Source organism: Gossypium hirsutum, chromosome D07 (assembly GCF_007990345.1).
Source record: "Gossypium hirsutum isolate 1008001.06 chromosome D07, Gossypium_hirsutum_v2.1, whole genome shotgun sequence".
NCBI lineage: Eukaryota > Viridiplantae > Streptophyta > Magnoliopsida > Malvales > Malvaceae > Gossypium > Gossypium hirsutum.
Window position 1 is genome coordinate 56,375,412 of NC_053443.1, and position 72,089 is coordinate 56,447,500.

A 72,089-nucleotide genomic window follows, 5' to 3' on the forward strand; every position below is an offset into this window, starting at 1 on the left:
GTCAATCTAGGATCTCCTATGATTACTACAGCTTTGATGTTGCACACCTTTTTGTACAAGCTTATAAGCTCGCCTAGCACTTTAAAACCTTTCTCTCGGAATTTGTATAAATTCCTCTCTCGAATAGTCAATTATGCTCCAAATGCATCAATTGGAAAGTCGTTTTTTTTACACAAATAAGATTAAACAAAAGCAATTAAACTAGCCCCTCTATCTATCGGGGATTTTCTAAAATGTGTATACCAAGTCTTCTATCACAAATCATCTTAGCTAAGTCATCTGCGATCTTGTTCTCAAGTGTGTCATTATATTGAAAAATATTCAGTTTAAAAACGATTTTTTTATCATAGAGAGATAAAATTAAAATTTTAAAAATAAATTCAATTTGTGATATTTATAACAATAGTTTTTTTCCTCGAAAAGTACTTTTGCTTTGTGTGAGCTCGAATCACTTTGAGTGTGGGCTCGAATAATCATGAATTAAACACAAAATCAGAAACAATTTCTTACTTTCAGTAAGAAAGTAATTCTCTCTCAATAAAAGACAGTAGATTAATTGTTATTCCTATAAAATAGAATTTATACCTAGAAAATAAATTTCCCATTAATTTCGGGCAAAATAACAATATTTCAAAATTGTGTATTTGTTTTTAGCCTTACCAATGCCATCTATTTATAGGGAGAAATAGTAGAATCTTATCTAAATTATTAGAATACAAATAATACTTATCTAATAGAAAAACCAGTCTCCTAGTTTAACCAAGAGAGAGGGGTTTGGGGCTTCTCTTGTATTGGATACAATTATATGTGCTTCCTAGACTTTTAATCCAACTAGTATATGTTTTTCTATTTCTCAAAATAAATATTATTTATTAAATTATTTTCAATTAATTAATTTTCCATTTAAATAAATTTTCACAATCCAATTCTAATTCTGTTAAAATCATGACAATTTTACTGTAAAAGAATCTATAAGAAAATATATTTAATTTCCAAATTCAACGAATTCTTAATGATCAATTAGTTTAATTCCATTTTTGAACTTAAATTAATTAATTAATTAATTAATTAATAATTCAAAGAACTTAAATTAATTCTTAGGTCATTTTCATAATTAGTGAGAAACCACATTCATTTTCGAATGTAACTCATTTCTCTCACATTATCATTTCCATCTATTTTTATTCATTTGATTCTACATAGAATTTATTTATGGTTTCAACAAGCTAGTGGAGGGACTGATTGGACATATATAATTAATGTTCAAATGGTTTATAATTAAGTTTTAGTTTTTCGCCTATTAATTATAAACTCACTGATGCGTCGCGAAACTAACTAAAAATTTGGCCAAGACAAGTGCACCTATCAATTAATAGTATAGCTATTTTGAGCAAAGATATCGTTCTCATGAAGACTAAAAATACTAGTAATTACTATTATTTAATTGAACAAATTGAGTGATTGATTAAAAACTAAAATTAATTAAATTAATTAACTAATGAACACGGCAAAGAATAAATCAAGAAAATAATCGAGTAATAAACAAGAAGCGAAACAATACCCAAGAAAGAATTCACGTAAATTTCATCTGTCACTATCAATCTAAATTATGCAATTTCTTTACTTAGTATCTTGATCTGTAGAAATCCCTAAATTATGCTAATATCTCTTTTGAGAATAAGAGCAACTATTCTAGGTTGATTAAATTTCTTTCTAATTAAAACTCATATTATCGCATTAACTTGTAATATGGATTCCCCTATTAGGTTTGACTCTAATCCGATAGATTTATGTCGTCCTCTTTTTAGGATTGCATGCAACTCCACTCAATTATGCAAGATCTACTCTTAAACATGACCTATTCTTCCTCTAATTTAAACACATCAAACATGGATCAATAATCTAGTATTATCAAACTAAGAATCAAGCTCACATAATTGAGAACAAGATCTAAGTATTTATTGCGTAAAATAAAAACCAAAAGACAGAATTCATCATAGGATTCATCTCCCATAGGTATTTAGAAAATTAGTTCATGCTTGAAAATAAAAACATCCAAAACATAGTATGACCGGAAGAAAAAAAAGAAACTCATGATAATCTCCTAAGAAATCAAATGGGAATCTTCAATCTCAATGGAAATCTACTTTAGAATCGACTTCAATTGTGTTTTTCGAGTTGTTTTCTTTAATATTCTATGGCAACTCACTTCTACCTTCTTATTTTTGTCATATATACGTCTTAGAATGCTCAAAAACCTAAAAATCATGATTTCCCTCATTTTAAAGTGTAAATCCGCAAAATCAACACAGCCTACCACATGGCCGTATAGTAGCTTGTGTGGATCACACGACCGTCTAGCCAAACCGTGTGGAATGGGTCAACCCTTGTGGTTCATGTAGTTTGTTTTGATTTTTTGATTTTCGCTCCTTTTGATCCCAAGTGCTTTATAAAGCATAAAAACATGAATTTAAAGGATTAGGAGCATAAAATTCACAATTAACATCTATTTATCATCTAAAAACGCATTAAGAATAAGGTTAAAATATGATACTTTTAACATTTATCAAATATTCTCACACTTTAGTATTTGTTTGTCCTCAAGAAAAATCCTCAACCCACATTCAAGTTAACTTCCCTCAATTTATTATTTTCACCGATAATATCCTAGGATAATCCACAAATAATCATGCATTGAAAATTCAAATTAAAATGACACTAAAGAATAAAAGCAATATAAGCAAAAAATTTTAAAGCACAAAAAAAACCATAGGGGTCTCCATTATCTTTATAATTACCTAAAATCCAAACTCAACAAGAATTAACACTCTCACTAAGATTCACTCAAAGCACTTAAATTGTTTAACATTCAAGTAATTTGCACTCAATAGTCAAATGAGAAATATTATTTCCATAAGCTTGCTTGAAAATCAAATCTCCACCACTAAAGAAATGAGATGGCACACCAATCAAGAGGTCTTTACAAGGTTGTACTGGGACTTAGGTTAAGGGTATGAAAATGTCAGAAAAGTTGGTTACAATCGAGAGTTGGGTTGATAAGTTAGCAAATTAGAAACAAATCAGTTGCTGAATTAAAAGAATTTACATCAACAAGAAATAAAGAACAAAAACTAGGTTTTCAACAGAATATGAAACTAACGATTCAAGCTCAATCAATTTTTTTTCTTTGAGAGTAAAGTAAAATTCAACAATGCAAATTATGAAACATATTCAGACAACTAACCAAATCAAATCTCGACAAAAAAAGGAGTCAATAGGAAAAAATAATTTACAACATTGATATGGGCGATGGGTTAACATTAACGAGCTAAAAAATGTGTTAAGATCAATGAGGTTTACTAAGGAATAATACAACAGGAAAGATGTTTAAATGTCAGGTAGGCTAAATCCTAAGTGTCTCTATCATCTCAGTATATCAAATCAATAATGTGGTATCGACATGTGTAACCGAAGCTATTTCTAGAATAACAAATCAAGTTGACATACTCACAACTAAAAATAAAATGAGCACGAAAACAATATATGCTATATAGGCTCAAAAGCTCACAAAAAATTATGGTTTTGATGTCAAACTTGTAAATTTAAAACTTCAAATAATTCTTCAGTTCATGGAGACAACCTAAAACAATAATTTTTGAAAAATGACTTATCATGTTTGACTCTCTCTGTCGTAAAGTATAAATAAAAAAATGCATAAAAAATCCACAAATTAATCCCAAAACAAAATCACTAAAAACTCCAAATTTAAAAAAAATAACTTTAATGATAGGTTTTAGAAAATTACTTAAACACAAACAAAAATTCAAAAACTTTATCGCATAAACATATAACATCCTCCCTACACTTAAGATGTACATTACCCTCAATGTACAAACAAATATAAACCAATAAGAAAAATATCATAAAGGGCGAATGAAACTGAAACTGCCCTGAAATTGGATGATTTCGCTGGAATAGTGAAACCTAAAATCGTAGGAGATTTTAAATGAAGTACATGTTTCCGAACACACTAAGAAATAGATAGACAAAAAAAGAAGAAGATAAAGAGATGCAAAATATTTAAAAAAAAACAACCAACAAAATAATAAAACTAAATTGCATAGTAAAACAAAACAAAAAAAAAACATATAAGTCTAAAAAAATAAAATAAAAGTACAAATAGAAAAATAAATAAAAACATAAAACTAAATAAAATCTAAATAATTCAAAATACAATAACAAAAAATCTATTATTGTTTTAATACCCAACTCAGCAGAATACAAATAAAAAATAAAAATACTAATAATGATAATAAAACTAATATAATAATAAATAAAATAAACTAAAAATTTGACTAAAGCAAGTGCACCTATCAATTAATAGTATAGCTACGGTAAGCAGAGATATTGTTCCTACGAAGACTAAAAGAACTAGTAATTACCGTCTTTCTATTATTTAACTAAATAAATCGAATGATTGATTAAAAACTAAAATTAACTAAATTAATTAACTAACAAACACAACAAAAAACAAATTAAGAAAACAATCGAGTAATAACCAAGAAGCGAAACAATACCGAAGAAAGAACTCACCTAGATTTCATCTGTCACAATCAATATAAATTATGCATTTTCTTTACTTAATATTTTGATCCGTAAAAATCCCTAAATTATGCTAATATCACTTTCGAGAATAAGAGCAACTGACTCTAGGTTGATTAATTGAAATTTCTTTCTAATAAAAACCCCTATTATCGCATTAACTCGTACTATGGATTCCCCTATTGGATACAATTATATGTGATTCCTGGACTTTTAATCCAACTAGTATATGTTTTTCTATTTCTCAAAATAAATATTATTTATTAAATTATTTAAATTAATTAATTTTTCATTTAAATAATTTTTCACAACCCAATTCTAATTCTGTTAAAATCATGACAATTTTACTGTAAAAGAATCTATAAGAAAATATATTTAATTTTAAAATTCAACGAATTCTTAATAATCAATTAGTTTAATTTCATTTTTGAACTTAAATTAATTAATTAAATAATAATTCAAAAAACTTAAATTAATTCTCAGGTCATTTCCATAATTAGTGAGAAACCACCTTCCCTTTTAAATGTAACTCATTTCTCTCACATTATCATTTCCATCCATTTTTGTTCATTTGATTCTACATAGAATTTATTTCTGGTTTCAACAAGCTAGCGGAGGGACTGATTGAACATATGTAATTAGGGTTTAAATGATTTATAATTAAGTTTCAGTTTTTCGCCTATTAATTATAAACTCATTGATGCGTCGCGAAATTAACTAAAAATTTGGCCAAGACAAATGCACCTATCAATTAATAGTATTGCTATTGTGAGCAAAGATATCGTTCCCACGAAGACTAAAAGTACTAGTAATTACTATTATTTAATTGAATAAATTGAGTGATTGATTAAAAACTAAAACTAACTAAATTAATTAACTAACAAACACGATAAAGAATAAATCAAGAAAATAATCGAGTAATAACCAAGAAGCGAAACAATACCCAAGAAAGAATTCACGTAAATTTCATCTGTCACTATCAATCTAAATTATGCAATTTCTTTACTTAGTATATTGATCCGTAGAAATCCCTAAATTATGCTAATATCTCTTTTGAGAATAAGAGCAACTAGTTTAGGTTGATTAATTGAAATTTCTTTCTAATTAAAACTCATATTATCGCATTAACTCGTAATATGGATTCCCCTATTAGATTTGACTCTAATTCGATAGATTTATGTCGTCCTCTTTCTAGGATTGCATGCAACTCCTCTCAATTACGCAAGATCTACTCTTAAACAGGATCTATTCTTCCTCTAATTTAAGCACATCAAACATGGATCAATAATCTAGTATTATCAAACTAAGAATTAAGCTCACATAATTGAGAATAAGATCTAAGTATTTATTGCGTAAAATAAAAATCAAAAGACAGAATTCATCATAGGATTCATCTCCCATAGATATTTAGAAAATTAGTTCATGCTTGAAAATAAAAACATCCAAAACACAGTATAACCGAAAGAAAAAAAAAAGAAACTCATGATAATCTCCTAAGAAATCAAATGAGAATCTTCAATCTCAATGAAAATCTACTTCAGAATCGACTTCAATTGTGTTTTTCGAGTTGTTTTCTTTAATATTCTATGACAACTCACTTCTAGCTTCTTATTTTTGTCATATATACGTCTTAGAATGCTCGAAAAACCTAAAAATCGCGATTTTCCTCAGTTTAAAGTGCAAATCCGCAAAATCGACACAGCCTACCACATGGTTGTGTGGTAGCCTGTGTGGATCACACGACCGTCTAGCCAAACCGTGTGGAATGGGTCAACCATTGTGGCTCATTTAGTTTGTTTTAATTTTTCTATTGTCGCTCCTTTTGATCCCAAGTGCTTTATAAAGCATAAAAACGTGAATTTAAAAGATTAGGAGCATAAAATTCATAATTAACATCTATTTATCATCTAAAAGCGCATTAAGAATAAGGTTAAAATATGATACTTTTAACATTTATCAAATATTCTCACACTTAAGTATTTGTTTATCCTCAAGCAAAATCCTCAACCCACATTTAAGTTAACTTTCCTCAATTTATTATTTTCACCGATAATATCCTAAGATAATCCACAAATAATCATGCATTGAAAATTCAAACTAAAATGACACTAAAGAATAAAAGTAATATAAGCAAAAAATTTTAAAGCACAAAAAAAAAAACCATAGGCATCTCCACTATCTTAATAATTACTTGAAACCCAAACTCAAAAAGAATTAACACTCTTACTAAGATTCACTCAAAGCACTTAAAGTGTTTACGTTCAAGTAATTTGCACTCAATAGTCAGACGAGAAATATTATTACCACAAGTTTGCTTGAAAATCAAATCTCCATCACTAAAGAAATGAGATGGCATACTAATCAAGAGGTCTTTACAAGGTTGTACTGGGACTTAGGTTAAGGGTATGAAAATGTCAAAAAAGTTGGTTACAATCGAAAGTTGAGTTGATAAGTTAGGAAACTAGAAACAAATCAGTTGCTGAATTAAAAGAATTTACATCAATAAGAAATAAAGAATGAAAACTAGGTTTTCAACAGAATATGAAACTAACGATTCAAGCTCAATCAATTTTTTTTCTTTTTATATATTTTTTTTCTTTTTCTTTGAGAGTAAAGTAAAATTCAGCAATGCAAATAATGAAATATATTCAAGCAACTAACCAAATCAAATCTCGACAAAAAAGGACTCAATAGGAAAAAAATAAATTACAACATTGATATGGGTGACGAGTTAACATTAACAGGTTAAAAAATGTGTTAGGATCAACGAGGTTTACTAAGGAATAATACACCAGGTAAGATGTTTAAATGTTAAGTGGGCTAAATCCTAAGTGTCTCTATCATCTCAGTATATCAAATCAATAATGTGGTATCGACATGTGTAACCGAAGCAATTTCTAGAATAGCAAATCAAGTTGACATGCTCACAACGAAAAACAAAATGAGCACTAAAACAATATATGCTCTATAGGCTCAAAAGCTCACAAAAAATTATGGTTTTGATGTCAAACTTGTAAATTTAACATTTCAAATAATTCTTCAGTTCATGGAGACAACCTAAAACTATAATTTCTGGAAAAATGGCTTATCATGTTTGACTCTCTCTATCGTAAAGTATAAATAAAAAAATGCATAAAAAATCCACAAATTAATCCCAAAACAAAATCACTAAAAACTTCAAATTAAAAAAATTAACTTTAATGATAGGTTTTAGAAAATTACTTAAACACAAACAACAATTCAAAGACTTTATCGCATAAACACATAACACCCTCCCTACACTTAAGATGTACATTATCCTCAATTTACAAACAAATATAAACCAATAAAAAAATATCATAAAGGGGGAATGGAACTAAAACTACCCTGAAATTGGATAATTTCGCTGGAATAGTGAAATTTGAAATCGTAGGAGATTTTAAATGTACATGTTTCCAAACACACTAAGAAGTAGATAGACAAAAATAAATAAGATAAAGAGATACAAAATATTAAAAAAAACAACCAACAAAATAATAAAAATAAATTGCATAGTAAAACAAAACATATAAGTCTAAAAAATAAAATAAAAGTACAAATAGAAAAATAAATAAAAACATAAAACTAAATAAAATCTAAATAATTCAAAATACAATAACAAAAAAATATATTATTATTTTAATAACCAACTCAGTAGAATAAAAATAAAAAATAAAAATACTAATAATGATAATAAAACTAATATAATAATAAATAAAATAAACTAAAAATTTGACTAAAGTGAGCAAAGATATTGTTCCTACGAAGACTAAAAGAACTAGTAATTACCGTCTTTCTATTATTTAACTAAATAAATCGAATGATTGATTAAAAACTAAAATTAACTAAATTAATTAACTAACAAACACAACAAAGAAGAAATCAAGAAAACAATCGAGTAATAACCAAGAAGCGAAACAATACCCAAGAAAGAATTCACCTAGGTTTTATCTGTCACAATCAATATAAATTATGCAATTTCTTTACTTAGTATCTTGATTCGTAGAAATCCCTAAATTATGCTAATATATCTTTCAAGAATAAGAGCAACTGACTCTAGGTTGATTAATTGAAATCGCTTTCTAATAAAAACCCTATTATCGCATTAACTCGTACTATGGATTCCCCTACTAGATTTGACTCTAATCCGGTAGATTTATGTCGTCCTATTTCTAGGATTGCATGCAACTCCACTCAATTACACAAGATCTACTCTTAAATAGTGTCTATTCCTCCTCTAATTTAAGCATATCAAACATGGACCAATAATCTAGAATTATCAAATCAAGAATTAAATACACATAATTGAGAACAAGATCTAAGTATTTATTGTGTAAAATAAATATCAAAAGACAGAATTCATCATAGGGTTCATCTCCCGTAGGTATTTAGAAAATTAGTTCATGCTTGAAAATAAAAACATCGAAAACACAATATAATCGAAAGAAACAAAGAAACTCATGATAAGATCTCCTAAGAAATCAAATGAGAATCTTCAATCTTGACGGAAATCTGCTTCAGAATCGGCTTCAATTGTGTTTTTTCGAGTTTTTTTCTTGAATATTCTATGAAGAATCACTCCTATCTTCTTATTTTTGTCATATATACGTCTTAAAATGTTTAAAAACCCTAAAAATAATGATTTTCCTCAATTCATAGTACAAATCTGCGAAATCGACATGACTTACCATATGGCCGTGTGGTAGCCCATGTGCGTCACACGATCGTATGGCTAGGCCGTGTGGAATAGTCAGCTCGTGTGGCTCTTGTAGCTTGTTTAGATTTTTTTATTTTTGCCCCTTTTGATCCCAAGGGCTTTATAAAGCATAAAATCATGATTTTAAAGGATTAGGAGCATAAAATTCACAATTAATATCGAATAATCATCCAAAAATGCATTAAGAATGAGGTTAATATGCTACTTTTAGCGCTTATCACTCATTTAATCACGAAGTCATTTCACTATAGTATCGTGACTGAGCTTTCCCTAATTACATACTATTACGAAAGCTACTAAATCAGTACTCATCCAATGGCTATGTCATAAATGTGTTACCCTCATAGGATGTCCTTAATCTCTTTGGGATAAATGTATTCTCCCAATATTATCATACTTTATCTCATGGTAATCATTGCATCTTTTTTCCTGAAAAGTCAATTATTATCAAATAATAGTTAAGTCATTTATCACAAAGACAAATGAACCATGGCCACATTTACTTTTCATTTATCATGTAATGCTAATGAGATGATATCATTTACCCATTTCTTAGGCTATGAATTCTACTATTGTGAATAATTCTACATACTGTAGAAGTCGTATCCTCAATGTGCCAGCTTTTAGTTACTTACCTATTTGAACTCAGACTTTTACTTACATCAAAGTATACGAATCACACATACATAGCCCATTATCCACTTAGAATTAAGGTATGCTACACTATTAAGGTCACAAGTGAATAAATCTATAAACGAATTTAAAATTTATTCTAATTGGGTCTTGCGATGTACTATCAATCCAGTCAGTCACATCTATGCCTCTATCTTCTAGAAGTGATCCGTTCTAATGCTCAAGACAAAGCATTTCCTCAATTGGGCTTAATAGATGACATATTAGTATTTCAATCAGTTTGCTCATTTTCGATTAAACTAAAGGCATGTTTAGATTCATCTACTAATACAAGTTATTTTTTCGTATTACGATCCGATCACGTAATATCGCTTAGTGTTAATTAAACATTAGATAACCAATAAGCCAATATTTGCTTTCATTTTTATTTGCGTGCAAAAACCATTTAGGACAATATATAAAGAGTATTAATGTAATTTATAGATAATTTTATTAAGCCAATCTATTCGAAAAAAATACAAGTATACAAACAGATATTTTGCACTTAGGGCACCAGATCCAAAGTCTCCCACTTGCCCTAGTGAAATAGATGAGTCATATTTTGCATTCCAAAGTCTCCCACTTGCCCTAGTGAAATAGATGAGTCATATTTTGCATTCTCATGCTCTCCACGTGTTTTTCAAAACTCCTAGGTCGTAAAATCTTGGTAAACGAGTTCGCAAGGTTGTCCTCTAATACGACTTTGACTACATCCACGATTCCTTCTACTATTGCCTCTCTTATGACGTGACATTTTTTATCAATATGTTTTGTCCTCTTGTAGTTTCAAGTTTCCTTGATGTTAGCTATTGTTGCACTATTAATACAATATAGTGTGATAGTTTTTTCCATACTAGGAAAAACGTCAAGATCGATAAGGAACTTTTTAAACAATCTTACTTCTTTTGTAGCCTTAGAAACAGCCACATATTTGGCCTTCACGGTGTAGTCAACAGTGCAACTCTGCTTTACTTTTCTCTACACTATGGGCCCACCGCCTAGGACAAAAACGCAGCCCAATATTGATTTCCTCAAATCCCAACACATTTGGAAGTCTGAATGTAACTCTATCTTCACCAAAGTCATGAATCTCTTTTAGTTATCCACTTTCTCCAATCACATGCCTTGAGCAGCCACTTTCCCAATACCACACATTGTCCGTACTAATATTTAAAGAGGAGTGAGCCACAACCAAACATATTTACTCTTTTCACACTTATTCTTTTTTTATCATGAGTTCTTCTTGTATTTCTCCTTACTAGAACTCTTCTAGAAACATTAGCTTGTTCCCCATCTTAGATCATTGAAAAGCTTATAACATCAAGGCCTGATATGGCTTTCAATTCCAAAACAATGGTAGATTGTCCTTTCATTCCTCTTCTTGTAAGTTTTAGGGGGTACCACAATTTGTTTTCCTTTGTAAAAAAAAATATGTGGTTTAATAGGATGTTTCTGTAACGTAACCTAGTTCATAATGATCTCTACTAGACTTTCTTATGACAAGGATTTCAACTGATACTTCATCCATTGAGCCAACTTCTTCAACATATTCCTCGCAACATTCAAATTTGTTTTAGTTGCTTTCAATTTGGTTTCATGATTAACAAACAAGGCATTTTTCTATTTGATGGCTTCTACAAGTTTCAAAATAGCCTTTTCAATATGTTTATTTTGAACCTTTAAGTACTTGTTCAGACTGGACATTATACCTTGTTTTCCCAACATGATTTTATAAGCTTTCTCCAATGCCTTTAGTAGATCTCCATCTTCTAATTTTGTATCAGAATGTGTTACAACACTAGGATTGACTTCCTCTAAATTAGTAGTAAAAACAACATAGCTGGTTATATGTTCATATTCAACCTCTCCACTTTCTGAACCCTCATCACTACAGGTGACATTAAAAGATTTTTTTACTTCTTTTTTAAAGTGTCAGCACATTGTGCTTGGGTGTTTCTATAGCCTTTGTAGTCATGGCATTGGATCCCCTTCTTCTATAATAGTTGTTTTGCTTTTATTCTTATATGTTGATCAACTTGCATCATTGTTCATGCTTTTTCTTTAAAAACTTCCAAAAGGATTTGTTGGAACTTTTAGTGAGGAGAGTAAGTTTTTCCACAAGATCTTCTAGGGTGAGGAAGAATTACTAGTGCCTTTCACAATATCAATGACCTTGTGTGAATCACCCTTTTCTTGTTTATCTTTCTCTCAATTGACCTCCAGGTTTATTTCAAAAGTTCTTAGACATGTCATTAGCTCATTAAGTTTCATCGGATCAACAACTTAGGCCTCTTCAATTATTGTCACCTTTATTGCAAACCTTTCATTAGCTCATTAAGATTCATTGCATCAACAATTAAGCCTCTTGAATTGTTGTCACCTTGATTGCAAACCTTTCAAGTAGGAACATTTTCTTCATAAGTTTAGCCTTGAATAATTTTTCATCAAGTGCAAAGTCTTCTTTAGTAATGTCACATAATTTAGCATTAAATTTAGAAATTATTTCATCTTGTAGCATATGAAGAGAATTTTAAAATGTTCATAAGCATTTGAAGTATCGACAATCTTACGATCAAATTTCCTTCATAAGCTATTTGTAAGGTAAGTCATACATCTTAAGAAAATATGTATTTGAAAATTAGTTTCAATTGGTTGACATCAACACCATCGAAGATTGCATTTAATGTCTAGCGTTAAAGCTGAATAACTTGTCCTCTTCGTATATCTCTTCCATCAACACATTTTCCAAAATGAGGAGTGTAGCTAGTTATGACAACCTATCATACTTTCTCATCAATGGCCTTAATGAATGCCTTATGCAAGCTTTCTAATATGTAATTAGATCCATCAAGCAGTGGTGTTCAAAATACATATCCTTTTTCCTTCAAAGAGTTCATGATAAATAACTAGACAATGAGAACCTCACCAAAAATTAATTGATGACATGCTTTAATACCAGTTAAAATATCTGGTGATATTCGAGTGTCGTCTAGAGTGTTTTTCAGAATGTTATATTGTCGGATATAATGCCTCTAATTAATGTTTGAAACAATTAAGAGAATGGACACTAGCCAATTATTTATGTTATTTAGAGATTTCACTTACATTTACATGTCACACCTAGAAAAATAAGTCCACTACTCAAATCAATAGTACAACTACCAATTACAACTCAATCAATCTATGACCTTTTACAATTACCACAACCTTGATGTTGTACACCATCGTGGGGATGATTGCAAGTTCCCCTTGCACTTTCAAACCTTTATCTCAAAGGCTTTGTGAACTCATTTTCCAAAGAGTCAAAAAACTCAACATCATCAATGGAAATGCTCATTTCTAAATATGTTTGATGCTCTCAAGTGTGTTGTTTCCTTAAAAGGATGTCATACTAAAATTTGTCCTCTCCTTCTACGAAAAATTTACCCCTTGAATCATATGATAAGTTGGCCACAATACAACTCAATCTTTTATCTCCAAGATAACTTTCAAATTTTTGACAACTAAAGTCCTATAAATAATTGATATATTATAAATAAATAAAAACTATTAATTTAATCATTACCGAAGTGTGTGGTAACACTTAATGTGTCACATTGGTATGTAAGATGTCTACCAAGAAAAATGAAACCATAGAGAGTAGTACCTATACTTTTTTTCATATGAATTACGAAGATTCATATAATAAAGGAATCCTATAATTTGAGATTTGGGGATTCAAAAGGGACCCTATGTTCTCAAATCCCACTTCATGATTGATTTATTTTGGGGGTTGTCCAGATCAGATTAAGAAGAACAGTCGTCACAAAAAGTTACATGGGAATTAAGCAATCCAAAAGTGATTTATTAAACCATTGATTAATGATTTATTATCACCAAAAAAAAAGGTGTTTATTACACCAACACAAAGAAACAACATAGAATCTTAAAGCAAACCCTTTAAACAATCTTTAAGAAAACTCATCTGCCTAACTGGACTCACAAGATATATTAGACAATAGCCAGTATTTTTTTTAGTCTGCTTATTTTCATTTAAATTGTAATATAAAAATAATCAACATCACAAGGAATTATAATCAAACAAGAAACGAAAATGTCACTAACACCTAAGTTGATCCTAAGATATTCAAAGAAACTGCAGCAAATTGCATTTTAAATAAGAGATTTTACAGATTACATGGATTTTTTGCATACATACACACACAACGCAAATGTGATTTTATCCCACATTCTTGTTGATGGCGATGCCTTTCAAAGTCTTTGTTTATCATCAATTTGGGTTTTATTTTATTTTATTTTTTGTTTTGTTTAATTATCAATTTCAACTCTCGACCTTAGTTTATGCGTAAAACTCAAACCGCTAATTTGTTTAATAGAAATTACTGGATTGTTGATTTTTACTAATTCCTTACATATAAATTGTTAAACCGATAATTTTTAAATTAACAATTTAATGGTAAAGTTTAACGGTATCACTCAATTGAACTATTTTTAAAATTAAAATACGAGAAATTGAGGTAAGAATTAAACTTTTTCTTAATAATTAAGATGAGTCAATTTGTATAAAACATTAAGGCTGTAGATTTAAGTCGTCAAATTGGATATAATTTTTTTAAGAAACAACTAAAAAACATAATTGGACATAATTACCAAATTGATGATTAATTTATATAGAAAGGTAGAATTTAAGATAATTAGGTGGTTAAGGTTGATGGAAGAGTCATGTACATTTTTGGCTAAGTTGATAGCTGTTAATAAATCCAAAAAGGGTGTTGAAATTTTTGAAAACCTTTACATCAACATGATTAATTTATATCATATCAAATTTATTGATTTGATTAATATGATATAAATCTCTACAACATCAATTACCCCATCTCATTCCTAGAAGAAGAAAAAAAAACCCTAATTTTAAATTGCTGTAATTATTATATTCATTAACTTAAATTTTGTTATTTATACGATAAACATATTATCACATTTCTAACGACGTGTCAGTTTATTATTTCAACATAATATTAGTAGAAAAGCTTAGTTATTTTAGTTAATGAATTTAGTGGTTAATAGTTAAGTCAATATTTAATTTTCAAGATTCAAAAAATATAGGGACTAAATGTTCAAATTAGATAACAAAGATGACATCCATAACTTAAACCAATAGCAAGACTTTACCTAACGAATTGAACGTTACCATTTAAGTCATGACTAAAATTCAAAATTCGAAAAAGTAAAAAATCTAAAATTAAATGATTCATAAAGTACATAAACTAAAATTTACCAAAAAACTAGATGAAATAATAACAAAATTTGACCTAATACTAAAGATCTAGGAAACACTATCATACCCAAAGGACGAAGCCTAGACTGTCAATTAGAAATGACAGTGAGATCTTAGTTGCATAGACCAGACAACGATATCATAGATCAGACCTGTAGATTGGTTGTTTGAATTAAAAAAAAAAAAAACTCGAATTCATCAACAAGCTCGAGCTATTGAACCAACCATGTTCAAGTATCCTAATACTAATGAGGAAATCTCTTAAAACCAAGTTTTTTAACTAATACTGTAAAATCTCAATTTAAACTCGAGCTCGAGACTAAATAATCAAGTTTGAAGTCGAGCATGAGAACCAAGCTTATTTTCTACTTTCTACTAAGTAAATGAGTCTAGTCTAGCAAGCTCAAGCAATTCAATTTTTAATAAAGCTTGAACTTTAAAAACAAAAATTGTTCAAACTTGAGCCGAATTTCGAGTCTCGTGGTTCAAGTCAAGATAGAGTTTCTTATGAGTTCGGTTCAGCTCCATTACAGACCTAGTTGGGGTTTGTGATTAGCATCCAATGACTAATAAGCTTCAGTAGGATATGAAAACCACCAAAAACATTATTGTTTCTTCCATAGTATTGAGTGCTAATTTAGTCATATTATTCCAGCATTCATGTCCAAACAAAACTATATAATTATTAAGATTTATAACAGATGTAGTATATAATTACATTTATAGCATATCACATAGTTCATTTTACAAAATAAAAATAATAATCTTAAAGAAAGGAGAATCCCTTGCAATCATGTCATAAATCCAATGATGCTTTTGGATTTAATCCATTCCCTAGAAAGACTTAAGGTATCCCAAAACATTGTATCTGACCTTTTCTTCAAAATCAACAGAGCATGATCTTTAAAATATGAAACTGGTTTCCAAACTAGAAGAAATCATCAACCTATTAATACACTTTTCAAGAGACATGCATGCATATCAATGCTTTCACCACCACTAAAAGCATAAATCCACGTTCAATTTTCATATCCAATATTTCTATAAACAACCAATTGTAAGATAATTTAGCTAAGATGATAAAATAAATATATTCAACAGGATCAATTGGATTATGCTGAGGAACATAACGAAATAATAGAACCGATACAGGCCAATGGGGAAATAATAGAACCGATACAGGAATGGGGAGCAATAGGGACTGTAATTGAAGCAAATAACCAAAACAAACAGCTGATGGAAGCTTTCCCACCTAATACGACTAATTGTTCTTGACAAAACCTTGTCACAATTATGAGAAATCTAAAGCCAATTTGCGAAACTCGTACTGGCTATTAGTGATCATTCAAGTCCACAACAGTGGACCCCAAAAACTAATCATTCAGCAATGAATTTGTCCTAAGTATGAGGAACGGGTAACAAGAATCCAGTTCGCCATACAAGCCTACGATAAGACATATCTGCATGGAGATCACAAAACTAAAATCATGCTGGTCCTACATTTTTTTTCTCTCTCCAGTTAGTATGATAATACAATTGATGTTACAATATCGGATACGCAAAATTTAGAAGATGTAACATCAGATCATGGATGGTTATACTTGCAAAGTCGATCAATGAGAAGAATTCACAGTAGAGACTGCAGGGTAAGTAAAGACGGATTAGAAGCATTAGTTCTCTAACATTAACTTATCTATCAATTAAATCAAAAGTCGGATGACTCTGCCTTTTCACCCCAAATAACAGTTACCAGTCTATGCATGAAAGCATCCCGATTCTTTGAATGAAATTAGTCCCTAGCAGCAGAGATTACTTTCTGAGGAATGCATTTATTTCAGATAGAAGGTTGATATCCTTACTTTTGACCAAATGGTCATGTCACTCAATTCAACTGATTTTATTTTCCTTGTGCTAAATTTCATCAAATGACCAAAATTCTAAGCCATAAGGCATAAAAGCCAAGTTAGTATGAAGCGATATCAAGGACTTTCTCTCTTAACATAGGTCTGCAAGCATGGCAAATTATTTTCCAAGAGATTCTTGCTACACCAAGATCAAAGATAACATAAAACTAATAATTGCTGCTGCAGCATCTATATAATCATTCTAATCGTTTATGATTAACAGCTACACAATTATTTATGAACTAAAAAGTCACATTTTCGTTTTCCAAAAGAAACCCATCAATAAAATGACCATCCCAAGGGTGTTTATCTCTCTGTAATAAAAATTAACAAATAAGCTATCTTCCCTTTTAAATTTGATTTATACAGTTTTAACAGTTTTCATTCTAAAGAAATTCTAACGAGAAAAGTCATACAAACTCTATACTTGTTTAACATAATTTATAAAGCAATTAAGAGTATTTAATCATATATATTAGGATCTCTTCAATGTTCAATACTTTAAAGGAAAGGGCTTTTTCTTTCATTGATGCACACAAATACAACAATATATATAAGTGAATACTTATAAATGTAGTCAAGATCTTCACTAAAAGTTTCGCACTTTCAAAAATGCATTTTGGTTTTTAATATGTATTTTGAAGTTTACAGTGGAGTTTCAGGTTTATTATCAATTCAAATGATTAAGATTTCTGCAGCACTAGCCTGCCACTGTTCAAAGTTCTTTGGCAATATATATTCAAATTCTCTCAACTCAGGTCTGCGTCAGTATAATTGAAAAAAGATCATTTACAGTGATTCACTTTAGCTTTAACATAGAGAGATCAAAAGGAAACTACTTACACATTATGTTGGCAAGTTGATAGAAGCAAAACAACTTCATGAATTTGCAACTGATCATGGTAACATGCAATCAACTGAAGTATTATTAGAGTTGAGTCTTACAGCAATTAATCAGTCAAGGTTGGCAAATAAATGAATAATACAAAACTTAGAAGAGAACGCTCACTTCATCCAGCATTCAATGCCAATGTGCCTGATTGCATGACGGTGTATTAACCAACCTGATTAAAATTTTTCATCATGATATAAAGCATTAAAAGCTAATGACTCCAGTGTACTAGTAACTACACCTCATATTCAAGACTGAACCAGAAGAGAAGCAATATAGTCCAACTGTCATTGCTAGTAATGTCTTCTTGGAAGCTAATCTTTTGAGACGCAAACACCTATGGCAGTTGGTGTATGAGCAGTTTTGAGAGACCAGATCCAATCAAGCAAAGAAAGTGAAACCTTACATCAAAGGAAACAATTAGAGGCGCTTCCTTTCCAAATGGACCAACATCACCCCTTTACATCTCCTACGATTTAAAAGAGAAAGGACTTCTTTCCTTCCCTGCCTACCGAGCATAATAAGAACACTGCAAGTACAAAGCTGATAGAATATTGGACTTAAAATTCAGATATTACAAATTCTAAAGAGCGCTCTACCTTTGCTATACCAAAACAGCATCATAATTATTCAAAGTAGTTAGTGAAGTGCAAAGGGAGGACAAGTATCTATGTCATTCATACTCATTTAAAGTACACAGGTTTTAATATTACATCCACTTCCAAAGTTCACGCTCCTTCTGATCTTTTACTTTGATGGAAACCAAATAAGTGAAGTGAAAAGTTGGCTATTGGGAACCCAAAATAGCAATAAAGGATTCAATGGGATTCTGTTGCGGGCCCGAGTCTGGGATCAAGTCATCAAACGAGTAGCACAAGAATCAGATTCGAATGAAGGGTCTTTGCCCTTATTTCGATTCCTATTTTTGCCTGTGGTTATTGAACTCTTAAGGGAGTTGCCTACCTTGAAACTCTAAGCGAGTTGCCTACCTTAAACTTACTGAAACTTTCAACTTTCAACTTGTATTATTCATGAATTATTTTCCTATTTAAACAGAGTTTAAAAATTAGGTAATAGATGCCAAGCCCAAATCTGATAGCATACTAGGAAAGTCTTATTTAAACTAATAAGGAAATTCTTAAAAATAAAATCAGAATTAAATCCCACAAAACTAGAATCACATCACAATGAAATCAAAATCAGATCCCTTCTCCTACTGCTGGTTTCTTGCGTCTGGCATAGTTCTTGGCCACAAAGGCATCGGTCACAGATTCTATATTACATTTCTGTTCAACTCCTTTTGTAACCAGAAAAATCTAACATTCCATATAGTTCCAATGATAAATTGGTCGTATATTTATATTTCTGACTTCTGAGAACCTAATTTGCAAAATGATTAGAACTTCAGATACAAAACTAATCAACATATCAAGGATGGACATGTTCTCCTTTGCAAAATAAAACATGCGATATTGCCTCACACCCACCAAGACACACACACACACACACAGAGGGAAGGAATAAATGCTGAATATGCAAACTAAAAACCGAACTGACATGTAATGGCTGGGATCTGTCACACTTGCAAATACAGACCAATAAATATGGTTGAAACAATGACTCAAAATGGCACTTTTAGAATAAATTTGCTGACCGAGAGCTCTAATAAACACAAAATCATATCTATCTCAAGCAACATAAAACGTAAACGAACAACTAAGTCCATTGATGTTTGGATCACTCACAAGTTCTAGATGTTCAATCCTAGTTTCTAGCTTGGATGCAATAACATGCACTTGAAGCCACTCAAAAACTTCAAGTTCACCTTGTTTCCTTTCCTTAATCACTTTACATGTTCTATCTGTACATATTATAGACTGAGAAATCTGTAAAAAGATAGCCTACATAGTTAGCCTTGCAACGAAACAAGCATCCTTCACCTAGAATACCGAGCACCATGAAGATTAATACCTCAATCGAGGCCAGCCTAGATGATATGTAACAGGTCCCAGTTTGAACCGTCCTTAATCAACGAAATTTAAAAGCATCTATCAACCAACCTGTTTTAGGTAATCATCTAAAAGCACTATAACATAATCATCCTGCCCAGTATCGAGAATGAAAATATGCACTGCTTTATGCTTCCTCCCTCCTTAGAGACTGCAAAAAAAGAGAACATATTACAAAAATCACATGGGACTAAGTAAAAAGTTATCCTACATAAATGCAGGGGAAACCACATGCGACTGAGCAAAGTCATTGAATATGTAAATGCAGGGGAAAAAGTAGCAAGAAATTTTCCAATCAAATAAACCCCTAACAAGCAATAACATTTACATGCTCACTTCAAAAGAACTAGACACTTACCATCCAGATAGTTAGGATCTTGAATATTATGTTCAGCGAAACATTACCCAGATATGTACCGACATTTGAAACAAGAATACTCAACTAGCTATAGTATTCGAGGTTTCAGCATAAAATACACAAGCATAACATGCAAAGAAACTCAACAATAACGGCAGTACCAACATTTAATTCAAAAAGGTTGAGGAACCAAACCTGGAGCTATTCAATTGAGACTACAAAGAAAGGTTGAATTGCGACCTTGAAACAGAACCAAATCAAATGAAAGGATTTTAGTTTTATAGCTTTAAACAAAGTTTATATAAAAAGCATTTAAACAACCAAAGAGGCTTGTTATTCAACGCAAATTTAAGAAGCAGAGAGGTAACCATATCAGCAAATTTTGTAGTAATTGTTTGAAGCGTCAGGGTTTTTTCTTTTATTGCACCGAGAGAAAATGAACGATCAGCATCGCCATTCTTGGCCTCGAACTTTTCTTCTGCTGGTTCCCTAATGCTTTCTGTTTTTAAGTTTCACCCGTACACGTGTAAAGGAGGTAAGTTCATTAATCAAAATTACTCATCATGCGTTTACTTGTAAAAATAACAATAATATTAAATATGATAGTGTGAGACAAAAAAATAACCGAAATGCACCGCCCTATCCATTGAAACTCACATTAAATCTCAACTTTTAGACTTTTTAGCATTACTTCTCAAAATTATTTTTGGGTCAAAGTGATTTTTAAACCAAAAATAAATAATTTTTGGAGTTAGAAGTATTTTTAGAAAATGTTTTTGAACTTAAAAGTGCTTTTAGGAATAAATAACAATTTTAACATTTATAAAGTATTTTATATAATATTTATATTGAGTATTAATTATTTTTCTATTGAATTTTATTTTAAATATAAAATATTATGTATTTAAATTTAAATGTTTTATATTTTAATATTTAAATTAAATTTTATAAATAATTAATATTAATGGCTTAAAAAATATATTTCATATATTAAAATATTAACTATAAATTATAATAAATTATTTTTTATATTTTTATTAAGATATAATAATATTAACTAATTTGAATATTATTTAAATGCATATTTATTACTTTATAATACTATGTCTAAAATAGACATTTTACTTCGCTAAAGCACTTTTTGCCAACAATATTAAACACTTAATTTTTAAAAAAAAAATTTAAAAATGCTTCTCAAAATTATTTTTTCGTAATACTTTTAAAAGCACTTTTAAAAAATAATGTTAAACTAAATCTTAAAGTCTAGGATATTTACCAATTGTGCCAATGCCTTCTTTAACTCTTATGGTACTTACTTATATAAGTAAAAAATTTATGATTAAATTTCACTTTTAACTATTAAATATTGGAGTCGCAATTGATGTCATTGAAATTAAAATGACGTGGGTTTCAGTTAGATTTGAAGGTCAAGTCGAGCTAATGTAAAATTTCAAATACGTTTTTTAGACTTCAAGTCTGGCCCAACTTGAAAAATAGACTTAAAATTTTATTTAAGCTCGACCCAGATAAAAAATGTTAAACTCGAGTTTAGTTTGGTCCTCTTATATTAATTTTTTTATATTTTTATTTGAAAATAAATTAAAAAATATAATACATCAAATAAACTAAAAATATTAAAATAAATATTTCACAACAAATTGAAAATATATTAAAAAAATCTTTATACTTAAATAGCATTAAGATAGTTGTAACTTTGCAAGTAAATGTATCTAAAATAGTAGCAGAATTAACAATAAAACAATAATTATACAATATCCAAACGATAATAACAAACTAGTAACAATATAATAGCAAAATAACATAGGAAAAACTTTTAGGTAAATTTAGGCTGGGCTCAAGCTAAAAAAATCTTACTCGAGGCCCAGCCCATTTAGAAAATGAGCTTTATTTTTTGTTCAATCCTATTTTCTAGGCATATATTTTTTCCCAAATCTTCCCACTTTTCAGATAGACCTTCGAACCTGGACAGGTGACTTAACTCATAATCAGGAATTTGAGAAATATGAATAAAAGTAACCATTGTATAGAAAAAAAAAGTTAAAATGTTATAGGCAAAAGAAAAGAAAAAAGTTGAAAGGATTACGGGTAAAAGTAAACAGTATATCTAAAATATATATTGAATATTAGTGAAAGTACCGTATCAGTTCTTGTATTATACCTTAATAATAGGTTATGTCATTTTTATATATTTTTTTGTATAAATCATATGAAAATGACTAATGATTAAAATAAAATATTTTATTTTATATTTTTTAATCCTATTTACCATTTTTTAACTTAAATATCATATTTTTCCAAAACTTATTTCTTAAAATATGTTTTTTAAGGAGAATACTTTTGTCAAATCATCACAAAGTCAGTGCTCTAAATATCATGAGTTAGTATTGCAAAGTATAATCAACAGTACCTTATCACTAATGGGTGTACGAGAGTTTAGAGGTTTGAACTATGGTTAGAAAAATTATATACCCATTTTCCCAACCAACCTATTTAACAAGTGGAAGCCAACAACCATAATAGTCAACTTCCATACTATAAATACTCCCACTCATTTTACTTTTCTCCTTATCCAAAATTTTCTTGAACTCTTAGACTTTAAAAGAACTTTTATTTTGTTCTTCTTTTCTTAGAGAAAAATGGTCACATCAAGATTTTAAGGAGAACACATTACGACGTCGATACAATAAGATTTCCAACTCAATTGTTTTTAATTTTGTAATTTTTTTCAAATATGTTTTTAAGATTTTGCATTTTATCATTTTTTTGTGATTTTTCAAAAAACAGAAGATCAAATTGTTCGTGATCGACATAATTTAAAATTCCTGAAGATTGATGGACATATTGTATAGCTCTTGAAGAGTGTTGGTTCATATATAACATTACTGTTACAAAGTTCATTATATTATTGGAGTTGCTTGTCGCCTTGTTGGATAGATGGAGACAAAAACATATACATTTCATTTTTCATACAGGAAAACAAGTATAATGCTAGAAGATGTCGCTTTAATAATTGGCCTTTCAATCAACAAGGAGGCAATAATCATATCTAGTAACGTCAACTCAATGTACGAGTGCCATCAATTGTTGGATGTCATCCTATCTAAGGATAAGCTAGAGAAAGAATTAGATGGAAATTTGGTGAAGATTAACATGTAATCCACATACAGACTTATGATAACACAATCAGAACCAAACATCTTAGAATATATACATGCTTTTGCACAATTAACAATAAAACCAAAACTAAGAATAGTCTTATGAAATTTCTCATACCATTGTTTTTTAGCTTGTTTGAGGCCATACAAAGATTTTTGAGTTTGCAAACTTTATCTTCCATACCAAGTGTCACAAAACTTGAAAGTTGCTCTATATAAATCTCTTCGTCCAAATCACCATTCAAGAAAGTTGTCTTCACATCCATCTAATGTACTAGCAAATTGTGAATAGAAGATGAAGCAAACAAAACATGAATGGTTGAGATCTTAGTCATAAGAAAGTATGTATCAAAATAATATACTCCAAATTTTTGAGTGAACCTTTTTACAAATAGTCTTACCTTATACCTTTATATTGATCCATCTGGTCTAAGTTTATTTTTAAAGACTTATTTATTTCTAATAGGTCTAAAACCTCTAGGCAAGTCTACTAGTTCCCAAGTATGATTAGACATAATAGACACTAGTTCATTATTAATGACATTGTTGGATCGCCGGCACCCCTACGGCGCAGCGGAAAAAATTTAATAATCGGTGACCCTAACCACGAATCCATGTGTGAGGAACGAATCGGGGTGAAAAGGGTTACGAAATTACCTAATGTTTGTTCTGAGTAGACAGCAACTTCTCAACAATGTGTAGTTTGATCTACAATCGAACCAAGCCGCAATCTATCGAGACTCCGACCTCTACGTAATCCACCCAGTTGACTACGAACGGAAGAAATCCCCAAAACGGTTTTGAAAGCAATTTTTCTTTGACGGCTGCTAGACCAAAAACAAAGAAAAACAGGATTCTTATATCCTATTATTTTAGGGTTTTTAGGAATTAAATAAATATAATAATATTTTAAACCGAAAATTATAATTACATTAATTATAATATAATTTCGGTAAACCATATATTTATTTGAATTCATATGTTAACCAAATTCATGTCCTCATTATGCGTACAACAAACTTGTACATAATGTGTTGGAAATTTGATTACTGAATTAAATTAATTCTATAATTCAAGCGAAACCCAAAAATAATACCAACTATGGTTTATTCCGTTCATTTCAACTATAGGGTGTGACCCTGTAGGTTCCTGTAACGTTAGCAGTAATACTAGAACGATTCCAATGTTACAAACAATGAGTGGCATCTAGCAATGCATCATTGCTACCTAAGTCACAAGAGATCATGATTCGACATAACCTTTTTTTTTATGATTAACCTTTTATGCAATAATCCTTAAGTCCTTTATCCCTGGATTGGACACAAGTCATGGAATAGTCACACTTGTATAGTCCATTCCATGTTCCTTGATACCTTAAGCAGACTACAATATACAAATAAGCATGACATCTCATATCAACTTATTTGAGCATGGCCATGCATTTCTAGTCTCACTTAATCAAGTAGCCCAAGATATTACTCCCATTATGTAGGAGGGACTTATTCTATATCGACCAACCATATCTCTCTACATTGATTGTGGTATATCCAACATCAGCCTTTATAGAACAACCAGTTACGGTGTACGTTTGATTGTATCAAAATATACTACTCACGATGTTGGGATTATGATGATCTCAAGTCTGAGGATCATATACATATTAATCACTATGAGTAATGTCGTGACAATTACATAATAATCCAGGAAACATACTCATAATGGGTCAATCCAATATGTTGTTCTCTAACACACATATTCATGCATCGATTCTGACATTCTATATCAATGATAACTCTTTATCATCAATCAACTACATGTTAGTCTTAATGCATTATCGTTTTCCTATCTAACAATAATACTTGACTAAGGATCTTTTAAGAATAATCATATTATTCTTATGACATTATTATAAAACAGTTTATTTATACACACAGAAAAGAAACTGAAATAATAATGGTAACGCCTTATATTAATAAACATGATAAATCAAGTATGTTATTACAACCATCCCATGATTGATCTTTGGGCATACTCTAACAGACATCTCTCTAAAAACTAACATATATTAATTTTATGGCTTCATTATAGGTTTTTAGAATCACTTATCAAGTCTAAATCACTAATCTCAGTCATAAAGGAAGTAAGGAAATCAGGTCTGAAACTAGTGACAGTATTTTGTTTTTTATTCCTCTTAGGTTCAACATCATTATTATGAACGCCTCTATTATGTGTACTAGAGGAAGAAATATGCTCATCTAACTATATATTAGTACTTATACTAGATTTATTTAAAGGAAACACATTCTCAAAGAAAACAGGATCTCTAGACTCATGTATGGAATGATCATGCAACGACATGAATCTATATGCGACACTATTTAGAGCATACACAACAAATACAACATTAACAGTTTTAGTTCCGATAGTGCTCTTTTTAAAAGCAGGAAAGCCCAATTTTGCTAAGCACCCCCACACTTTCAAATATCGCAGATTAGGGGCATAACCTTTCCACAATTCATATGGGGTACAATCTAATTTTTTATGAGGCGCTCTATTAAGAATATGGTTTGCAGAAAGTACAACCTCTCCGCCCCCACTGTCAGGTAAATCAGAACTTAATAGTAAAGTATTCATTTTTTTTAAAAGTTCTTTTTTCTTTCAGCTATGTCATTCTGCTGTGGGAAATAAGGAGTAGAAAACTCATGTATAATGTCGCTTTTCTCATAGACCTCTTTTAAGGAAATTAGTGTCATATTCACCACCTCTATTGAATTTAAGACGTTTTATTCTTCTATCAAACTGGTTTTCTACTTCTGCTTTATAAAAAAGAAAAATTTTATCAGCTTTATCTTTTGATCTTAGAAGATAAACTTTTGTATGTCTAGAGTAGTCATCTACAAATGTGTTATAATAATGTTTTCCGCTCTTACTCTCTGTGTTTTTAAAGTATGCTAGATCAGTATGAACTAACTCTAGAAGTTTAGTCTTCCTATCAGTAAGAGCTTTTAAGGAAGGTCTAACATGCTTGGCTTCAACACAAATTTCGCATTTATTAGAGAGTAGATTCATTTTTATGAGCTTTTGTAGAGAATGAATACTCACATGATCTAATCTAGCATGTCACATATCAAGGGATTCAACAATATAAGCAAAAGTGGTGACTTTATTATTATCATTAAACATAATCTTAATCACAAATAAACCTCAACTCAGATAATCTTTCCCAACATAATAATCATTACGGGAAAGTACAAGTTTATCAGAATCAAAGACTAATTTAATGCTTTCCTTATTTAGTTGGAATAAACACAAAAGGTATTGCTCTTCCCGAAAGGAATCAGAAAAGAAAGCAAAAAACTAGTCGAAAAATTTGACCAAAAAAACTACTAAAAGAAACAGACGAGAGAAAAAGGATAACTGTTGTTTGCTTGTGTTGTGTAAAATGAGAAGAATGACCAACTATTTATATTGTTTTCCCAAAGAAAAAAATAGTAATAATAGTGCCAGTTTTCAAAAATAATAGATAATTTTCCTCAACCAAAAATATTTTCTGCAATAGTCAAAAAAAATTTCGCAAGTGAAAATATTTTTTGCATTACCAACACTATATACTTAAATTATGTGATAAGATGAATTAATGAGTGTGTCTTGGAATAAAATGATTAAAAGATTAAATGGTTGTTTAGATGGGAGTGGAATGAGTGATTGATTATAAGTTTAACTATAAATGATTGAATACTTTAATATCAAGATAATGTCTTTAGTGAGAAAAGAGAATTAGGATAATGATTTTCTTTTGGTTTAAATATGTAATAGGCTTTTATTCTCTTTTAAAATTTTTAATTTATTTTTTATATTTTAATTTTAAGATATAAGTCCTTATATATTTTTTATTTAAAATTTTGTCCCTCCCTCAATCTTGTCTTTTGCCTAGAATGGTTGTTATAAAAGATAAAATAATCTTTTTAGCCTTTAATATTTATAATTTTTTGTCAATTTAATCCTTACCGTTTAAAAGTATATAAATAATTAAAAAATGTTTTAAAAAATAAATTTTTTTCATATGTTTAATAAAAATATGAAAAATTAAAAATCTTTAAAATTTAAAAACAAAAATAATTTTAAAATGCATTTTAAATAATTTCAAAAATACAAAACATATAAAAATTATCAAAATTTCAAAAAATTGTGTTTTTTTACTCAATCATTAACAATAACAAAATCTCTTCGGATTTTAAATTATTCATTTGGTTCATATTAAATCAAATTTTAACACTTTTTTATTTTAAATAAAATTAATTACATATAAAAAAATATTTGGGTAAACTTCAAAAATAGTCACTCCTATATGTCTCAGATTACATTTTAGTCACTTATGTTTAAAATGTTACATTTTAGTCACTTACATTATCGTTTTATTATGAAATGATCACTCTACCATTAAGCTCCGTTACCTCCCTAACGGTAGTCCTACGTGACAGTCCAAATTGGTTTTAACTGCCAACTTCGATATCCAGTTGTTGGGATGAAAATAGTTTTTAATTAAATAAATTTAATTTGGATTGCCATGTAGGACATCCAAGTTGGCATTTAAAATGTAATCTATTTGAACTCTTTTTTTCAAGTTAGTCTTTAAACTTAAGAACTGTTTTCATATTGATGTCTGAATTTAGTAAATTGTAGGGTTTTCAAGAAAATACTAGTAGACCTATTCATAGGTCCCGAAAGCCCATTTGAAATTTGAGAGGATTTGAACAAAAATATAAGGTTCGAAAAATGGGCTTGAATAAAAAAATTAGGTTCGTTTAAAATATGGATCAGGCTCGAGCTTGAATATTCAAGGCCCGAGCCCAGCACAACCCGTTTTAAGTTTATAATACTTTATATTATGTTATTTTTATATGTTATGTAATTTAGAACAGATTAAAAAAAATAAACCTATACTAAATATGTAATACTATTGTAATGTAACCATTAAAATAATGTTAAAATGACTATAAAAAATTTCAATAAATAAATTTAGGTGGGTTTGGATAAAATTTTATGTCTAGATTTTAAACCGAGTCAAGTTTAGACAAACATAAAATATGTTAATATCATATTTAGATTCAATCCAAACCCAACATGACCCGAACCATGAACACCTAGAGAAAAAAAAATCTAAGCATCAAGAAAAATTGTTAAGTTAAAATCTAATTTCATATCTCAAATAGGGATTTAAAATAAAATAAAAAATCCATTAGATTCGCAGAACCAAATCGATATTTTGGATAACAAAAAGGGTAAAACAGTAAATGGGATGGGCACCTCTTCCCACCCCAGGAGGCAGTTGACGTTTCAAGCACTCTCTTTGAATCCAAGTCTCTCTGCCACCCTCTCACCATCCGATTACTCCCTCCCACCTCTGTTCTCTCTTTCTTCCCATATTTCTCCTCTCCAAATTTCTCGTCTCTTTTTTTTCTCAAAGACAAACCCACATTCCCCTCGAAATGTCGTTCGATGAAGAAGACTCTATTGAACACACCCTCCTCGTAGTTCGCGAAGTCTCCGTCTTCAAAATCCCGCCCCGCTCCACCTCCGGCGGTTACAAATGCGGGGAGTGGCTCCAATCCGACAAGATCTGGTCTGGTCGATTCCGGGTTGTCTCCTGCAAGGACCGTTGTGAGATCCGGTTAGAGGATCCCAACTCGGGTGAGCTTTTTGCCGCTTGTTTCATCCACCCGGGACAGCGCGAGAGTTCCGTCGAGCCGGCTCTCGATTCATCTCGATACTTCGTGCTCAAGATCGAGGATGGCAATGGAAAACACGCGTTTATTGGGCTCGGTTTTAATGAACGGAACGAGGCGTTTGATTTCAACGTGGCGTTGTCAGATCACGAGAAGCATGTTAGAAGAGAGAACGAGAAAGAGACTGGCGAGACGAGTGACAGTGATTCTCATATTGATATTCATCCCGCTGTTAATCATAGATTGAAGGTAGAAACTTTCAAGTCTTTTACTTTTTTACTAGTTTTAAACTTCAATTTGTGACTGATGTTAGAATGTGGGTTGATTTTCATATTTTTGAGCTAAAATTGTTAGATTAAAATTTGATTGATTTCAGAATTTGGGGTTTTGGTTAAGTGAACAAAGGAAGAAATTTAGTTGATCCGTTGGTTCTATTCATAAGTTGAATCTAAATATTATGGAGAGATTGTGCAACATCTTTTCGGTCAATGTGCCTTCTTAAATGAATTATTTGTAATCTTTTCTTTTTTGCAGGTTCTGTTGTTCTTATAATTCTTGATTTACTGATAAAGAAATTAAGGGGTTAAATTAGATTCATCAGTCATCATTTGCACTTGGCTGTCTTTGGTTTTCTGCTCTAAAGTGTATAATGTAGTCTTAATTATTATTGTTGTCATTATTAACGGGTTTTCAATACAGTGTTCGTTTTTACTTAGATCGATTTTGATCTTATGGTGTTTGGGTTGTAGGAAGGTGAGACTATCCGGATTAATGTGAAGCACAAGCCATCTAGTGGAACCAGTATGCTTTCAGCTGCGGGATTGTCTGGTAGTGGAAAGCCTAAGACCTTGAGCCTTGCTCCACCACCCAGTGGTGCTGGAAAAATAAGGTCTCCTCTCCCACCCCCTCCCAATGACCCTGTTGCTGCTCGGCTTGCCTCTACTAGTCAAGGTGTTGGTCAAAGAGCACCCAAAGAAAACATGAAACAAACCAACCCATCAACATATTTGTCTCAACTAGAGGTATGCCTTTAGTGTGTATGATCCTTAAACCAAATATAGATTTCCTGTGCTCTACATACCCAAAAGATCTGCAAATTTTGATTTTGTTTTTCTCTTGAATGTACCATTGTTAGGGAATTGGGTATCATAATATGTTTACCACATCCACATTCGTTATTTTTCATAGCTTTTGTCAAGCAAAGTTGTGCCAACATCTATATGATTCTGTGTGTTACATAGCTTTTGCTTTTGGGTGGAAAAGCACTTTAACTCCAAAAGTCAGGTGTTCTTCATTGCTTCTACGGTAGAAAAGCACTTTTGAAACCCCAAATGCAATGAAGAACGGGGCCTTAATTGTTTCTTTGACATTGTATACATATAGCCACATTGACTTCCTTTACCTCTTACTGGCGATTGTGTTGAGCTAAATCAAATGCTTATTGTTCACAAGCGGTGGTGTAGGTGTAGATTTGGAATGGAAGCTCTGATATAAGAAAATGGAATTAACTTTAGGCTTTTAAAATATTTTCATGCTTGATCTATGGATGTTTTCCTAGGAGGCTTCCGATTTTCTGAGTAACAGAAACTCGTGTTTGGTTCCACAATTAACTCCCTTGATGACATTTACAGAGGAATCACCTTCCAGCAACCGGATCAGGATCTACGAAGACCACTGCATCAGGATGGGCAGCTTTCTAAATCTGCATTATCATTTATTCTCAAGTATGTAAGCTCTTGTGTTTGATGCTTTTGATATTTGAAACGAAAAAGGAAATGAAGAAAGGAAAAAAGGGACAGGGTGCCTTATACTTTCATGTTTGGAAAATAATATCATATATATATATGCCTCTTTCGTCCGACGTGAACCATTTATGTTTTCTTATACAATTTCAATATAATAGAGAAAATCAATAAATTTTCTGTTAAACATTGTGTGAATTGATACGTGACATGCCAAGAGTACTCAAAACTCTGCTCCCTTTTGGAATTTGCTCATTGTTGTTCTTCCTCATCCCTCGCAGAAAAAGAATAGAAAACAAAACAAAACAGTTTTAGCACCAAATATTTGTGAATAATGATTAGGAATGGCAATAAGTCGGATATTTTTATATTTTGAATTATTCGTTTATTAATGGAAAATTATTCAAGTATTGCTACCTAAATTTAAATTAAATACTATTATTTGTTGGATAACTGAATCCGTAAAAACCCAATTTTAAAAATTCTAATATTTTTGAATATCCAAATTTGCAAAAATTTGTTAAAACTCTTTTTATATATATATGAAAATAAAAATTATAAACATTTTGTAACAAGTGGATTTTAATATTCATATTCGACTAATGGGTTTTCAATGTATCTATTCTGAGTCTATGATGATGAATGGTAATTTTAAAATCCGAATTCACGAAAAACATATTGAATATCCGCAACCTGAATTATTATCCTAAAGGCAAACATTTAAGTTAGTATATATATTTAAGAGACACTAAAGTTTGTCATCATTTCAAATGTCTTCCTAGAGGTAATAAAATTAAGAAATTTGGAAATTGATTGAGTAAATTTTTATTAATTTAGGTTATTTTAATTTTTATTTCACAAGTTAAAAAATTTATTATTCAAACAGAAATGAATTTAAGTACTTAATATTCAAATTAGTGAAGATATCTTAAAAATATTATTCGGTCCTGCTTTCTCCGCAAGGCAAGCAAACAAAGTAAAAACACTGTCGTTTTAGCTTTTACACTTCCTATCAAAACGCAGCCGCACATCCCCGTTTCTTTACCCCTTATAAAATTGAAACGAATAACGTGTCCCAACACATATCTTCAACGTGTAAAATTCTGTGCAAGGAGATCCAGTTCCACCAACCGTTTACGTGGCTAAATCCCAGCAATAACAGTTAGAAGACATGAATATTAAAATGGCCGCAAAAACGGAAGATGTAAAGAACCGGGGGGTTCACACGAAAAATGGCGGAACAAGCTTGTTGCCGATCAGGAGAAGGAAAGGAAAATGGAGGAGACTCGCAAGGCATCACCGTATGCGACATGCAATTCGCCTACGAATTGCAGCATCCGCTTTTCTTCGATTTCAATCTTGACATCGCTCGTGGATCTCGTTGCCTTCTCGTCGGCGCCAACGGATCTGGTAATTTCAATTTGCTTTCGAACAACGACGATTTTGTAAAGGAATTTTGATTCTAATTTTTTAACTGTGAGCAGGGAAGACGACATTGTTGAAAATTTTAGCAGGAAAACATATGGTGGGTGGAAGAGAAGTCGTGAGAGTACTAAACCGTTCGGCTTTTCACGATACTCAACTTGTTTGTGGTGGTGATTTAGCTTATTTGGGAGGATCTTGGAGTAAAACTATTGGCTCTGCTGTTAGTCAATTTTCCTTTTTTTTTTTTTAAAGATTAGTATCCACCGTTTTCGTTTAAAACTACAAATTTACTGTGCCAAACATATGCAGGGAGAGGTTCCATTGCAGGGAGACTTCTCAGCGGAACACATGATATTTGGAGGTGAGTGCTAATTAGTCTCTTGTCGTTTGTTGCTTTCTTTACTTGCTCCTTTGTTCTCCTTTGAAATTAAGCATTCTTTTTGGGTCTAAAATTATTGTTGGCAGTTGAAGGGATTGATCCTGTAAGGAGAGATAAATTGATTGAGTTGCTTGATATTGATTTGCAATGGAGAATGCATAAGGTATCTGATGGACAACGACGTCGAGTCCAAATTTGCATGGGTCTTCTTCAACCTTTTCAGGTATTTTGAAGTTATTAATATGTCACATTTGTGTGACTGATATCTTCACTTGAAGATTTACGATTCTGCTATTGCTATAATCTACAACTGATGAAATGTAATGTACCTTAATTACCTAGTGACAAGCAAACATTCAACTGCTACCTTCCACTTCAAGCTCATATATGTTTTTGGATAATTTTGTGACTTCTAATCTGCATAATTACTAGTTTTCCTGATTTGTTTGTAACTTAATGTTTTCTTTTACTTGATTGCAGGTTCTTTTGCTAGATGAGGTCACCGTGGACCTTGACGTTGTTGCGAGGATGGATTTACTTGATTTCTTTAAGGAAGAATGTGAGCAGGTACTGACTTCTGTTCTCTGCCCTTGCAATCACATGCTAAAGTACTGACTGGTTGTTGAATATGAATAAGGTGCTGGAACATTACTATGTTGAATATTTCTTACGAAAAGTATATAACTGATATAGCTCTTCATTATTTGGCACTTTCTTTCTGCAACAATTAGTAAAATTGATGGTTTCATTTTGATTATGGGCTGTCTCTTAATTTTTACATAGGGCCACTTATTTGATCACCATCCACATGTAGGGCATAGATGTTTTTGTACCATTCGAGTACTCTCATTGATGATTTCATGTTCATTCTCTAACTGATATTTACTATTGTATTAGAGAGGAGCCACAGTCGTATACGCTACCCATATTTTTGATGGTTTGGAGACATGGGCAACACATTTGGCTTACATCCAAGATGGTCAATTGAAGAGATCTGCGAAGTTAACAGAAATTAATGAGTTGAAAAGCTCAGAAAATTTGCTCTCTGTTGTTGAAGCCTGGCTTCGCTCTGAAACCAAGTGCGAGAAAAAGAAACCGTCCAATTCCCCTGCCCAAGTCCAGAAGTCCTCGCCTTTTGGTACTTCTCCTTTCATGTCGTCGAGGCACATGGCATACTACCGTTGATCTTTCTGAATCCAGCTGTTTTTCAATAATTTTTGAAGGCCAAAACCAGATACACGAGCGGAAAACTTTCTTTCTAGTCATCTTCTATTAACGTGGAGTTGGCCATTGTGGATTTATATACTTGTTAGCTTGCGGTTGCCTGATGGATGGCTACGTATATTTCTCTCTTTTGGCAGCGTTGTTTAAAAATGAAAATTGTGAAACTGATGTTCTGTCTTTAGCAAATAGTTTTGTAATTTATAATCTACCTTGGTAGTGAAATACATATGATATTTGTTGAATGAAGTCGATGCTGAATAGGTGCTTGCTGATCTTGTTGTCTACACAACAAAGCCCTGATCCAACGATCTGTCTTTGGCAAATAATGTAATCTCATTTCAATAATGGAAAAGCTTTGAGTACAAGGTACATGTATCTTTTGAGATTTGTTAGTTATCTGGAGAACTAGTTGAAACAGCTTTAGCCAATTTCAGATTGCTGATCTGCTATCGGACAAGGAAGGTTCTGTTGAAATTAAACTTGTTTGTATTACATAGCTATTAAAACAATAAAAATGCTAAGCAGCTTCTATGTTCTGTCTATAAATGAAGGCCTTGGTGGTTATTTTTCTAGTGCATAGTGGGTTGCACAAGGGATCCTATCTCCCCTTACCTGTTTGTTGTATCCCATGGAACACTCTGTTTTCCTCCCATTCAAGGTAATTCTTTTGTCTTCCAAGCGCAGGCAGAAGCTAATATTACCAGGACATCAGATAAGCTCATTCCTACATCCAGCTCGTGCTACATGGAAGTCGGAACTTGTCAAATGTCAGGTTGAGGATGTCTGGTAACAGGAGCTGAGCACTAGAGGATTTTCGCTGTTGAATGGTAAGGACAAATATGCATGGAAGGGGACAATTTTCGGATAAATCAGCATATGAATTTCTCTGGAAACAGGTTGCTGAATATTTGAATTCCCCTGATATAGCCTAGTTATGGAAGCTTAAACTCTCACTCAAGGGTTTGGTTTTCCTTTGGAAGGTCTGTAATAATTTGCTCCCTGTTCGAGTTGAACTACGGCGGAGAAACATTGTTGTAAATGGAGAACGCCCCTTTTGTTCCTCAGAGGAAAACTCTGAATCATTTATTTCGCACTTGCTTCTAAGCTAGAGCAGTCTGATTCGGGGATGATGTGGGTATTAAAATCGATCAAGTACAAGTGACAGACTTCAGAAAATGGATCCAACAGTAGTTAGAAGGTATGGAAATACAAAAATAATGTCTGTTTTAATGTTGGAAGACCCTAATCCATGCGGAGTAGTCGAGCAAATCAAGAAAATATTCTCAGAAACCTCAATGGTATCCCAAAGTAAAGTCCTTAAAACACAAAGACAATACAGGAGAGTAATGCAGGTGAAAACTCTAGTGATGACAACATTAACCAAATTGGGGGAGGGGGGAGGGGGGAGGGGGGCGGAACTGTTATTTGTCAGAAACAATGGTTGCTTAAAAGTGGCATTGGCTTATGATAGGGTCCCAAGGAAATATGGTGGTGCAGCAATCTCATTGGACGATTCACATCGAGAATAAATCAATAATAAGCCAAACTCTGGAAGGAGACTCGAGATTATATTGTAAATTGTTGTTGGTCCGATCACTTCTGTCAAAGATGACAGCACCAAAGGGAAGCTGATGACCCATTGAAATATTGCAGTCCATTGTTGTCGGACATTCGCTACATAAACCGCCAAATCAATTTCGATCACGAACATGGATCACACCTTATGTTTACATAGGCTGTTCAACACTACTCACTCGCATAAGAACTCGGCCAACTAAAGACACTTGCATGTCCATCACGTTAGCCTTCACATGATCATGTCAAGATCTACTCATGAATTACTTCTATAGCATCTAATAAAATTCGCCATCAGTTACCATTGATTCTATTCTGGTTTTACAGGCCGTGGATTAAAGCTCGTGACCTTTACACATAAAACGTTCTATGAAAGTCAACTGAGAGTCAAGATTCACTTGAGCACTCCAATAAAATTAGATAGGAACTTTAAATGAACTTTAAAAATGTATAGAGTTTAAATTCCTTAAAACTTTTATCTTGTAGATAAGAATTAATCTTAACCGTTGATGTAATTTGATTTATACCGTTGGATCTGAAAGAGCTCAATTATAAAAAGATGTTTCCCTCCATTTGTAATCACATCATTTACTCAAACACTTGGTATCCGTTATTCTTCATGTGACTTTTCTATTCATTCCTGATTTCTTTCTTTTTCGAATTTATTTCTTCTTTTCACATTTTTTAAAAGTAAAATTAATTTAAGCCGATTTGAACTCAAAAAATTATTTAAGACCCCACGATTTGTCAGACTAAAATTTCAAGCCCATAACACTAATCAATTCATAGTCAATCACATCCAAATAAATCTCCCACTAACTCCTTCGTCTTTATAAAGCTCCTTTTTTTTTACCAAAGAAACCAACACCTTCACCAAAACTCTGCCCAAATATCACTAGATTTTCTCTCTAAAACCTTCATGTACCCAAATCCTTGATGTTATGTTAAAGGAAATGTCTTTTCACTCGGAGCGATTACTATTATCTTGGTAGTATTCTGTGGCCCGAAATTTGATGAGTTGCAAACTCTACTAAAAAAAGAGGGGAACCACAAAAAAAAAGAAGCTAATCATTACCTCATCATGTGAATGGGGGTGGTTTAGCCTTTAGCACTTGTTTGGGTGTGGCATGACTAAAAAAAATGAAGCAGGCGAGGTTGTTAATTTGAAGGGATTTGGCGCTTTGTTGTTGATGGAAAGGGGTTGTAATATCATTTGACCCCTTCCTATCAAAGACAGCTTCCTTCCATCTTTCATTTTATTTCTTTTACTCATTCTTGTATTCGGATTTGGATAGACAGGGTTGGGCGGGACAATGTATTTATCTTACTTTTTATCTCACGCTATAATATCTAATTTTATCATTACCGTTATTTTTACACTAACCGCAGGTAAACGTACCACACATCCAATCCCACCCTTAATTATAAAAAATCATTAGTTATTATCTAATCTTAAATTCAAACTTCACACCTTCATACCTCCAACTATTTTAAATAAGGTAAAATAAAATAAAATAAAACCCAATCTCCATTAATTAAATTTAGAGTTACAGTAATGTCAAAAGTAATATAATATATATAGACATAATAACTTATTTGACCTCCAATTTTATAAAAAAAATAGTCCTCCGTCTAATTTTCTACCTCTTTTTTAAATATGCATTGTTTGTCAAATCAATCCAAATAGATAGAAAAATTAGCGTCTGTTAATTTTGCTGATGTGGATCTGACATTAGTAATCAATTACTTTTTTAAATATAAAAAAATTATTTTTAAAATTTTTAAAAAATTAATTAATTGTAAATGTGACACACATGTAGACGTTAACTTTTTCATACATTTGAGGTGATTTAATAAATAATACAAATTTAAGGATTAAAAGAGACGAAAAATTAAATAGAGAATTAAAATATTTTTTTTAAAATTAAATAATAAAAAAATCATATGCCTGTATATATATAAAAAAAACATTTAATTTATTTTTCTTAAGATATAAACCCGATTTGTATTAAATTATTTAATTGTAATAGATATTTAAAAACATTTAATTTATTTTTCTTAAGATATAAACCCGATTTGTATTAAATTATTTAATTGTAATAGATATTTTTACTTTTTTTAAAAAATCAACTTATTTGATATTATAATATTATTTAATTTATTAATAATATATAGAAATATAAACCTAATTAATTTGTGTATTAACTTTTGAGTCTTGATGTGTCATTATTGATGTGGCTTTCACCCCGTCGGCCCCAACATGTGTCATTATCATTAACCAAACCATGAATCATTATTACTTTTTAAGTTATTCAAACCCTAATTGAATTTTACCCTCCTGAACTAAGATTTTGATTATATTTTATGTTTTAATATTGTATACATTATGAAGTCAGTAGTTGTTAATAAATTTAATTAAAGCCGATTGAGTTTCAACTTGATTGGAATAGGTATTGTTGTCAATGCAGGAGGATATAGGTTTGAGTGCGTTGAAGCGCATTATTCTCCTACTTTGGGTAATTTTAAATATTGTGTCAAAAAATTTAATTAAAATAATTAGTTTTTTTTAATTTGATATCTATTTTTTTTACACAATTTGGTACCTAAATTTATTAAATGTTATACAAATTATGTAAAAACATTAACAGTGTTAAAACATTTTCTTATGCTACCGAAATATTGTCAGTGTTTGAGGAAATTCACATTAAAAAAATAGGTATTGAGTTATTCTTAACGAATTAATGTTAAATAAGAAAAGAAAAAGAGTTTTAAAATTTTGAATTAAAAGAAATTCATTATTTTTAATTAATAACATAATTAAATCAATAAAACTAAAAGTCATTGAACATATAAAATACAAAAAAAATATCATTTTATCTGTCACATGTCGGTCATTCATTGATTATTTTCGCTATCTTATAAAAAAATAACATTGTTAGTATATTGGAGTAATTTGTAAGACGTTTAACAAATTCAAGAACCAAATCGAACAAAAAAACAAAGATTAGGTACCAAATTAGGGAAAAGAGTCAAGTTCAAGTACCAAAATGGGTCCCAAAAAAGATTAAGTACCAAATTAAGAAAAATATTAAATTTAGATACCAAATTAATAAAAAGTGTCAAGTTCAAGTACCAAATGTTATATTAAGCCATAATTTTTTTTTACAATTTATAGAAATTAATTCTTCAAAGATTCATGATTAAACAACATGGTTTTCAAGGATCAAACCTGCATTATTCCTTGAATTAACTTCATGATTTGGCATTGACAATCAATGACATAATGTCATGTGGCAAGCTAGCAGTCTCAAATTAGGACATTATTTGAAAATAAAAAATAGATTTAAGGGTGCAAAAAAACCTTTAAACTTAAAAAAAAACAATTAAGCTTCTACTCTTTTTTTTTTGTATTCATTTGGGTATTTGAACTTTCAAAAAGGTCTTAAATCCATTCCAAAAAAGCAATTAAGCCCCTACTTTTTTTGCACTCAATTTGATACTTAAACTTTCAAAATGCATCAAAAATACCCTCAAAATTTTTCAAAAAAAAAAACAATTAAGCCCCTTTTTTTATTTAAAAAATAGAAAAAAAATTATAAAAAATTAAAATCAATAAAAGCTATAATTATTATTAAATTTTAATAAAAAATTCAAATATTAAAAATTAGAAAAAAAATATAAAAATCATAAAAAAATAAAAATTGTAAAATTTTATAAAATATTTAAAAAAATAATAAAATATGTAGAAATATAAAAAAATTATAAAATTTTATAAAGTTGTAAGAAAACTATACGAAATGTAAAGAAATATAAATTTTGTAAATTTTTTTTATAAAAATTATCATACCAAAAGAAGCATTTTATAATTTTTCTATAATTTTTATTGATTTTTATTTTTTTATCATTTTTCGCTACATGTTACACTGTGTTGCGACACGTGATTACTTTAATTGAAAAAAACTAGAGGTTGTTATTTTTTTATGATTTTTATAAAATTTTACAATATTTTATGTTTTTAGATGTTTATAAAAAAATTTTAATTTTTAATAAATTCTAATTTTTTATATTTTTTATTAAAATTTATTAAATTTTCTAAAATTTATTATTTGTTATTTTTTCTAACTTTTAATAAGAGCATGAGCTTAATTGTTTTTTTGAAAAAAAATTAAGGGTCTTTTTTATACATTTTAAAGTTCAAGTATCCAATTGAGTGAAAAAAATTAGGCGCTTAATTGTTTTTTTGAAAAAATTTTAAGGGTCTTTTTTATACATTTTTAAAGTTCAAGTATCCAATTGAATGAAAAAAATTAGGGGCTTAATTGCTTTTTTTGAAGAATTTTGAGGGCCTTTTTAATGTATTTTGAAAGTTCAAGTGCTCAATTGAGTGCAAAAAAAAATGAGGGGCTTAATTGCTTCTTCTTCTTTTTTTAAGTTTGAGGACTTTTTACACCCTTAAACCTAAAAAAATAACATCTTCAAATCTTCAAATATATAAATTATTAAAAAATTATATAAATAATAATAAAAATTCAAGAAAATAGAAAAAAAAAATCTAAAATACCTAAAATTTATTAACTGTTAGTACAAAAATTAACAACACCGATCCAAGTACTTAACAAATCTCAAATTAGGCTGCAGGTGGAGTGTTGAAGAATCATTATGTTCAGTGAATTCTTGGATTTAATAGAAAGTTGGGGCGATGTTTTGTATTCAATGTTGAATTATGGGATATTCTAGATAGATTGATTATTCTTCGAAATAGGAAATGGGACAAAGTGTTAAGTCGAACGGATAACATGGAGGTTATATAGTCCATTAAAGAAACGTTTACAAGGCCTTCTTATTCAACACTTATCAGGCAAATTCAACAGATGGTTCAATGAGAATTTATTCATATCCTTAGAGAAGAAAACATAAAAGCTAATCGCATTGTAAAATTGGCTTTGACTGGAATAAAGATTTGCAACTATTTGCAGAGAATCCATTGAATATTAGTGATTTAATCTGATTCTTTTTATTGATATCTTATACACATACAAAAAAAGAAAATACCAATTTAATTAATGGTTTTCAAGTTAATTCTTAATAAATTACTTATTAGATGATTACTCGCTCTTTCCAAGTATGCATTTTTCCTATTAAAAAAAACCCTAGAAGAAAAATCTTGTATATATATATATTCAATTCTATATTAACTTTTAGGCACTCTAGATAATTAAAATTTAACTAAAATGGTTGCTTAAATGTTCGGATTAATTTTTTTTGAATATTATAAATAAATATTAATAAATTTATTTAAATATAATTAAATAATAATTAATAATAAATAAGTGCTAAAATCCTAAAACTTATAAATCTAATATTTTAAACTCTAAAACCTTAACTTTAATATTTGAATCTTAGAGTTATTGATATTTATTTTGTTAATATTAATTATGTTTAAATAAATTTATTTAAAAATCTTTCCTAATTATTCCTTAATTTTTTATCAATAAATATAAATTAATATAGTAATTTAATATATAACACATGAGCCATGATTTTCTTTTTTATTGGTAGTTTTAAAATGGTTAGTTCTTCCTTCTACATCTATGCAAATATTCCACCTTCCTCTAGTTAGCAATTCCATTGTGATATATATATTCATATGTATATCATTTTTAACTTAAATTATGCTTTCATAGCTTGAATATATATTATATATATATTCACTACCAAAATGACGTCTGCTTTGGCATTTAGCTTGTTGTCTTCATTTACGTGTCCTGGCTATGCCGGTCGTGCTGTAGCATTAAACAATGTCCCAAAATGCTCTAGTCTTCGCTCATTTCTTTGATCATCCTTCCCCTTTAAAAATGGCATCCACCTTTCCTTAACACCCTCCCACACCCCCTCTTCTAATTTTTCTCTCTGTTTGGTCCCCCTTTTTGCTTCATCTTTCAATGATGAAAGGAGGATTCGAAGTGGTTCATGCGACTCTAGATATGATCCAGCCTCATCGTGAACCTATATGGGATTTCGCCTCTGTTGGGTTCCCAACTACTAGTGTTGCTGCTGCTGTCAGCTCCATCCCCAGGCAAAATCTTGAAAATCGTTGCATAAACTTGGAGAGAAATGAGCTTTCCGATTGGGTCGAACAAGTTACCAAGAAGCTCATTGATGACTTGCCAGCTCAAAATACTGATACTGATGATCACCATAGCAGAACCTTGCAGGCACCTGCTGATATACCAATGTTATGCGAGGATAGCTTCCCTCCATCGCTTCTGGGTGATTTCAGGCCAAGGAAAACTGTAACGAGTAGTGATTTTGACGAGCTTCAATGGAGCAACGTTAATGGAGGGAATGATAGAGGGTTAAGTAGGTTAGACGAGCAAGGTTTAAGCTTGATAACGCTGCTTTTAGAGTGTGCTGTAGCTATCTCCATTGACAACCTTGGGGAAGCTCATCGAATGTTGCTTGAACTAACCCAAATGGCTTCTCCTTATGCTCTTTCTTGTGCTGAAAGGGTCGTTGCTTATTTCGCTAAGGCCATGTCTAGTAGGGTTATTAATTCATGGTTAGGGATATGTTCTCCTTTGATTAACTACAAAACCGTTCATTGTGCTTTTCAAGCATTCAACAATGTCTCTCCCTTTATCAAATTCGCTCATTTCACCTCCAACCAAGCCATCCTCGAAGCATTTCATCGACGTGATAGGGTTCATATCATAGACCTTGATATCATGCAAGGCTTGCAATGGCCGGCTTTGTTCCATATCTTAGCCACGCGTATGGAAGGACCTCCGCATCTCACGATGACTGGCATGGGCAGTTCGATGGAGCTTCTGACGGAGACAGGTAAGCAACTCTCGAATTTCGCTAAACGACTCGGAATGTCGTTCGAATTCCACCCGATCGCGAAGAAATTCGGGGAAATCGACATCACGATGGTTCGACTCCGAAGAGGGGAGACATTAGCTATTCACTGGCTACAACATTCACTATACGACGCTACGGGACCCGATTGGAAGACAATGAGACTGATGGAGCAATTAGGTCCAAGGATAATCACATTGGTGGAACAAGACTTGTCCCATGGTGGATCGTTCTTGGACCGTTTTGTGGGGTCTCTCCATTATTATTCCACCATGTTTGATTCACTAGGAGCATACCTAGCAGCTGATGACCCCAACAGGCATCACATCGAGCATTGCCTATTGTATAGGGAAATAAACAATATATTGGCAATAGGAGGGCCAGCGAGAAGTGGGGAAGATAAGATGAAGCAATGGAGGAGTGAACTAGCAGCAAGAAATAGCTTCGTGCAGGTGCCGATGAGCAGCAACTCGATGGCACAAGCACAGCTGATATTGAACATGTTCCCACCGGCTCATGGGTATAGGCTTGTACAAGGAGATGGAACACTTAGGCTTGGATGGAAAGATACTAGCTTGTTTACAGCTTCGGCTTGGACATCCCATATCTCTCGATAGCTACCTGGCTACTTTCTGTTGTAATTTTCAATTCCTTCGTATTCCATTTTCATATATATTCAATCTTAATTTGCAATGCAGACCCTTCATCTTAACTTAATTTCAATTAGGAATCACTAAAAGTAAACATAAAACCAAGAAAAGGATGGGGGTTTAAGGATGAATATTTTTCATCTGCTCGTTGCCTACAATTAGGCCGGCAGGTTTCTGGTAATTAAAACTATTTCTTACTGAAAGACCAGCTTGTTGGGACTCTTTGGGTGGTTTTCTTGTCTCTAGATATGTAGTTATTCTATTATTAAATACATTAATTTTATTGGGTAAAATTGAAATAGAATTAATATTTATTGTTAATATTTTAAAATTTTTATGGGTCTATAAATAATTTTTTTTGTTGGGAATCGAATTACAATATAAAATAATAATTTTAAAGACATTTTTTATATAATAAATGTTAACTTTAATAGAATTTAGACTTATTTAATTTTTTAAAATAATATAGGACTTAATTAATCTATTTAATAATAAATGAATTAATTTAATTCGGCTCGTATAATATACAGATGTCTCAAGTACTTTAATATATATATAAAAACAATTAATGAATGCACCAATCACACTAGCTCGTGATTGAATTCTAGACATCTTAGATGCCCAAATTCATGAATTTTTTTTATAACTATAGGGTCATCCGTTTTTACGGTTTGAACATAGTCCTATTCGGATCGGAAGTGGTATAGGTAAAGCCCTCCCAATAATAACGACTCTAGAATTTGAACTTGATCAAAATGCCTAGGAAAAAAATCTACTTCCACTTCTAACATATACTCGTACATATGATAAAATATGTATATGTTAGCTGTGAAGATATATTTAAATTGGTTAAATTATGTTGGTAGTCCTTATACTTTGATAAAATTTGAGAGTTATCTTTTGTACTTTAAAAGTTAAAAATTTGATCCTCTTTTTTTTTTAAATTTAAAAATCCTAGTCCAACCATTATCGTCGTTAGTAGTTTTGTCAAAATTTGTGAACATGTTTATTTTCGATCAATTATATGACATGCCATGTAAGGACACCCTAATCAAAATTTTGATAGAAAATATTTACTATTTTAATAATTGGACTAAGATTTTCAAATAATATATATGGATATTGAAATTTTAACTTTTAAAGTACATGGATTAAATCTCAAATTTTATCAAAGTACAAGGGCTAACAACATATTTTAACCATTTAAATAATAAATTATATATAAAAATAAATAATATATATTAAGTGAGATAAGTTAATTTGTTCAGTAATAAATTTTAATAACTAACAATCAACCGAAATAAGTAAGACCACAACTGAATAAACGAATAAAATTGACTTATGCCAAATGATCATTTTTATCTCTCTTGTGAGTGTAAGGTTGATGGTTGCTGGAACCAGACCAAACAGGTCGATTAGATCGAAGATCGGACAACACATCAATCTAGACAAAGGGTTGAACTAGCTTTTGAGCTAACTACAACCCTTCGAAATATGTTGAATTGGGTTAAAAAAATTGGTTGAATCTATTTTTTTAATATTATTTTATTTTTAAAATTTCTTTTACAAATTCTATTATAATTTATCAATGTTCTTAGAATCAGATTGGTTTAATTTGTTCGATTAAAAAATTATTAAAAATTTTAAAAATTAAGAATATTAAAAAAGTCAATTCAATTGTCGGTTTAACAAGTTTTTAACTGATTCAACTGGTTTAAAGCTATTCTCCAAATTGATACATGAATCGATTCTTGATTCAACTGATTAATCTAATCCAATTTAAACATATTATGATTTATTTAACTACAACAAAAACCATCTGTTCAAGCAACCAAACTGAAATCAATGAATATCTTATTCCTTCAATCACTTATTTAATTTTAAAAACCTCAGTAGGTGTAACCAAGCACATATAGCAAAGGTGGATCAATGCAGCAGTGTGGGCTTTTTTCCCACACTAGTGGTTGAAGCCCATATATATAGAGAGAGAGAGAGAGAGATGAATCCTCCATTGCTGTCCTTTGATGCTGTCTTTCCAATGCTCTGATCATGTGTCGGCTTTGTGGTTAACAGTGGGCCGCGTTCCCTGGTGGATTGATTTTATTGCATTTTGGACAATAACAAAATATTGGGCCTCTTTAAATGCACGACACGTTTATTTGTAGTTAGTATAAAAATAATAATAACATTAATCTATTGTTCTAAAACTAAAAATGTTTCCAAGGAAATCATTATTTCTGATGTTTCCCCTTCCTTAATTCAGCTTAGGATTCTATCAAAATGGGGGTCCAGTGGGTGCAGTAAATTATATGGATGTGACAGTGAGATGTGAGTGATTGAAAGGCTCTACACCATCATCCACAATACATATATATTAGCTGAAGATGATCATCACAACAACATTCATAACATCTATTTCCTTCACATTTTCATCTTAATTTTATTTATTCATTTATAATTAAAAATATGAAAGATGTTATTTTGGATTGCTTAATTAGTGATTAAAAATAAGAGAAATGTATGGTGTTGCAAGTAAGGGAAAAATAATTAAAAATATATATTTTAAAATTTTCCTTTTATAATTTAATCAATAATTTTGATTGAATTGATTGAGGATTGTTGAGCACCTGCAAACAGACATTGTAGAATCTAATAATCTGCTCACATGGAGATGTTTCTATTTTTGGGGCAAGATTAGAATTAAAAAGAAAATTGAAGAAAAAACAATAAATCTATCAACCTTTTTTCTACATTCATGGCATTCATTGAGAGAGATACAGGAACTTACAAAGGGAAAATCTCCAACAATCACAAAAGTGGAGGGTCCAAACACAGAAACTATACCATAAAGCAAATGAAGAAAATTCCTTAAAAAAACCCTAAACATAGAATCTAAATCAGCACACTTGAACCCGCGACTTCCTGTATTAACAACAATATCCATGCCAATCGAATTAAGACTCAATCGACAAGTTAATTGTATATATTTAATCACTTTAATTTATGATTAAATATTAAATCGAATCCAATTGTTTAAGCAAGGTTATTCTAGAGTTTTTTTCCTCTATTTTATGTTTTTACATTTTTTTAATCACAAGTCTTACACCTCTAATCAATCATATATTAATAAATATGCATAAAGAAAATAAGATAACGTTGAGAATCAAACCCAAATTCATATTTTGTTTTACAGTTTCAAAGTTTCAACTTACACTGAAAAAATAGGCCAAAGTTTATAATAAAATATTATTTATTGTATAACATAAATTAAAAAAAATTCAGCATATATTTTTCAATTATTATCAATAAATTATAGCACCGTACTAAGGAATGAGGAACATGATGATCCCATGTGGACTGAGTCAAATTTTAGAACCCTCCCACTAATTTCATTATATATTTTCTTTTCTTTTCTTTTTTAATTTTTAAAATGGGAAAACCCAAGATTGAAATTATTCATTATTATTAGAAATTTCTTAAATAAAAATTGAAAAAAGAAATTGAGACAAAAGATAGGATACACTGCAGCCTCTAGCAGCCCATGCATATCAATGCATATAGCGGTCCAAGCCTCTGGTATTGGCATTTCAAGCACCTGCAGCAACGCCAACATTGAGCCACCCTTCACTGATTTCACAACAATGTCAGCCACCATTTTCTGTTCCCGCTTGATATGAGCTTCCTGAACCTCCCGTGGACGACGCAGCAAAGCTCGAATATTCCGCACTAGAGAAATAACATTGCTCCCGTGCTCAGCCGCATTAATCAACTGAACTGCTTCAAGACTATCCGATTCAAGCAAGACACGCCTATATCCCTTGCGTCAAGTTAATTGCAGCCCATAAAAAATTGCTTGCAATTCTGCCTTCAAGACCGAGGCTTGGCCAATGTTTCGGCCATATCCTACCAGCCAAGTGCCTAGACTGTCCCCTCCCGCAGCAGCATGGGGCAATAACGTATCCACCGATCCTTCAAAGTTCACCTTCACCCATCCAGCTTAAGGCACGCTCCAACCGAGGCCACTTTGCTGTTCACCAGGCTTTATTTTCATCATCTTCGAATAACTAAAGCTTTTCACCCAGCTGTAATAGATTTTATATAAAATATAAAAACAAAAATAATCTCAAAATAATAATTATTACTTTTGCATCAGACACATCTTATACATATCTAATATAGATAAAATGTGATTGATTAAGATAATAAATATAGAGAGAAGAAAGCAATTGAAGCAAAGTTACACCCAATTGTCCTAATAGAAAATAGAAAGGCAAGCTCATGAACTGTGCGAACAAATCCTTCAAAAGAAGCTTTCATAGAGACCCTTTGGGTCAATAGTTGAACAAGCTTCACCTATTAACCGTCATCCTAGACTTTTATTATTATGTCTTATCTAAAGTGACACAGGGTACATCATAGTGCCACCCTATCTAGATCTATACTATTAGATCACTTGACTTTGACCCATCAATAATAACTTGACACGTGACAGTTCAAGATAAGGGACTAAAGGTATGCAAGGCCCAAAGCAGGTAAACAGAAGAGACAGATCCATCATCACTCCTATTCTCTGACATGAACTCTCTCTCTCATCTACTCTTTCTCACTCCATCTTTGGCCACCATATCCAATGACTCTACGCCCCATACTAAACGAGGGGAGTCATACATCTTCACTACATTTTTTGCTTTGTCCAAATCTACCATCAATAATTAGTGTGGTGAAGATAGATTCATTCTCAACGTGACATTTCTCTAATGATAAACCTGAAAACCACAATTCCCGCCGATCAAATTAACTAAGCACAAACCCAAAATATCCATGAAACCCAACCAACCTAGAACTTTGCAACCTACTATTACAACCCTTGTGATCAATACGCTCCACCATACTTATACTAGCAGAGATACTACGAAACTTAATTATCTTAGCCACCAATATCGGAATCAAACCTACATGACTCAAAACCAAAATGCTAGCTCCCAACAATTCTTAGAGTTACAAGAATACAAAGGCAAAATGAATGGATGTCTTCTTCAAAAGTAGAGGTGCCCCAACATTCAAAAGAAGGAAGCCAAGTCGAGGCAAGCAATGGCATTAAGGTAAACAAACTCAAAAATAGTAATGGACCATCTTCAATCTTTGGCATTCAAGCATGCCGCTTGGATGGCAAGAGCTTCAGTAGCTTGGACAAACGTCGAGACAACGAAATCAATCAAACCAACCACGGAGCCACCATTATGATCTTGAATAACTGCACTAATACCAAATCAAAAGAGGCATCACAATTACACTTAACAGATACAACTAGTGTCACTTACTAGATGGACACATGGTCCATGAATCAAGGGGTTCTTTTTAGTGACAAGCCCTCCTCCAAATAAGGTTTTTCATCTTAGAACCACCTTAAGTTGTCCACAAGTGCTTCCAACCCTTTTGATCCTGGTCATTGCCTATAGGAGATGCTGAGCCACGATTACCCTGAGCAAGCATTGTAAGATCCATCTTTCAAGAAGTGTCACACAAGATTATCTTGTGTTCCACGCAGCTAAAGAATGTGTGGAGAACATCACTCTTTGAAACACTTCAAATTGATAAGATCATTGACCATCTCAGGGAGGGGGAGGAGAAGACATCGGGAAGAATGAAAACTCAGGGACCTATTAATCCTACCAAATCAAAACATCTTGATCACACCCAACGTTCCAATGAAGTTCTTCCTTGAATAGATCGACACCCTTCCTAATACTCCTCTAGGCCCAAGATAGGGAGCTTAACATCGTTGGCTATAGACATAGACACAACGCATAAAATTGATTTTTATTTGAAGAAATAAAACTCTGAAGAAAGGGTCAGACTGAGACAAAAACGCAAATTTCATGCTTTAATTTCAATATTATAAAAACAACTATTAAAAGTCCCTTCTCTTACTTTGTGTTTTTTCTTTTCCTTTTCATTTCATATTCTCTCTCTCTTTCTCTCTCATTTTTTTTCCATTTTCATCGTTAAACACCTGAAAATAATTTCTTTACTGTTTTCTGGTTTTTATTTTATCTGATTTATTATTTCCAGCCATTTCTGATTTTTCAACCGTTATTTTATATAATTTGATTACAGTTGGACGTTTGGATTTGCCAGTTGAATCATCGGCTTCCTCTCAAGTCAATGTAGCTGCGTTTTTCTCCTTAATTATGTTTTCCGTTTCAAAATTTTGGGCATTTTGTTATCAATTTCAAACTGTGTTGTTGATGAAGTTGGATATGAATCTCTAATTTTCCCTTTGATTTTTTAGCTTTTTTTCTTCAAAAGATTTCATTTTTCTTCTTCTTTTGGTCAAAATCTCAGCCCCCCCCCCCTTTTTTTTGTTGATCTGTTGGAGGCTTGGAGTTGTCAATTTAGTAAATCCCTTGAGCTTTTGAAGATAGTGTTTTGTTTTTGTTTGGCTTGAGAATGGATAATGTGATTGGTGGTAAGTTCAAGCTTGGAAGAAAGATTGGCAGTGGCTCTTTTGGAGAGCTTTATTTAGGTATGGTATCCCCAAAGCCCTGTGATGGCTTTCTTCCCTTTTCTTATTAATGGAAAATATGTATTGTTTCTTTAATTCTTCGTCAGCTTTGTGGTTTCTTTTTTCTAATTTTTTTGGGGTTTCTGTTGAAGGGGTAAATGTGCAAACTAAAGAGGAAGTTGCTGTCAAACTGGTATGGTGATCTTTTCTTGAGATAGTGCTTTTGTTGGTCTGCTTCTAGCTTTGGTATTTATAATGATGATTTTGGATCCTTGAATACCTATAAATAAACCAAGCTTTATTATTATTTTTTGGCTTATCCTTGCTTTGGACTTTAAATGCATTAAATTTTGGACACTGACCAAAAAAAAAGATTAGAAATATGATCTTTAGTTTAGTGATTGCCTTTTTTTCTTAAAATGGAAAAGTGGTTTAATTTAATTTGTAAACCATGAGGTGTGGTGATTAACCATGTGGTCGGGGATTTGATCTCCGTTCATAGGAATGGAGTACAATTCATGGCTAGCTGTTTACTTTTTCTGAGAGTACTCGCAGTGAGGGGATTAGTCATTGCTACCGGTGTTAAATCAAAAAAGTTATAAATTTGTGTAAAGAAAGCTTATTGTTTCAAGAGAATGTTTTCATATATCCAGCCTTGCTTTAGCTTTATATGGTTCTTCATTTAAGTATATAAAGGGGAAGACAATTTGTTATTGGTGATTTCCATTCTAAGAAGGGGAAAAAAGTGTTTTCTAATTCTACACAAATTTATACTAATTGCCAAGTGTTCCCAATCTGCAGTTTATGTTTTTTGGCCTCTTTGAAATGAAGTGTTATGGTGATCTTTACATGTTAGAATGTGTCATTTAGGTGTGATTGTGAAGAGAATGAAAATTTGCTATTCCTAATCATTATAACAGTGATGGGCACAAAACATTAATTTTATTTTCTAATTTGACCCTTTGTTTCTCTCTTCCTTTTTTGCAGGAATCTGCAAAGACCAAGCATCCACAGCTTCATTACGAGTCAAAATTGTATATGCTTCTTCAAGGAGGAAGTAAGTCTATGTTTGTGCTTCACTCTCCTAACTTGACTATGGTCTTCTCTGGTAGCCTTGTCCACTGCACTTCCGTTAATGCCATTATGTGAAAGGGAAAAAAAGAGAGAAAAACATGCAAGCTCTGTGGAAGCCATAATTTCTTTGATTCATATCTTTGTAAACCAGTCTTCATTCAATTTACGATTGCTCTTGGTAGTGGTTGGTTTAGAAAGTGAATAGCTGGCCTTCTTTCCTTCACATGATTATCGCACTATCAACTTAGTCTTTAAACAATTGTTGAACAAATTACTAACTTTTTTTTCCTGGTCAAGCTAGCAGGTTGATGTCTTATCTTGAAATAATGTTGCTAGTTTTTTTGGATAAATTTTTAGAAAGCAATTATTTTTATCCTTAAATAACTTGTTGAGGGTTCTCCTTGATACAGCGGGTATTCCGCACCTCAAGTGGTTCGGAATTGAGGCAGATTACAATGTCATGGTAATTGACCTTCTTGGACCTAGTTTGGAAGATTTGTTCAACTACTGCAACCGGAAACTTTCATTAAAGACGGTGTTGATGCTTGCTGATCAGTTAGTAAGTATAACATTCTTTTCATGATGAAGAATCAGTTCAGTTTTTTAATAATATTCTCCCTTTTCAACTTTTTTTTTCTTTTTTTTTTTCAGATTAATAGAGTAGAATATATGCATTCAAGAGGTTTTCTTCACCGTGACATAAAGCCTGACAACTTCTTGATGGGCCTAGGACGCAAGGCAAATCAGGTATTTAAAGTTATCTTGTATTATATTTTTTTGGCAAACATAACATGCACAGACAGTACACATTACACTGCTTGCACAGCCACTTTCAAATTTGAATTGCTGGTCACAATAAAAATATTATTTCATTTCTACGTATAGGACTTTGTTACACTTGAAAAGTATGAAATATTCTGATGTCGGTTTTTCATTATTGTTACTACAGGTATATATCATTGACTATGGTCTTGCGAAGAAGTATAGGGATCTTCAAACTCATAAGCACATCCCGTATAGGTGATTATCTTTTTGGTGACTTGTTAATACAGAAACTTGAAGATCTCAAGATTGTATAGTTCTCATCATAATGCATGACTATCAAGTCAAGATACTAGATAAGAAAGTTACTTCATGGTCTAGCTACGTTTTTCAGCTCAGTTTTTGCTTTACTTATGGATGCAACTTATAATGCCTTAGCATTTTGTACAATTCGAGGAATATCATATTGCCTACTTTCTTTGTATCAAGTTCCTACTTGGTAAAGATATACCGAATATTTGGTGCAACCAAATACATTTGTTTGCGAAACGACTGATCGGATTCTTTTGCTGCAGAGAAAACAAAAACCTCACAGGCACTGCTCGTTATGCAAGTGTTAACACTCACCTTGGAATTGGTAAGTTGTGTTATTTTGCGACTCAACTAGTAGCAGTAAATCATATATCATAGATGAAAGTTTACTTGTTACTCTGTTTTAATACATTCTTCTATTTTATCGGCAGAGCAAAGCCGCAGAGATGATTTGGAATCCCTTGGTTATGTGCTTATGTATTTCCTGAGAGGAAGGTTGTGTATATGATCACCCCATCTCATTTCATTCATGGTTTTATATTGTTTCTTGTTGCTGAATCTTTGTTCTTAGTTTTCCTTTGCAATGATTTTGAATTTGATTCAGTTTGCACCATTTCTTTGCTTCAGCCTTCCCTGGCAGGGGCTAAAAGCTGGCACGAAAAAGCAAAAATATGATAAGATTAGCGAAAAGAAAGTGTCGACTTCTATAGAGGTATGTTTACTTGCCCCATCCTTCGACAGATTGGTTCCCTTTGAGAAATTTAATTTTTATGATATCACTCTTGCTTCGTTGTTCATTAGTACTGGTTTATGCGTGTTTAATAGGTGCTCTGTAAGTCATATCCATCTGAGTTTGTCTCATATTTTCACTACTGTCGTTCTTTGCGGTTTGAAGATAAACCCGATTATTCCTATCTGAAGAGGCTTTTCCGAGACTTGTTTATAAGAGAAGGTTAGTTATCATCATTGTGGTTATGCATTCTGTCACTCTTTCGCACACATACACACATACTCAAACCAGAGGATGTTGTTGAACTTATTTCTCCATGGAATGTCAAGTTCTTTGTTTTCTGTTCATTCGCTTAAGAAAATCGTATTGCTGTAGGTTGTCAGTTTGACTACATCTTTGATTGGACCGTATTAAAGTACCCACAGATCGGTGGCAGCTCCCGAGTGCGGGTAAGTACTTATAAACTTCTAGCACTCAGTTACAGTCATCTCCGGAGCATTGCTTAGTTTTTGCATCTGTTTTTCAGCATTCCAGTGGAAGAGCAGGTTTAGCTGCAGGAGCAGCCATTGAAAAACCCGAAAGAATCTCAGGTCTGCTTTGTTTCAAAAGAACTAGATTTCTCGTTAAGTCGTATGATCATACTTTTTTTTCCGTGGAACTTCAGACATATGTTGCTCAACTATTTGGTTTAGAAGATGGCCATTCTTTAACTATCATGATTTATACTAACCTCTATGCATTCTTGATGAAATCATTCAGTGGGAAGAGAGATTCGGGATAGATTCTCCGGTGCGGTTGAAGCATTTTCTAAGAGAAATGTTTCAAGTCCTAGTCCTCGTCGTGATCATTCTAGACACAAGACTGCTGAGGGTGTAACCTTGTCAAAGCATGTGGTGAGCTTTAACTTCCAGTCAAAGAAACTATCTTACCATTTTCCTTGACTGCAGTTTCCGACATTCTAATCTCCAGTCTGGTATTTTCAGCACCCAGATTCAGATAAAAGATGCAGTCCTTCTCGATATGGTAGCACTTCAAGGAAAGCTGTAGTAACAAGCAGGCCTGGTTCATCCAGTGAACCCAATGACATTCCGCAAAACCGACAGGTTTCAAGTAGCAGTCGCATGTCTACCACACCAAGACTCCTTGCCTTCGAGTCGAAAACATCCAACCGTTCGGCCACTGTTAAAGGTAGCCGTGATAATCACCCTCTTCGAAGTTTTGAGCTCCTCTCGTTAAGGAAATGATGGAGAAGATTATCAGTTGCAAGCTGATGTTTTTAATAACTTACAATCTCAATTGTAGACGTTTTATTCTCACCAACATCTTTCAAAAAATTTATTCGTGAAATTTTTTGAACTGAATTATTAGATTAATTCTCTTTTTTGGTTTATTTTGGTGTTCCTTTTAATTTGTTTAAAATCGAAATCAACTTTTGTAATTGATGGTTAAATTTTACTAACAAGTAACGTTTGAGGTTTATGCATTCTGCACTCCTCAAACATTTGTATCATGATAGTCATAGTCAGTACCATATTAGTAGAAGAATATCGAAAATTCGGTATCGACATGTATACCATACACAATTATATCAAAGTTACATGGAGGTATTTGTTACCTTGTGGAAACATGAATCATCACTGTCATATCTACAAAACAAAATTACCAACTTGCAGATATGATAATTCTAGGGAATAACTTCAATGGTTTAATGAAGTAAAACCTGGAGTTTTAACTTTTATATTTTTGGTTCATGGATTTCTAAGAGCTGCCAACCGCTTCTCGAGCTCATCAACACCCGAGCTGCATTACGGAATAAAAATTATCAAACAAAAGAGAACGCTTTCTCTTTCAGGAAACAAATTCAAACAGTGGTTTACGAGACCCAGCTTTTAGAATATTTGGGTGATCTCCTATTTATACACACACATTGCACAATGACGTGAAAGCTTATTATTGCAAGTAAGGTGGAAATCGTTGGGCATGAAATTCAAATCTAAGGTGGGGATCTTCATCAAACACATGGGTCTCTGACAACTGCAAAAAACATTCCAATTGAGAAGGACAAGGGAGAAGACAGAAAAATACCTGCTGACGGCTTCAGTGTTCTTTCCTGCAATCCTACCTCTTGGAGCTGATGACAACTGCAGAAACTTATACACATCAGACTGTTGCACAAAATATGATAATTGGTTCACAATAAATCCCAAAATGAAGAAAGGGGAAAAGTGTGAAATACCAACCTGTGAGGCAACATCAACACCAATTTCATCTAGAACCTGAATAAAAGAAAATTAACAAAGGTCAGTAACAGTTCTTTGCTTTGGAAGCTACAACAGCCAAACAATGGACTTCAAACTATTGTCCTGCCCAAGAAAGCTTGTCTAAGCTCCACAGAAGCACCCAAAATCTATCACTTCGCCAGTTTTTTAATCTACCCCATCAGCTCCAAACCTAAATTTTATGATATAACCCTCCATCCCCCAAATCCCCTTTTTCTTTTCTCAGAAAAAATGGAAGGGAAAAAATCACACCTGATTGGTAAGGTCCTCAGTCTCATCTTCTGCCTCATCATCGTCAAGAGCATCATCTATGGCATCTGACATCATTTCAGTCTGCAAGCATGGATGCTAGACTGTTGAATTCCATGAATATGAACTAAAAACACAAGCATGAACTCATCTCCACGTTTCTAATATTCTAAAAATCAAGCATCATCTTACAGTCATATCCATCTGTGAAGACTGTCTCTGAAATTCCCGAATAATCTTAGCTTGTTTTTCAGGGGCCATTTGCTGCAATGAAATCTCAGTCATCAGTTGTTTAAGAATCAAGAACTATTTTGAACGGGGAGAATGATTGTAAGAACTGAAGTCCATGATAACATAAATGTATATAGTGATGTATGGATGGAAGTCTACATGTGAGACAGATATCCACCAACAGTTAAGAGGAACATTTTGGAAAACTGGTTATTAAGGGCAAAGATGAATATGATCCATAAAATCGAATGTGTCAAAAGAAAATTAACATATATATATCATATAAACTGACCTTATTCATAGCTGACATTGCCTTGGTGGCACCTTTCATGCCAATGGCAACTGAAGATTGAGCATGCATTGCCTATTAAAAAGACAAGCATTACTAGAAGTACTATGCAACAAACTGACCATAACACCATGAAATAGCGGAGGAAAGAAGAGGGAGGGATATACACCTGTGTATGAGTTGAAATGCCTCTCATTTGAGCTCGACTACTTTGTAACTTAGCTATCTGCTGCCTAAGCCTCACCAGCTGTCGGGCTAAAGTTTTGGTCGCAGCCTGCACAATGCATATGGGGAGAAAGGGGACAATTTAAACAGCTTTAAGCATTCAAATGAACTTGACACTCAACTCTTTTGGAGAGACATAAATGCAATCAAAGTACAAAGCTAAAAATACCTCATTCCCGGTTTTAGCGGTTCTTTTAATTTCAGCAACAAGTTTCTTTTCCTGAAATTAAGATAAATCAGGTCAGAGTCAGCTTGAAAAACCCTCACAAGACCATCATGAGTTGGCAACAGGATGTACCTCTGATTGCAGGGTTCCTATTTCCTTCTCTATACCTGAGTCAAGACCACAAAGTATATCGAATTTCAGACCAAAGCAATGATCCAACTCCAAAATATAAGTAAAACTAATGCAACGATCCATTCCAAAATATATATACAGAATCATTGTCATCAAATTTATAACTTCGTAAATTTAATAAATACATACATAAATAAATTTAATTGATTTTATCATAAAAAGGTAGAAGGCCAAGTTCGGAGAAAATTATCAAACGTCACCTCTAGTTGCACGAGTCATTTCTCTCTTACTCTCACGAAGAGCCTCTGCAAATCCAAAAAAATAAAAATAAAGTGTATATATATAATAAAAAATAAGTAGCCATGATCGTTAAGGTTTAACAAATCAACGCGAACCATAACCAAAGATTAAAAAAAAATGGCTAGAATCATGTAAATTGTAAAATTTTATTGTTCCAAGATATGAACATTGAATTGAAGATGATTTAAAAAAGATTCCAGAAGAAGAAAAACAAGTGACGTTTGATCGAAATTCAAGAGATTAAAATGGTTAAGGTGAGAAAAGTACACTGAATTAAGTTACCTATGGGATTAGGTTTTTTGCTGAAGATGTTCATTTTGCTTTTCTGTGTTTCGTGATTCAAATGGCCTTATCGGTGAAGGAGGTTTTGGATATATATATACTAACGGCGATGGGTTTGAAAGTTTGGAACTAACACCAATTGTTGGAGAAGTCGCCCGGAAATTTGCGGGATTTTTCCTGTTTCTTTTTTTATTTAAATTCTTTATTATTATTATAAGTTTAACTAATTGACCATTTACAAACTAGGGCTTATTTCCTGGTAAATAACTGAAATATCCCTCATGAATTTCGAGTTTTCAAATGAGGTCCCTTTTATGTTTCGATTTCATCCCCACTAACAAAATAAAATGATTGATAATAATCAAGCACGTACCAATATGAAAACAATTTTAATTGAGACACCTATACTAATATTTTTGATATACCATCTCAGTAAATGGCTCCATATGTTACCTCTTAAATACCATGCTACTGAGCGATGGACTACCTCCGTTAGAATTACCTAAGGCCCCACCCCACACCTATTAATTGTTAAGTCATTTTATAATGCCGCATCACTGACCTATTGGGTCACGTCACCATGTCTATAAAGAAACAAGATGTAACCTTGCTGTCGTGAAATGTTAACACGCGACGTCCTTTCTATCCCATGTATATAAGCCCTCTCATTCGAATAATAGAGATCTCTTCCAATCTCACTATTAAAAGCATAAATCAATCCCCTCAACATGTCCTTCCTCATTTCCAACATTTACAACTTCCCTCACCGTCATAGAACAACGACTCTCCATCCTTCAAGGGTGAAATGCTCCTCACCTCCGTCGAATCTCCTCCTTATTGATAGGCCATGTCAACAATTGTTTACCTCATTTTAATGTGGATTAGACAAACTGCACTTTGAGAATGAAGATTTCTAGCATGATAAATATAAGTAAGGAGATATCAAAGTTTTAGCTTCCAAATATTTTCTGATAATTTAGTAAAAAAGTTGTGTGATAATAAAGAAAACCAATGATTTAAATAAACAAAAAAGGAGTGTACAAGAGTTGAGCGAGAGAAAAGGAAACGATACCTATATAGTTAGCTTGTTTATTAAGGGGGTAGCCCATAGCAAAGTTAATGATCACTTATTTTAGGCTAATTTACTTTTTCTTTAATAGTTAATTTGTTGGCCTTATAACCTGGGTTACTTCAGGATCCTTCTTAGTTAATCTGATTTTTGAAAGTTACATGGCTTGCATCTCAATTGCCACCAAGTGATGCAAGATATTTGGGACTTGTAGGCTTTATGCTTTCCTTGAGCTATGATTTTGTTGTGTGCTTTGGCTTTCTCTGTTTGTTGGTATAACAATTATAAAATGAATGTTTCTGTTTTTCTTTTTCTTTTTGGCTATAAAAACTTTCATTCCAAAAAGAACAAACAAACATACAAAGTTTAAAAAAATCAAACAAATAACCTAGATAAACTAAAAAAAATCAAACAAATAACCTAGATAAACCAACATGAGAAAACCACAGTATCCTCTAAGCTTATCCTGGATCCTTACATCAGAAAGATAGAGGTGCTAGTTAACCATCCTTACCAAGAATAAAGACCAAAGAAGATGGTAGCTGATTCAAACAACTAGAAATATGCCTCTCTCTACGTCTCTGTTTAGCAAACCAATTTGCTTCCCTATTGGCTTCTCGTTTAATAACATTGACTTTCACATAAGAAAGTTGCATGACTAGCTTATCAAAATCCTGAAGGATTGGCCGTAATCTCCATCTTCAATCTTGACTCTTCTTAATATCTGAAACAATAGTCTGGGAATCAGTCTTGATTGACACCTAGCAATTAACCATTCGAATAATTCTCTCCAAATAAATTTTCTCACCTCCAATTGTAGCCTCACACTTAGCTTTCTAGATGTGATAGCAATAACCTAGCTTTAACATCCTCTCTCATACAAGGCATTTGCAACAACTCTGATAAGCATTTGTCAAATGATTGAATTTGATCCCTTAGCACTTGAAGACCAAACCAAGCCTCATACCATATTCACCTAACCAATTACAACTAAGAATAATATGTTCATCAATCTTATCTTCAATACCATATAAACAACAAACTAGGTTCAAAGCATATTTTTTTTTTATCTGTCGTAATTTGATACATCAAATTAGGCTCTCCATTACACTAGAGGAGCATATTCTCAGGCAATTTAAGTGTATTTTCTTTACTTTTGTCGATTTTTAACTTTTGTTATTAAAAAATAGTTTTTATTAGTTGTATGCCCTTTTGAGACCCAAATTGGCCAAATGGCGCCATGAGGGACCTAATAATGTGATTGAGTTAGTGTAAGGAGTCGATAATGGATCGAGCTCGAGGAAATCATCATTCAGAGTGGGTATCACAACACTGAGGTCATGGAATTCGTGATACCCCTAAAGGTGCCGAAGTGAAGAAAATTGAGGCCAACTCCAATGATATAGCGCGTAACAACCTAATTTCCAATGGTGTTGGAAAAAGTAGTTTCAGAATCTTGTTTTCGTAAATTGAGTACATAAATATTTAATAGATATACTTATGGGGTTATCATATTGAATTGAAAATTTTTTAATCCATTTAGCCAAAATTGCAAGTAATTAAGGCTTAGGGACTAAATTGTAAAGTCCAATCGCAATAGATTTTTAATTAGTAAATGGATTGGGGAATTAAATTGCAATTAACCCGAGGTTCAGAAAACAATTATACCATGTTAAAATTCATATAATTGGACCATATGATTATATGATTAATAATTAATTAAATTAAATGTTATTGAATTAAAGTAAGGCTAATTATGCTAATTAACCATTTAATCTTAATATATATATATGAATGTTCGGTGGGAAGTGAGAGAATTCCATCTTCTCCACCCAAATCTAAAGAAAGAAGAAGAGGAAAAATGTCATATCTAGGGTTTTAAATCTTTTTGGCTTTAATGCAAGTAAGTCTCTAACCATTTTTCTTTGATTTTTATGGAAATTGAATCATGGGAGCTTGATCTAGCTAACCCATGTGCTAATTTGCAAAACTGTTAAAGTTTTAAAAAGTTGCCATGATAGAGAATTGAATGATTTTGGTGTTAAATTTTAGAAATTAAGCTTAGTATATAAAAAGGGCTAAATTGTAAAGCTTAATTATTAGTTTCGTACATTAGGAACCTAATTGAATAAAATGAAAACTATCATAAATTATTGGTAGGAATATAAAATATAAGGTCCCTAATGATTTTTGGTGAAATCGAATTTTAATCTGAGGCTTTAAATTGAAAGTTATGCCTGTCCCAGTTTTAGGGACTAAATTGAATAATTTGCAAAAATTTTTTAAAAAAATTGATATTTGATTTTTTTATTGAAATCTGGTAATGGGATATGTTTTATGATTATTCGTGGTTAACGACAAGACCAAATCATCGAAAAGGAAAGAAAAAATGAAAGTGATCGACGAGCAACTAGAAATTTTAGTTTGTACATTTATAATTTAAAGTCATATAAATTGCTTATATTTTCATGTTACTTGCATACAAGAGTAACAAGGTAAGTATAAAATAATGATATGAGTTGTTGGATTGAGCTTAAATGTGAGTTCTCAAAGTAGAGGACTAGATTGAATAAAATAGAAAATAGCATGAATTGTTTAGATTATGAAATATGTTATGAAATTGAGTGAGAATATGTATTGAATGATATGAAACATACGCGTTATGTTATAGAATTGAAATGTAATAGTGTGTATGATTGAAAAATGGTGTGTACTAAATTATAATAGAATTGGATAATTGATACCCTATTAACTAGTCGAGTTGAGTCGGTTATAGTTGGCATGTCATAGGATTATATTAAGTATGGAATTATGTGCTAGAATGCACTTTGTGTGTCATATATATGTTTTTGTACACCAAGATGCACTTCAGGGCCAATTTGGTGTATTGGTTGGATGATTTGAGTATTCGTTGGAGTCCGAGTCCGAGTCCGAGTCAAGTTAATAAGGGTTATAAATGATAAGTATGATTATAATGCTGAAAATGGAATTGGTAATGTTATAAAGTTAATGGTATAATCAATATGGTTTGCATTTCAAAGAAGTTCGTGATCCAATTTGTAAATTCGCTGAAACGAAGCCTGGGGATAGGAACTGATATGGATGAGTCGGTAGACTTCAGAATTGAATTGAATGACATTGTTATATAAATGTTTGTGTTTAATACTTAATTGTTTTGTATGATTGATGAGTAGTAATCAAGTTAGAATTAAGCATGTAAGAATATTGTTGAATAGGTTGGTTAATGACATGTTGATATGCATATGTATATATGGATAGATGATGAACTATAATTCACCATTTGATATATGTTTTGATTGAATTTTGAGTACAAATATGCTTGAACATGCTAAAGCTCATTGTTAATGTTAAAATATATGTTTATGCTTGAATTATAAATGTAACACTAAGCCTATTGCTCAGCGTACAATTTGCTTTCTCTGTGCGCAGATTCAGGTGTTTCTCAATGTCCCAAGATTCGAAGCCAACATCTAGACTATAACAACCCAATTTTTAGTGGTGCTGAAAATGGTGGTTTTGAAACCCTGTTCTTTGATAATCGAGTTTATAAATCACTACATACCCATTCCATTGCTAAAATTGAACAGGGAATCCCATTACCGACCATAGAGTGTCCATCACAGCTTAATTCATCCCTCTTTTCGTAGCAAAAGAAACAACAAATATGTTGATACCAACCTCCCTATCACACAACATCTTATCATCTTGCCAAATCCCTTAAAGAATAGTCAAAAACCCCTTTTGCGATTGAGCACCCTATTAGACTTTATCTTCCCCACCACTATGAATCTTGTCAAAGCAAGACTCTAATCGTCTGCTTCCCCTAAGCAAATGTAACGGCCCGTTTTGAGTGAAATCAAAATAGTGGTTTTGAAGCCACAAATTAAATGTAGTAAAATTTATTTTAATATTATTTTGTGGTCTACAGCATGTTAGAATTATGGTAAACAATTTATTTTAGAAATTTTACTGTTTGTATGTTCAATTTGTGAAAAAGGACTAAATCGCGTAAAGTGCGAAAGTTGTGTTTTATTAACTAAAAGTGTTAAATACCTATATATCTTTAAAGTGGAGGTCCTTATATGGTAATTAGACCATTAAATGAGTTAGTGGATGTGCATGGCTTGGTAATTATGAAAATTTTAAAGTTAGGTAAGGGTAATTTGGTAAATAGGTAATTAAAGGCTAAAATTAAATAAAAACAAAAGCCATCATCTTTCATGCATCCCTCCACCAAAAATTTTAGCAACTTAGAGCTTTGAGAGCTTGAAAATTTCAGCCACAAAAACCTCTTGCGTGTAAGTGAATTTGGTGTTCGTTTTTGTTGATTTTTTTTTTATTTTTGGAATCGTTGTAGCTTAACCTTGCTAACTAGGGGATTAATTTGAAAAACTATTGAATATTTTGGTATTTTCCATTGATGAATATAATAGGATTTTAATGTTTAATGGAAGAAAATGAATCTTTGTTGTTAGTTAAACAACTTTTGTTAAGAGATTTTCAATGAAATTGTCAAATAGGGGCTAATTTGATAAATCTAAAAATTGTGTTAAATGTGTGAAATTATGAAATGTATGGGCTGATATGGGTGTATATGTAATTCGGCTAGGCTTGGTTAGGGGTGAAATTGCATGAATTTCATTTTACGAGCCTAGGGACTAAATTGTAAAAATGTTAAAAGTATAGGGGAAAAATTACCATGAATTTTGAATTAAGTTGAATGGATTGAGAATTAAACTAGTTAAAATTGATTATTTAGATCAAGAAAAGCCACGTTCGGAATTAGATCGATGCAAAGATAAAGTAGTGGATTGATCGGTTGATTTTTTTTGTACTAATTCGAGGTAAGTTCATATGTTAATAAGAATTAAATTAAATGTGTTTTAAATGCTTTATTATTGTAATTGTGATGATACGATACCACAGAAATATTCGACAAAGTTTCGACAATGTAAGGATCCCGGTTGAACCTTAGGAATAGATAGGATACAAATGACATGTCATTAGGGGTTACCATAATTTGGGTACTGGTCTCGTACGTCCTACCGGTGGCTGAGTTTTCGGCATGTGTTACGGTTACTTTACAGTTTGTGTGAGTAGCACCATGTAGCTACGTCTTGACTGACAGCTTGTGTGAGTAGACCCAGTAATGGCTCGAGAGTGAGCATCTATATGAGATATAAGATAGAGGTGGTTTTGACCACATATTGAAACTTAGTGTGCGAGATACCCGAGTGTCCGATAGTATTCCAAATGGTTCAACGGGCACAGTGATGATGATATGAGATTATACGAGTACGATACGAACTAGTACATGTATTTATGTGATATACGAGAAGCATATATATATTGACATATGAATTAATGGCTAATATGGTTGATGGTTATGTGTTAGGCTTTAGGCAAAATTGAGTTGTATTATGGTTAAGGTTGCTTACCTAAATTATGGTTGATTGGTAAGTTGTATTTTTAGTTATACGAACTTACTAAGCTTAATTGCTTACTCCGTTTTAATTTTCGTGTTTTATAGTGATTCGGAAGCTCGCTCAGTTTGGAAGTTGTCGGAGATCGCATCGCACTATCAAACTCTTATTTTGGTACTTTGGACTTTATATTTTAGGTTAAAAGGCATGTATAGGTATTTTGGCTAATGTGGCCTATATGTTTTGTTGTGTATTTAGCCAATTGATTTGGCTTGAAAATGGTATATGTTTTGATATGTAAATAGGTGTAAATGGCCTTATGATATGTGGTGTATAATTGCTATGTGAATGCTTTGTTTTGTGAATTAGTATTTGATGTATCAAATGGTTGGAATTGAGAATGTGTATGCATGCTAAGTTTTAGGCACAATGTTTCATATATGTAATTGACCATTTAGGTAGACTTTGGAAGTTTTTTTGATATGTTTTAAAGTGGTCAAATGAATGTGTTTATGAATATCATGTTGTATGTGTGAAAGTACATGTTATAAACTTGATATTGGTTGGTTTTGAGTACCTATTTATGCCATGGTTATATGCAAATTGATGTGTTTAGGTTGGTACCACATTAGGCGAGAAATATGGCTTGGAAAATAGTTTATTTTTTTCCACATGGGCAAAGACATGGGCGTGTATCTCAGCTATATATGACACACGGCCGTGTCCCCTGATACTTCTTTAGAAATCAAGTTCGTAGCTTCACACGGCCTAGCACACGGCCTGACACACGGGCGTGTGAGGCCATTTCGAAGGGTACACGGCCTGGCACACGGGCGTATAGTCTAGCCGTGTAACCCAAGTTAGTGAGTTATACAGGGTAAGACACGGGCTGGGACACGGCCGTGTGTCCCCATTTCGAATGCCCACACGGCCTGAGACATAGGCGTGTCACTTGGCCATGTGAGACACATGGCTTGGCCACATGAGCGTGTGTCCCCTGCACTTTGAAAATTTTCTATGTTTTTCTAAAAATTCCTTAAGTACTCAGTTTAGTCCCAAACCACTTTTAATGTTTATTTTGGGCCTTGACGGCTCGTATTAGGGGCTATATGAATGAATTTGAATAGTTTTTTTTAGAATGAGAAATGAATTTGAAATGTATGATTGTTTGAATTATAAGTCTAGTAATGCTCCGTAACCCTGTTCTGGCGTCGGATACAAGTTAGAGGTGTTACAGCAAATCTCTAAACCATCCATACTAGAACAACCCAACCCAGCAAACTAAAATTTGCCTTAACAGATATTGAATGTTAATGGTGAATAAGGGATTTCTTAACTTTTGCAAATAAACGGGAATCAATCAAGAAAATATGGATCAAAACCTAGGTAATAAAAGAAGACTCAAAAAATTCAATGCTCGATAGATAAAAGACTCAAAGGAAAACAAAATACCCAAATCAAGAATATTTAAGGATGCGAAATGAAGACTCAAAACAATAAAAACCTATATGAGATTAGACTCAGTCAACTCACTCAGTAAGAAAATAACGACCTTCATTTTAAGAGAAAAATCTCATTCCTAGAAAAACTAAATGATTGTTTATGTTTAATATGTGTAAAAGAAATGTATATCTAAATTAGAATTGTAATTTTGATGGATTCAAAGTGATCATGGGTTAGATCTATTTATGATATCAATATCATACACAAAATTTCAAGTTCAATCTAACTCAAAATAGGTATATTAAATTTTGATTAAATCCATCATCTTTATAAATGGTTAACTCAAATAGTTTTTGGATTACTATTTGATATACTGGTAGTGTACTTTTTTTATTCCACAAGTAGCTTTAAAAAAATTGACACGTGTCTATTTTGAAAAAATATTCATTATTTTAATATTTTACTATACTCCTATAAACAGTTGTCAATCTCCTAACCTCACACCGTTTGAAGGGATATATTTTAGAGAAATTATCTCATACACCATTTGTGGAGTTTTCTAGACTTCACAAGTAAGTTGAGGGTGTGAAAAGTGTCGTATTTATAAATAAAAAATTAATATGACACTTGTCACACTTTAATCCCGCTTATGAAATATAAAAACTCCTCTAGTGGATTTTAAGGAAAATATTTGATACACTATCAATGAAATTTAAAAATTCCACAAGCAAGGTTGTCAAAGGTTAATGGCAAGTGCATATAAGGTATAGTATATATATATAAAAGAAGGGTGGATATTTAGTACATTGGTTGTGTACTTTTTTTTTATTTCACAAGCAGCATTGAAAAATTGACATGTGTCTTTTTTTTTAAAAATATTTTACTATACCCTTGTAGGACACTTGTTGCATCCCTCACCCAGCTTGTGAAGTCTAAAAACTCCATAAAAAATACACTATCAATATACTAAATACTCACTATTTTTTTAACCCTCATTTTTTTTGTTTTTTAAATATATATTCTTCTTATTTAGTATTTAGTAAATATATAAAGGTTTCTTTTACTAACATTTTATATTTTTATTAAATATAAACAACTTAATATAGTTTTTAAGATTTATATTATAACATATTATATTTATTTTTCATATAATATAAATTATAAAATATACATAATAAAATAAAAAATACTAAAATCTTAAAAATAAGTTCAACATGATTTGAATTCTGAATATTGGAGTTTGAGTTTAATCGAAATTTTAAGTTAACTTTATTTTTTTAGTCAAACTCATTTTCTTAGGATAATATTTTTTCCAAAATTTTCCTAAATATCAAGTGATCTTTCGATTTAAATGAGTAAGCTTAACCTTTAAATATGTCAAACTTTTTATTGTTAAAATATCGAGTTTCATTTTTAAAAATAAATTTTGATTTAAATTAAAAATCAAATTAATAGATTAAGTTGATCCATAGAGAAGAAAGAACCACTAAATTTCATTCTCAAACAATATGGCAAAGAAAGAAACCCTTCAAACTAAATCATTTTATATTTAAATTCTCGTTAATTTAAAATAAAAATATTCTATTAATTTCATTTATCTAAATAAACTTAAATTTCATGCTTTAAGTCCATGGGTCGGATTTGGTCCGAGTCCAACTAAAATTTTAAGCCTGTTTATTAGACTTGGGCTCGGTCTGACTCGAAAAATGGGTCTTGAATTTTACCCAAGCTCACTCCGGATAAAAAATACTAAAACCTAGGTTTGACCCGCCCGTATATTTTTTATATTTTTTTAAAAAAATATAATACATCAAAAATACTATAAACATTAAAATAAATGTTTCTCAACAAATTGAAAATAAATTAAAAATATATATGTATACTTAAATAACACTAAGATATGTGCAACTTAACAAACAAATGTCTCTAAATTATAACAGAATTAATAATAAAACAAGAGTTATACAATATCCAAACAATAACAACAAAATAGTAACAATATAATAACGAAATGATAGCAAAATAGTGAAAAAAATACAAAAAAATAGCAGCAAAACAGTAAAAAACAAGAAAATAACAACAAATTTTTATTTTTACTTTTACAAATTCAGGCCGAGTCGAGCTTTGGCCCAAAAAGCCTTACTTGAGGCTCGACCCATTTTCTAAATGGGCCTTATTTTTTTGTCCAAACTCATTTTTCAGACCTATATTTTTACTCAAACCCTCTCACTTTTTGGGTGGACCTTCGATCTAGCTCATGGACAAATCTATGCTCAATTATTTATTTTTAAATTCTTATTAATTTTAAAAATCTTAAATGAAATGTTAAAATTCTCCATTATATTCCAAGCTATTAAATAGAATATTTTTCTTTTTTCAAAATTAAATCAAATATTAACATTCATGTTCAAATTTAGTTCGCGTTATAATTAAGGGTGAACAAAATCTGATTTAATTTAAAAAACTCGATAAAAATTTAAATTTTATATTAAATAGTTCGAGTTATTTGAATCAACTCGAATATAAAATCAAAATTTTCAGTTTAACTCGAATATGAATTACACAATTCTAGTTATCCAAAAATATAAATAAGAAAAAGCAAAACTATATCATTTTGATAAATGTTTACATTTTCTAAAGTTAAAAGTAAAAATCATTAAATTAAAAGGCAAAACTACGTTATTTTGATAAATGTTTACTCATTAAGTTAAAAAACAAAACAATTATATTATCCATGTAGTTAAATAATCTTGTATTTTGCCTACTAGGTAAATAATCGGTCCATGTAAATGCAACATTGAGTATAAATAATAATATTCGTTAACTCGACTTAAATTAACTCGAAATTTTTTGACTTGATTCGTTTGATTCAAAAAATTCAATTTGAGTTTGATTGTTAAAATAGGATACTCAAGTAATTCAAAAAATTTTAATTTAATTCGATTTGACTCCACTTGATTTTATGGTAAACTACTTATAACAAAACATTTCAAACTTCACAAGTGGTCCGTTTGATTGGTGTAAAATATTTTTCGGAAAACATTTTCTAAAATTTTCAGTGTTTGTTTAGTTGAAAATATTTTCCTACTATAAAATCAATTACAAAACACAGGAAAAGAATTAGTTAATTTTGGAAAATGTCTTACCCTTTCTAATTCGGTAAAACATTTTCAAGAAAATTAAAAGGAACACAAATCTTCCCTTTCCCTTTCCCTTCCCCCATCCTTGATCGGTTGTTCCAAGAGAGGCTACACCGTAATCGGTTGTTCCCATGCCCAAGAAAAACTCAATTCCCTCCAATCGGAGCTCTCGTCGCCTGACCGTCACGTCCTCCTCAATGTCGATATGGTTTGTCCTGTTGTTCTTCGATTCATTTATGTATCTTCCTTCGGCTCCTCATCTCAGTTCGTTGGCCTCACCTCACCATCTCAACATCGTCGTCTCTGTCGCTCGACCATCAGCCTTACCTCTGTATTTTGAAGAAACCTTAAAAAATTAGGGTTCACAGTCGAGAAAAATTCATCTCTAATCTCCTAGAGGTATCTACATATTTCTCTAATGTCTTACCTCTGCATTTTGTTTTCCTTCCTTTTCTCTCTAATTTTTGTTTCATGTAATACATAATTTTTTCTCTCTAATTCTGGTTATTAGATTCCTTAAGTGTGTCCAGTTGAATCTAGAATGGGTATTGAGTCTAGTTCCTTCTGTCATTCTTTGTATTTCTTGTGCTTTTCCAGCTTCTATGGCTGAATCTTGAGAAGAGAGGCCAGAGAAGAAAAAGGAAATTTGATCTGTTCAGTCATAATCTCTTTTTTTCTTTAGCTATCAAGGAACTGTTTTTTTTTTAAATTGACTTATTCCAAGATTCTCATTCATTCTAAAGCTCTAACCTCAGGGCTTAATTTGATGCCTTTTATCTTCATCTTCTTTATCTCTTGATTATATATATGTTCTTCGATGCTGTTCAGGTGCACACTTCCAAAACTTGTGCTCTTCAACTTTGAAGCAAGTCTTGTACTTGACTTGCAAGTGATCCCCACAAAAAAAGACTGCATTGTTGAGTTATTTCCTTGCAAGGTGAGCTTTGATCCTACATTTTAGATACTGTAAGGTAAAAGTAATGTGGGGATAAAATGTTTGCTTACAGTGAGGAGGAAAAATGAAAAGAAAAGGAAATAAATGCAAAGAACTCATTTAGCATTTTCAGAACCTGTCAGCAGAGGTTATATTTTGCAAGTACACTACTAAGTTCTACTGAAAATTTAACTTCAATAAAATGCATCATCTAGTGATTCCTCTTAGCGTTAAAGCCTCTACAGCAAAAGTGAAGAATGCTCAAAATTTGAACAGATTAATCTATGAAAATTACACTGCATGGAAAGACATCAGTGCTCTGTCATGCTGATTTCTAGTTGGTCACAACTCAAAAGCATACACATTAATAAGTAACATCAATATCAAAATGCCAATTTTTGCTATTGTGCTTATTAGATGAGAATGAGAATGTCTATTTTCACTAAATCCTGAAAATGAAAGATTTGTCAAGTATTACAAAGAAAATGGTTACTGTTATTCATATTTTGTTTGATGACTGTTGAAAATTGCGTGTATACTTGTTGCTAAAATTGTATGCAGTTCAAGGGTTCACATGTTGTGGAACGCCAAAATGACCATTTTTCAGGTACTTATTATGGCATTTGTATACCTCTGAACGAATATAGGTTTGGTTTTATTTAGAGTGACAGATATTGTTGAGATGGACTAAAATGCTTGTTTCATAGTGTCAAACCTATTGTTTGAAAACCAATCATTTTAAACTTAAAATGTATGCCCTTTTGGATTTTAAAGACTGTGGCTAAACTTTTTATTTGGTCCCTAGCTGCTATCCTCTTATCACCCAATTGGATACAAACTATAGCTACAAGTTTTGTGTTTTAATAGGCAAGATTTTGAAGGTCGTCCCTGACTTGCTATCTGCTTGGTTATGGGTTCAAACCCTTGAAACAGCCTCTGTGAACAGAGGAAGCCAGCATACATTAGACCTGCCCCTGGTTATAGCCAAGATCCTTGTGCACTGGGTACGACCTATTTTTTGTGTGTGCTTGGATAGATTTCATTCGGTTGTATCCTTGATAACAGAATTAAGATGGACGGCCTATGAAGATTTTTCTTTCCAGAATATTTAAGAACGCATGTTGTGCTATATAAAGCGAGTATTTGGTACCATGTTGTAACTATTAATATTGCTTTGAATTTTGCAGCTACTATGATAAATCATATTACTCGGGGCACAAATATGTCTGAACCATTTTTAGAGGTTGATGTGAAGTTGAATCTATGTCTTGAGGTTGCTATCTTATTGGCTTCAAAGATCATGATAGTTACTTGGATATTTAACTTCAATTCTGCCCCGTGACAACTTTTTTCTTTTGGGTTGTTCAGAATATCCATCTGTATATGTTTTTGCCTTTCAAAAGGCAAGCACAGGTAGTGAGTTATCTTTGCAAGCAAAAGGCTGATGTTGGTGCTGCTACCATGGATGGCATGGGTGCGATTCATTTTGCGGCGCAGAAAGGACATCTAGAGGTTGTCTGAACTCTGCTTTCATCAGGAGTTTCAGTGAGAGCCACTAATCACAAGGGATTCACTCCACTTCACTATGTTGTTCAAGGGTCCCATCTAAAAGTAATCAAAATCTTATTAAAGAAAGGTGCAAGTGGCTAGCAATTTGATAGCAGATGGTGAATCAGTTAATGCAATGCTAACAGTCGGAGTAGTGTTTCATGATTAGATTATTTAGGCTAAGTTTTGGTTTTTGCGTGTTTTGATTTGAACCCAGCAAGCTTCCTGGCAGCAGACATTGCCATTTTTTTAGTTGTAAGTGGCTAGCAATTTGATAGCAGATGCACTTAAGCAGTTACGCCAAACACAGTCTATAGCAATTTACTAAGGATTCGATATATGTCTTGTCTTTTGTTTAACATTTTGGTCTTTCTGTTTAAAAGATCCAAAGTTTCATATTGGTAGGTAAATACATCCAAAGTCTATAACAATTTAAATGCATAGATTAATATTTTTTAATTGTGGTTTGGAAGCTAAATTTATAATTATTCAATCCTTGTTTTTTATTTTTTTAACACAATTACAAATAATTTATTTAACTTTGGTTGTTTTTAATTTATGACGGTTAATATTGTAGCTTAATAATTGGGTATTATTATATATTTATTTTGATTTATTTATTTATAAATAAATTATTGTAATATATGTAAAAACAATTTAAAATATAAAAATTTATTAATATATATTAATATATGTAAAAATAAATTTTTTGAAAAATATTTTCAAGAAATCTACCAAACAGCAGAAAATATTTTACACAGATTTAATCAAATATCAGAATTAAACGTATCCTAAAATTCTATTTACAACCACGCGTGTAGTCTACATCACCCAAATCCAAAACAAACAATAGAGAGCCTAAGACACGAACACCGTTGATACTCAGAGAAAAGGAAATCTAACGGCTAAGAGTAATTTGGAAACTAATAAATAATTTGGATAGCCAAACAAAAAACGGATAAGGATTACAGTTGAGATGACCTTTGGTCAAACCAACTAGACCGTATAAATATACGTATTTTCATTGTTCACCTACAAAAACAACACTGAAACTCTCCACGCGCTTCGCTGCTTTCTTTCTACCTTCCCTCCTCCTCCGCCGCACACAGCGGCTTCTTCTTTCTTTTTTTCCACCATCGCCACTCTCTGTAAGAAAATTCCAATAATAATATTCTTTTGTTTCTTCTTCATCAATATCATTTTTTAAAATAATTCCCGCCAAAACTCATTGTCCCTTTTAGCGTTATACATATATATTAGTCGTGAGTTTCTTTATCGAACAGTAAGTGTTGGGAGGAAAGTGATTTCTAAGTTTTGTTACTAGGGAAAACCGGGTTAAAATTTTCTTTTCAGAAGTTTCGAAGAATTTGGTGTTTCGGTTTATTCATAACTTGACGACAGTGAGGGTTTCGGTGAACGGAATGATTTAAGCGGTGGCTTTCTGCTTCCGGTTCGAGGGGAAAAAAAAAGAGATTGTAAAGTCTTTTTTCCGTAACAATTGGAGTGCAGTGTTGTAATTATTTTGGGAACGAATTTTTTTTTTAATTTTAAAGTTGGAAAATTCTTGAAAGCGAAGTGGCGTTGGTTTCTGTTGACTTTTGTATTTAAAGAACTGAAAAAGTTAGGGGGTTTGAGTGGTGGAATTGTTTAGCGTGGTTGATAAGGTAGGCGAGATGTCGTTGTCTTTAAAAATGGAAATCGATCCAGTGGAAGACGTTACTTGTTTGAACCCTGAGCTTTTGCAGCTTCCTGAAGTGTCCCCATTTGCAC

At 31.7% G+C, this 72,089-nt stretch overlaps 6 protein-coding genes and 2 long non-coding RNA genes across 12 annotated transcripts in view; 6 read left to right on the forward strand and 2 right to left on the reverse strand.

Annotated features, from left to right (window-relative positions):
* Positions 1-15,991: 15,991 nt before the first annotated feature.
* Positions 15,992-20,979, reverse strand: LOC107958642 (uncharacterized). 4 transcript variants are annotated; one of them, XR_005916421.1, is made up of 5 exons: positions 20,819-20,979; positions 20,646-20,690; positions 18,201-20,243; positions 18,035-18,108; positions 15,992-16,747 (listed from the first exon to the last, which is right to left on the reverse strand). It is a non-coding gene; the product is annotated as an uncharacterized lncRNA (long non-coding RNA). The 4 variants fall into 4 exon arrangements; XR_001700700.2 differs by having other exon boundaries at positions 15,992-18,108; XR_005916420.1 differs by having other exon boundaries at positions 18,035-20,243.
* Positions 20,980-28,855: 7,876 nt separating this feature from the next.
* On the forward strand, positions 28,856-31,281 carry LOC107958641 (uncharacterized protein At1g03900). Its single transcript, XM_016894463.2, has 3 exons — positions 28,856-29,601; positions 30,102-30,374; positions 30,984-31,281. The coding sequence occupies exons 1-3, from the start codon at positions 29,116-29,118 to the stop codon at positions 31,050-31,052; spliced, it is 828 nt and encodes a 275-aa protein (XP_016749952.1). The 5' UTR covers positions 28,856-29,115; the 3' UTR covers positions 31,053-31,281.
* Positions 31,282-32,181: 900 nt separating this feature from the next.
* LOC107958639 (ABC transporter I family member 21) lies at positions 32,182-34,491 on the forward strand. The gene is made up of 6 exons (XM_016894462.2): positions 32,182-32,504; positions 32,579-32,739; positions 32,829-32,880; positions 32,985-33,121; positions 33,379-33,465; positions 33,796-34,491. Exons 1-6 carry the CDS (start codon positions 32,327-32,329, stop codon positions 34,081-34,083), a joined length of 903 nt encoding a protein of 300 aa, XP_016749951.1. The 5' UTR covers positions 32,182-32,326; the 3' UTR covers positions 34,084-34,491.
* Positions 34,492-41,532: 7,041 nt separating this feature from the next.
* LOC107958638 (protein SCARECROW) lies at positions 41,533-43,238 on the forward strand. The gene has a single exon (XM_016894461.2). It carries the CDS (start codon positions 41,640-41,642, stop codon positions 43,170-43,172), a length of 1,533 nt encoding a protein of 510 aa, XP_016749950.1. The 5' UTR covers positions 41,533-41,639; the 3' UTR covers positions 43,173-43,238.
* A 5,586-nt stretch (positions 43,239-48,824) lies between these two features.
* On the forward strand, positions 48,825-53,978 carry LOC107958636 (casein kinase 1-like protein 6). The gene is made up of 14 exons (XM_016894459.2): positions 48,825-49,731; positions 49,863-49,903; positions 50,698-50,767; positions 51,195-51,343; positions 51,436-51,531; positions 51,734-51,804; positions 52,122-52,183; positions 52,290-52,353; positions 52,486-52,570; positions 52,684-52,810; positions 52,964-53,037; positions 53,115-53,178; positions 53,348-53,481; positions 53,572-53,978. The coding sequence occupies exons 1-14, from the start codon at positions 49,656-49,658 to the stop codon at positions 53,830-53,832; spliced, it is 1,374 nt and encodes a 457-aa protein (XP_016749948.2). The 5' UTR covers positions 48,825-49,655; the 3' UTR covers positions 53,833-53,978.
* Positions 53,979-54,133: 155 nt separating this feature from the next.
* Positions 54,134-56,926, reverse strand: LOC107958637 (vacuolar protein sorting-associated protein 2 homolog 3). 2 transcript variants are annotated; one of them, XM_016894460.2, is made up of 11 exons: positions 56,742-56,926; positions 56,420-56,464; positions 56,160-56,194; positions 56,031-56,081; positions 55,806-55,910; positions 55,640-55,711; positions 55,309-55,380; positions 55,120-55,200; positions 54,829-54,864; positions 54,674-54,729; positions 54,134-54,388 (listed from the first exon to the last, which is right to left on the reverse strand). In XM_016894460.2, the coding sequence occupies exons 1-11, from the start codon at positions 56,773-56,775 to the stop codon at positions 54,337-54,339; spliced, it is 639 nt and encodes a 212-aa protein (XP_016749949.1). In that variant the 5' UTR covers positions 56,776-56,926; the 3' UTR covers positions 54,134-54,336. The 2 variants fall into 2 exon arrangements, with proteins under 2 accessions (XP_016749949.1, XP_040953915.1); XM_041097981.1 differs by having other exon boundaries at positions 56,727-56,842.
* A 10,918-nt stretch (positions 56,927-67,844) lies between these two features.
* On the forward strand, positions 67,845-70,624 carry LOC121219582 (uncharacterized). The gene is made up of 3 exons (XR_005916422.1): positions 67,845-68,236; positions 68,666-70,044; positions 70,140-70,624. It is a non-coding gene; the product is annotated as an uncharacterized lncRNA (long non-coding RNA).
* A 655-nt stretch (positions 70,625-71,279) lies between these two features.
* LOC107958635 (serine/threonine protein phosphatase 2A regulatory subunit B''alpha) overlaps positions 71,280-72,089 on the forward strand; it is a 6,806-nt gene continuing 5,996 nt past the window's right edge. Inside the window, exon 1 of the mRNA XM_016894457.2 lies at positions 71,280-72,089. This exon is cut by the window's right edge and continues 71 nt beyond it. Within this exon, the coding sequence (XP_016749946.2) occupies positions 71,993-72,089 (97 nt within the window). The 5' untranslated portion in view covers positions 71,280-71,992.

Coding starts and splice junctions, on each gene's coding strand:
- LOC107958641 (XM_016894463.2), top strand. CDS start 29,116: ATGTCGTTCGATGAAGAAGACTCTATTGAACACACCCTCCTCGTAGTT. Junction 29,602..30,101: donor CTGTTAATCATAGATTGAAG/GTAGAAACTTTC, acceptor TTTGGGTTGTAG/GAAGGTGAGACTATCCGGAT. Junction 30,375..30,983: donor CATATTTGTCTCAACTAGAG/GTATGCCTTTAG, acceptor TGACATTTACAG/AGGAATCACCTTCCAGCAAC.
- LOC107958639 (XM_016894462.2), top strand. CDS start 32,327: ATGGCGGAACAAGCTTGTTGCCGATCAGGAGAAGGAAAGGAAAATGGA. Junction 32,505..32,578: donor CGTCGGCGCCAACGGATCTG/GTAATTTCAATT, acceptor AACTGTGAGCAG/GGAAGACGACATTGTTGAAA. Junction 33,122..33,378: donor GTCTTCTTCAACCTTTTCAG/GTATTTTGAAGT, acceptor ACTTGATTGCAG/GTTCTTTTGCTAGATGAGGT.
- LOC107958638 (XM_016894461.2), top strand. CDS start 41,640: ATGATGAAAGGAGGATTCGAAGTGGTTCATGCGACTCTAGATATGATC.
- LOC107958636 (XM_016894459.2), top strand. CDS start 49,656: ATGGATAATGTGATTGGTGGTAAGTTCAAGCTTGGAAGAAAGATTGGC. Junction 51,344..51,435: donor TGATGCTTGCTGATCAGTTA/GTAAGTATAACA, acceptor TTTTTTTTTCAG/ATTAATAGAGTAGAATATAT. Junction 52,811..52,963: donor AGACTTGTTTATAAGAGAAG/GTTAGTTATCAT, acceptor GTATTGCTGTAG/GTTGTCAGTTTGACTACATC.
- LOC107958637 (XM_016894460.2), bottom strand. CDS start 56,775: ATGAACATCTTCAGCAAAAAACCTAATCCCATAG. Junction 55,201..55,308: donor CTTCACAGATGGATATGACT/GTAAGATGATGC, acceptor CCATGCTTGCAG/ACTGAAATGATGTCAGATGC. Junction 54,389..54,673: donor AACACTGAAGCCGTCAGCAG/GTATTTTTCTGT, acceptor TCCGTAATGCAG/CTCGGGTGTTGATGAGCTCG.